Source organism: Dipodomys merriami, unplaced genomic scaffold (assembly GCF_024711535.1).
Source record: "Dipodomys merriami isolate MVZ:Mamm:240054 unplaced genomic scaffold, mDipMer1.0.p SCAF_27, whole genome shotgun sequence".
NCBI lineage: Eukaryota > Metazoa > Chordata > Mammalia > Rodentia > Heteromyidae > Dipodomys > Dipodomys merriami.
Window position 1 is genome coordinate 15922459 of NW_027204159.1, and position 72089 is coordinate 15994547.

Below are 72089 nucleotides of genomic sequence, written 5' to 3' on the forward strand. Positions count from 1 at the left end.
CTGAACTGAACCAAGAATGTGTGTGTGTGTGTATGTGTGTGTGTGTGAGTGTGTGTGTGTGTGTGTGTGTGTGTGTGTGTATGATAGAGTGAGTGTGTTTTACTCAGATTTACACCTGTGTGATTGGACTTTTTAATCCCTTGTCCTCCCACAGAAGGAAACAGAAGCTGCAACTCTTGTTCCCAGAATGCTGCACAACACCATCCCACCCCACCTGCCCTCTGACTCCTGGCTCCCAGATCTATGGAGCCAGAATCTGCAGCAAGACCTCTGGTTCTGTCTCTGAGTAGCAACACACAGGGTCACAGGTCAGTTCCTGCTTTCATCAGAACCATCAGCAGGTCCCGACCATCCTGTCAAGGGGCAGCTAGGAACTGTAGCCTGTGTTACCAAAACTGAAAGGTCAGCACATGCAAGGCAGGGACAGAAGTAAGCTGCTTCTCTCCCAGATAACCCAGGTATGTGTGGAGGGGAAGTGGTGGGGTGTGGGAGGGGAGGGGGCGGAGCAAGATGCTGGCTTAGCTCAAGGTGAGCATTTGGTTTCTTCTACTTCTCTGGTAAACAAGCACAATTATTTGATTTCTGTCCAGGCTTGTAACTAGGTTGGATTTTCCACACACTTTTATTTGTACATAGTAATTGTACAATGCGGGGGAGTGTTCATTGTGATATACACATACCTCTGCCTAGATGTAGCTGTGGTATTTTAGAAAAAGAATTCTGTTACTTGTCAGTAACAGAATCCTTTCTTCAAAATGACATCTTGCACTGAGCCACAGAGTGGAAAATCTCTTCGGTAAATGAGTGATCATTTCGGCAGTTTCTGCTAATATATAGACTTCACATATTTTATGTATTATGCAATATACAAATATAATTATTACATATATTTTATATATACATATTTCATTCAGTAAACAGATTATACATTATAGAATATGTCCTGTAATATACATATTATAGAACATATAATTTATACACATATAAATATAATTCTAGATAACTATAATATATTATAGAATATATAACACATGCATATAATACACATATTATAGAATATATTGTATAACATATGCATTCTATTCTATTATATATACACACTTTATGCACAGCCTTAACCTTTACATTTGATAGTTTACAGTTGAGACTGTTGTTTTTCTTTTCATTTTTATATATACATTTTTATTATCTTTAGTTGTACAAAGGGGTTTCAATTAAACATGTCAGTTTATGATATTGACCATGTTTACTTCTTCAACTTTATTATTTTCACAATCTCAGAAGGGCCTAACAAGAAACTTTAGTTTTTGTGCTATTATGTAACCCTCCCTTTCTGGGGTGCCAGGAAGTCACCCTCATCTCCCACAAGTGAGATGACAACAGCAGGAGGCCAGCATGGTGTACAGGCGGTGTCTTGTCTGTTGAAGAGTGATGTGGCTGAGGGCCCTGTGCTCTGGCTAGCACTTTAGAGACTCCTGGCTTCAGTCTGTAGAGTCAGCACTCCCTGGGTGGCAGGGGAGAAGTCCTTCTTATCAGCAGACCCAGACTGTCCCTCCAGTCGTGGGTGTCTCTTGCCTGAAGGTTGAAGACATGGCTGTGACTCCATTGCCCTGGCATGCTACTATCTCTCTCTCTCTCTCTCTCTCTCTCTCTCTCTCTCTCTCTCTCTCTCTCTCTCTCTCTCTCTCTCTCTCTCTCTCTCTTTCTCTCTCTTCTTCTACCTCCCTCTCTCTCTCTCTCTCTCGCTCTCTCTCACTCTGTCTCTCTCTCTCTCTCTCTCTCTTTCTCTCTCTCTCTCTCTCTCACACACACACAGAAACATAGAAACACAGAGAGAGAGACTGAGTGTGTGTTTGTTTTTCAAAGGTTTACACCAGTTTGAATGGACTTTTTAATCCCTTGTCCTCCCACGGGAACACCCAAAATCGATCCAGCCCTTCTGCACACCAAATTCCCATAGTGGTACTACATTGTCTCAAGTGATTCCATGGGAAACAATGGAAGTAAACTGTTGGAGGTTTCCAGGAGTTCTAGGAGATGCAGGAGAGCAGCCAATGAAAGGGAGGAGTGCCAGACCTGGATCCAGCCTTAGGCTCTAGTCCTGGCTGTCCCAGGACTGGTCACTTACCCTCCTGCTCTTCCCACCCACAGAAGAGATGGCATAGCACCTCCCTCCCAGGGCCCCTGAGCTCCTCAGTGCTAGACACTGTGGGGAAATACCCAGGCTTCTATTGCAACCCAGATCAGGATTCAAGGCTCTTCTTTTCTGCTAGTAAGCAAAATGAGGTGGTAAAGCTCTGAGCTTTCTCTTTCTTTTTCCCCACATAGAAGTAATGATTAAATTAGAAAAGTCAATGAAATGCTTATCACCAGTTAAACTGGCAAAAAAGCCAGAAGTGGAGCTGTGGCTCAAGTGGTAGAGTGTCAGCCTTGAGCAAAAAAGCCAAGTACTAGCACAAGTTCTGAGTCCAAGACATAGTACTGGCACCAAAAAATTTTTTTTTTAAAAATCACAGAGAACTGAGGAAGAAGCTATTCTATCTGTAGAACCAGAACCAATGGAAGCCCCAATGTTGTTCAGACACTGGAATGATTTCACTCTCAGTGACTAGATTATCTCATTTGTCCATCAACCTGGGGCCACTGTTGCTGCCTTCCCTGATTATATGCAACATATCCTTGTCACCAACATACTGTTCTCCAAGAGATAAAACTTGATTGATTGAGGTTGCCAATCATATGCTCCTGTTGGAGACTTCACAGGCTGCTGGCCACCATAGCTAGCTAGTAGCCTTTGGGCCCATCTATCTTCCCTTATTGCATCACTAGATGCCAGGATGTCAAGGTTCAGTGATGCTAACAATGCTAACTCATGTGTCAACAACCTCTCAGAGAAAGGCTGTAGTTGGTAAGCCCCTGCATGGTCCAGCTGCTACAATAATGAAGTTAAGACAAGACAACTAAAATAAAGCAACAAATTCTCTGTCATCCATCTGTCTGAAAGCACAGCTATTCCAACAGAATTATTCTATGTAGCTGAGCACAGGTGCTAAGATGACTAGCCTAGTAGGTCTACAGTTACTACATCCTTAGCCCAAGTCCACAATTTTCTGTCTATGTGAACTTGAACTCAATCTTTCAATAAAAAATGGTTATAATAACTCAAATGTTGGAGTCATACCAATAACCCTAGCAACTTGAGAGGCCGGAAATGGGAGGATCTCAGTTCAAGGCCACACTTGGCAGAAAAGTTTACAAGACCCCCCCCCCCCCTCTCAACTCATAACTAGGCACATTGTGGTGACTAATTACCTGTCATCCCAAGCTAGGTGAGATGCAGAGATTGGGAAGGTAACAGCACCAGAACAGCCATGTGGAAAAATCTAAGACTCCATCTCAATGGCAGTAAACTGCATGTAGTAGCACATGCCTGAAATACAAGCAAACACAGGAAGACTATAAGTAAGCATATCACAGCTCAAGTACAGACCAGCAGGATGTAAGACCCTGTTCTAAAAGTAATCAGTGATAAAAAAAAAAAAAAAAACAGGACTGGAGGCATCGCTCAGTGATATTGCCCCAGCCTAGCAAGTGGAACAAGGCCCCGAGTTTAAAGCCCAGTACCTACACACACACACACACACACACACACACACACACACACACACACACACACACAGAATTACAGTAATAATGATTCTCACAGGGAGTGTGTGAGGGCTAAATGAAATACTGAGTGGAAAGCCTTTAGCACAGAGCCTGGCTCAGAGTAAAAGATAATATTTAGCTTAAAAGAAAAAAACAGAAACCTACAGAGAGTTCCCCTTCTCAGAAAATGTCCTCAGAGAAGAACAGAACAACATTGCAAGAGGAAATTCAAGTTCTTAGGAAACATGAGCTATTATCATTATTCTCTGAGTGTATGAGGTAGCTATGGAGGAGAGGCAGCACGTGGCTTGGGAGGTAACAGGAGCAGCCCTGGGTCTGTAGGACACCAGAGCAGGATCCCAGCTCCACCAGTCTGGAGCTAACTCTGTCACCATGCATTACAAAAAGACCTTCCTGTGTCCGAGCTGAACTTTCTCCATTTCTCCAAGGAGGGCATCAGGTCATTGGACCCAAAGCTCTAGAATCTTGTTAGAATAAGGAAGAAAATGAAGCATCATTCAGGCTATGGACCCCAGATACACAGGAGAGGGGAAAGTCCTTTTTTCATTTGCTTTTTAACAGTAGATCTACTCTGAAAAGTAACTTTTGTCTGAAACACAGATCTGCTGAGTGAAGGAGGTTTAATTGGGACCCGAGGGTAGTGTTGAGTCCCATGGAAAAGGCCATTGACTGGAAACAAAGTGGAGCTGATCCTGAAGGACCCATGCGTGGAAGGTAAAGCCAGCCATTATGGGGGTGCACATTCCAACAAATAAATGAATCTCCCCAGATCACTTCCAGGCACATTTTAGAGGCATGTGCTCTCTGTGTCTCTCTGCCTCTCTTCCTTTCTCCCTCTCTGTTTCTTTCTTCCTGTTTTGTTCACTCTCACTCCTCTCTTTCTACTGATCTGCCTCTCTCTTTTTCTCTCTCTTTCTCTCATCCTCTCCTCCCTCTCCCTCTTCTTGTTTCTTTCCCTCCCCCTCTTGATCCCCTCTTCTCTCCTCACCTGGATTCTTCCTAACGTTGGGTAAATCTGAGCCTGTCTCTCCCCTGTCTGACATGCCAATTCCTTCACTACAGCCTAGGCCATCATCTGTCCTGCTTGGCATAGCCTGACATCCCATTGTCAGATACGCCTAGAGGAATATCAGCTTTGCCAGAGCAGAGGACTTGCTTGCCCCTTTCATTGCTGAATTCCCAACTTTTTAGGCAGAGCCTTGAGCATAGTAGATGCTCAGCAAATGCCTGTAGACAGAGCATGAAAAGAAGAAAGAAAGCCAGGTGCTGGTGGTTCACGCCTGTAATCCTAGCTACTCAGGAGGCTGAGATCTGAGGATTGTGGTTCAAAGCCAGCCCAGGCAGGAAAGTCCACGAGACTCTTATCTCCAATAAACCACCAGAAAACCAGAAGTGGCGCTGTGGCTCAAGTGGTAGAGCGCTCCCTTTGAGCTGAAGAGCTGAGGGACAGTGCCCAGGCTCAGAGTTCAAGCCCCATGACTGACCAAAAAAAAAAAAAAAAAAGAAAGAAAGAAAGAAAAAGAAAGGAAAAAGAAGAGGACTATCATAATGTAAATCTCTTTTGTCTTAGTTAACAAAATCTGGAGTCACATAGTTAATCCCAGTTGATAGTTAATGCAGTACTGTTTCTATTACTTTTCCTGGCCATTGGAGATTCTACCCCAGCATGGAAAGCAAACAAGAACTCTTGAGGTAAAAACAAGCCTTCTCATCTGTTGCATCCCCAACTTTTGAAGGACCTCCCTGCCCACCCTATGACTTTATTCTACAGGTCACATGCTGGCCTTGAATAGGACTTTGAAAGCCTAGACATTCAGGAACTGTCCTGAAATTTCCCCTCTTCCGCATCCAGGAGACCTGCAACTTTCCGGAATAGTTGATTGTCCAGAGAATATAAACAAAAGAACAAAGGCAAAAGCAGCTCATTGGAAGGAAAAGAATCTCACACTGAACTGAATGCCCCCTTGAATTTGAACATGCAGTTAGAGCCACATGAAGAAGAAAAACTATCACAAACTGAGAAGGAGTCCTGAGGAACACAAAAGATTCTCTCTCTCTCTCTCTTTCTCTCTTTCTCTCTGTCTCACTCTCTCCTTCCCTCCCTCCCTCTCTCTCTCTGTCTCAGTTCCTGTTCACAAGACTCCATTGGCACAGGTTTCTGTCCCCCAGGTCCTGAGCTCTGGTAGAAAAACTCTCATGGTCACTTGTACCCCAAGTGCACTGAGAATTTAGATAGGAGACTCTAGGCTGGGAGACCTCTGCTCATCTGCACTGCCTGTGTTTTGGGGATCAAGCATCAGGAGGAATGGGAACCAGTGGGACATATGGTACTGTTACTTTGTGGACTACATGACTTAGCACCTCCCTGCCCTTTGGTTGGATATCCATAAAACAAAAGAGACTCAAGCTGTATTTGAGCTGCTTTTCCTCGGTTCCTTCAAACCTCATTGTCATCAGGCTCCAGAACCTCAGGGTACTTGTTGGGCTTCTCTCTCTACAATCAAATGCTCAGCTTGCCCCTTTGTCTCCTTACCTGCCAGCAGGTAAGAGCTTTCCAGCTAACTGTAGAACTGCACCCCAAGATAAGGTGCCATTTTGAGTGTCTATCTCAGATACCCAGGGAAAGAAGGCCTTTTGCCACCAGTCAGTGCCTGGCCTGTGACTGAATGACCTTGTTGGGAAATGGAGGGGAGGGGACTGAATAAAAAAGGCCCAAGTTCTTGGCATTGAGTGAGAAAGCAAAGGTCTCCCCTACAGGTATGAGGGGTACTTGCTGGCTAGGCAGTGTCAGCTTCTAGCATAAGGATGAGAAAAAAGAACTGTGACTGGCCACTCCAGAGCACTTTTAGAAGAACCAAATGGGAAAGTAGAGTCAAGGCAGACCTCTTTGACTTGTCACTCAGCCATTGACTCTCAGCCTGTGTGGACTTCCTGCCCCTCTGGAAATGAGGCTTTCGCTTTGTCAATATGGTTAGCCTCTCCAGCTACAACGGCAGGGAGAGCATGGGCTGCCAAGTTACGTGGCTGAGATTTCCCCACTGTCTCCACTAGTCACTCACTGTGAGAGCTGAGATACATTCACTCATCTCTCTGGCTCTCAGCATCTGTATGTGAGAGTGGAAATAAACAGAACCCATTTCCAGGGTTGCTGTGGGATAATGCCCCTGGCATAGTACCTGTCACATGCTGGGCTGTGATGCTATTGTCCTTCCATCTTTAAAGACCCACAGCCCACTTGTGCTATAGGATCTGTGGAAAATGCAACATGACTGACGTGCGTCAGAGGCATCAGAAACTGGCAGCTCTCTAGGTATGATGCACAGTCCTTTGGCAGGCCTCCAGGGCCTCTCAAGGGGCCCATAAAGCCCAAACTGTTTTCAGAATAATATACACCACTTGGCTGTTTCTACCATGTTGACATTTGCACTCTACACAAAAGCAAAGGCTGATAAAGCTGCAAGAGCCTTAGCCCACATGGAGACAGTGTTTAACTGTACAATTGTTACATATTCTTTACCATTAAACACAGAAGAAGGAGGACAGTAGATATTCACCTAACATTGTCTTTTTATTGTTACTTTAATTCAACCTCAAGCCCATTTTACTTGAAGGGCTTGTTGACGAAGAGGGAAGCTATTGTTATTCTGATATGGGTATTTGGAAGATATTTTCTCAAAAGATCAGTGAAGTGATGCTGAGGGCCAGTGGCTCACTCCTGTAATCCTAGTTACTCAGGAGGCTGAGATCTAAGGATTGCAGTTCACAACTAGCTCAGACAAATTCCTTGAGACTCTTATCTCCAATTAACTACCAAAAAAGCTGAAAACGCATATGCAGCTCAAGTGGTAGAATTCTAGCCTTGAGCCCAAAAGTTCAAGGACAGTGCCCAGGCCCTGAGTTCAAGCCCAAGGACCAGCATGCACATGAGTGCGAGTGCTCGCACGCACACATGCACACACACACATACACACACACACACACACACACACAAGATCAATGAAGTACTTAAAGGAAAATCTCTGCCAAAGCTTGTTACCAATAAAAGAATTTCAATACTTCCAATAAATTTTGGAAAGCTGATATCTGCTACCATAAACTTGTCAGCATCACAAGACTTGAAGAGTTTTTTCAAATGAGACTGATGGAAATATTAATGAATATGATTCTTTTATTATAAAAATAAACATGTCAATGTTTAGGAAAATGGCTCTTTCCCTGAATCACTAAGGTATATTGTGACAAAAGCATACATGGGGAAAAGAGCTATTTGAAGTATAAATTAAGCCAGTGGATTGTGTATAATAAAGTCTACAGCTGTGTTTCCAAGTTACACATTGTAACTAAGATTTCAGAAACTACCCACTTGTCAAGTTTTAGTAAAACACCAAAGAAGAATATCTATAGCTATCAAAAAAGCCATTAACATATTCTCCCAGGCCTTAGAGTGAGAGCAGATTTTCTTTATACATTTAACATAATACCATTCTACATCATATCAAGTAAGAATCAAGTTGCTATCTATTAAACCAGATGTTAAATAGATAAGACAAAAAATGTAAAACAATGCCATTTTCTCAATATCATTTTCTGTTTCAGAAAATTTTTCATATGACTATGTCTGTGTTAACATATGATGGTTTTATTTTTATGTAATTAACAAGTTGATATTTGAACTTTTTGTTTTATTTCTTATGTGGAATCACTAGATACAACCAACGCAAACAAATCCTGTTATCCTCAGTCTCTTTTTAAGAGACTAAAGAAGACTGAGACCAAAGTGTAGAATCATTATTGTTAATGGTTGTAAGACAACAAAAGAAGCTTAGAATGTGGTTATTAATTCTAGGTAGCCAGGAGGCTAAGATCTGAGGACCTAGATCTGAAGCCAGCCTGGGCAGACGAAGCCAGCCTGGGCAGACATATCCAGTGATCTCCAAGCCAGAGGTGGAGGGGCCATAGCTCAAGTGGGGTAATGCCATCCATGAGCAAAAAATCCAAACAAGAGGTAGAAACCCTGAGTTCAAATCTCAGTGCCAGAATACACACACACACACACACACACACACACACACACACACACACACACAGATTAAGAGGAGCCACATTTCCAGAACAGGAAACAACTACTCCATTACTCTACCTGGAATACCTGTCCCTCTGAGCACCTCATGTTGACAGGGATGCTGACAAAATGGGTAACTGGGCTATTGCAAAATATAAGAAACCCTAGAAGGAAAATAGAAAGACTCAGGTAAATTTACCCTGGAGAAAAGCAAAACGAAAGATTATGCCATCACAAAGGTCTCTTCAAATCTCTGGTCAATTATTAGCTACAATTTTAACCATAAGCATATTTTTCAAATGGTCCTAAATAAGTAATTTGCTCCACAAAGTTTTTTGGTTTTTTTGGGGTCCATCGTGGGGCCTGAACTCTAGGCCTGGGAGCTGTCCCTCAGGTCTTCAGCTCAAGGCTAGCGCTCTACCACTTGAGCCACAGCGCCACTTCCAGCTTTTTTCTTTTTGCTAATGTGGTGCTGAGGAATCGAACCCAGGGCCTCAGGCATGCAAGGCAAGCGCTCTACCACTGAGTCACCTTCCCAGCCCCATTGCTCCCAAAGTTTTTATTCTTCTACTTTCTCCTTCTTTTTCTCGAGTCTTTGTACTCTGCAATGTTGTTTTTAATCTTTTCTTTCTGTATTCTTGCTTTCTTGGTATTTTTTCGAACTTTCTTTCTTTCCTTCTTCCACTCTCTTCTTTTCCTTATTTTTCTTCAGCATGTATAATATAATTTTTTTTTGTGGTCGTGGGCCTGAATTTGGGCCTGGGTGCTGTCCCTCAGCTCTTCAGCTCAAGGCACATGCTCTACCACTTGAGCCACAGCACCACTTCCGGCTTTTTCTGCTTATGTGGTGCTGAGGAATCGAACCCAGGTCCTCATGCATGTAAGACAAGCACTCTACCTCTGAGCCATCTTCCCAGCTCCTAAAAATTTATATATTTTTCTTTTTCAGAGCTTTTAATCTTGGGAATCTGCCAAGATGCTATTCAATGGGCAAGTGGATAAAGACAATGTATGATAAATGTGCAACGGAATTTACTTATCCATTAGAAGGAATGATATTGTGCCATTTGTAAAGAAATGCAAAGACCTGGAAAAATTATATTAAGTGAAGTAAGGTAGGCCCAGAGAGAAAGGACAGCTGTTTCTCCTTGTATGGGGAAGCTGGATTTAGTTTATAAACTTACAAGTAAATACGTTGGGTAGTATGCAAGTGTATACAGGTGTATTGGCTGAAATACGGTAGATTTAAGGGAGAATTCAAATAGTGTAATTCCTTTGAAATCCAAAACCAAAGTTCAGCAAAACAAAACACCAGGAAACAGAAAGGGATTGGGATTAGGGTCAAGAGGAAAGGGGTAGACAAGTGAACAGGAGAAGAAGAGAATGCGGTCAAGAATCCAATGTGTATCCTACAGAATGAAGAAATTAAGAGTGAGGGAAGAGACAAGAGGGGGAATGATGGGTGAGGATGTTGGAAGGGGTGGCATTGATCAAGATATATTGTATTCATAAAATGCTTTGTGAAATGACAGCTCCTTTGTACAACTACTTAAAGATAATCATAGAATGAATAATTTATATGAGAAAAAAAGTAAATTTTTTAAAAGGCTGCATTTGGCCAAGGATGAAGAGAAGGAAGAAGCTGGGGAGAAGAGGAAGGGTACAGAGAACGAAGAATAATCTGTTTTTATTTTGTCTCTGTAACTGGTGTATCTAATAAGACAAGGATGTAGTTGTTGGTAGTTCCCAGCACAGGAGTAAAAGCATCCATGCTCCACATTGAGAACAGAAGGACAAGAATGAGCCCTACATATTTGGTATCATTTATTCAAAAGTTTTCAGAAAATACACACAACAGTAAATGTGAATGTTTTAGAAGCAATCAGAAGGAATAGAATAGGCAACATTTTTAAAAGACTACTTGGAGCAAAGAAAATTTTCTTCTAGGAAAACATCTCAAGGAATTGATCTAAGATACGAGCACCAAATTATACATTGGAATGTTTGTCATCATACTAATTAAAATGAAGAGCCGACACACTCTAAATGCCCAGCAATAAATGAATAGCCTAATCATATCTGAGACTCCAAAGCAATAAACTATCAAGTATAAGAATAGAGAAATGATGGCATGGAGAATGACTCACGAGATATTATGAAATTTTAAAAAATAATCAAAATGCAAAATTACTTTCAGTGATTCATTCAATAACTTTTTATTGTGCTGCTACCTACACTGTAGTAGACACTAGGTATCCAAACACTAAGTTTACAGTCTCAATCCAAATAAGCAGTATGAGTTTTGAACAACTAATTATATAATTAATTAGTTACATGTCACTCTCCTTCCTCAACTTACAAAAAGTTCAATGGAAATGTAAAATATTAAAGGCAGGTTTTTTGGATGATAAAACAATCTATAGGTGGCTAATATATGCTTTGTAAGTTTTATATCCTCCAAGTTTCCTAGAATAAGAATACATTATTTTTTAAACCAGTAAAATGTGTTGATACACAGTTAAGGGAAATTCTAAGGGACACACTCTCAATTACTTTCAAACCCTCAGTCTCTGTTCCTTTTTCCTTTCTCTCATTACACATCAATGACCTTCTGCTTCTACTACATACTTGGTAAATTAAGCGAGGCAGAGACCTTTGTTCAATCTCCTAAACATGCTAGATAGAGGATATGACATTTCAGGTACACCCTAAAGTATAAAGTGGGTGCTAGTGGCTAACGTTTGTAATCCTAACTACTCAGGAGGCTGAGATCTGAGGATCAAAGCTTGAAGCCAGCCCAGACAGACAAATCAAATGGATTATTACATTTGGAAGTAGAGTGGCAGTTGAAGTAGTAGAGTGTTAACTATGAGCAAAAAAGCTTAGCATGAGTGTGAGGCTGAGTTCCATCCCTAATCCCAGCAACAAAACGTAAAAGACTGCCAGGTACCAATGGCTCAGGCCTGTAATCCTAGCTACTCAAGACATCTGTGGATTGTGGTCCAAAGCAATCCATAAATCCATAAAACTCTTAACTTCAATCAACCACAAAAAAAAAAAAAAAAAAAAAGCTAGAACTGGAAATGTTACTAGAGTGCTGATTTTGAGTAAAAAGCTCAGGGACAAAGTCCAGGTCCTGGGTTAAAGCCCCAGAACAGGAGTGCGTGAATGCACACACACACACACACACACACACACACACACACACACACACACACACACACACACACACACACACACACACACACACTGCTTGATGATGGAAAGAGAAAGGTAAATAGTGCCATAAGTATTGGGCACTATGCTGAGCATGTATTCCATGTACATCATCTTGTTCTTCACTATAGATCCTTTCCATTATGGGATCCATTCACAAATGAGGAAAGTGAGACTCACTAGAGTTAAATAACAGATAGTAGGTGACACAGCCAGAGTTCAAACCCCATGGCCTGACTCTAAAGCTCAAGCTATGAGTAAATCACCAGGAGATGGTCCGAAATATGAGACAGGTCATCCAGGGAGAGGACCTAGTAGAGGACCTGCCCTACACCTAGTTGTGGAAAGCCAGCTTCTGTGACAAAAGGGAAACAAGAAACAGATGCAGGGTAGTTTATCATCAGGCAAGTGGGATGGCAGGGGAGAGGAAAAGACAGCACATAGAAGCTCCCTGAAAAGTCAGGGAGAAAGATAGAGTGGTCACTGGTGGAGATAAGTACTGATTCCTTCCCATTCCATAGTTACCATGATTTGAATAGATTAGCTTTTCCTTAAACACAGTAGAGTGTATGAGTGGTTTGACTATTGATCAAGAATCACTGAACTTGCAAATCACCTGATTTCTATAAGGAGGACATGCCGAAAATAAAAATTATGAAAAAATCTAACATTTGTTTCGGATGCTGAGTAAGCTACAATTAATTAACTCAGATTCTACAAAATAACAAAAACAAAATCAATGCTATTTGATGTAATGATGCCAGCTAACATTTTCTTCTGATCACTCATGCATTAAGTATTTGTCTAAAAACAACATCTATCACTAATTGAATTTCCCACCATAACTCCATAGCTCATTATTCTCATTTTGGGGATGTGAAAATGGAGATTCAGAGAGTTGAAATTATTTGCTCACCTTTACATGGTAAATTCTAGAGTCAGGATTCTTAAGGGTGACTTGCTTCATCCATCCAGGGGAGAAAAATAAACTGAAAGGGTCTACAGAAGTAAAGATAAAAATAATTTGGATGTTTGACCGTGCACTTGCACTTCAGAAATGTTAAGTCATGGAAAGAGAGCACACTGGTCTGTCAGTATGCTCAGTGCCTTTCCTTTAGTAGCAGACAATGCTATTCTCTGAGCCAACTGCTCTAGGCCCTGCTGGCACCAACCACATATGTTCTTTGAAATTCTTTTGTTGTTGTTGTTATTGTTGCTGTTGTTTCAGTACTAGGGCTTGAACTCAGGGTCTGGTGTTCATGCTTAGCTTTTCCCCCCTCATAACCAGGGGTATACCATTTGAGCCATACCTCCACATCTGGCTTTTGATAGTTAATTGGAGATAAGAGTTTCTCAGATTTGTCTGCCTGAGCTTGTTTCAAACCTTGATCGTCAGATCTCGGCCTCCTAAGATTACAAAGGTAAGCCACTGACACCTACCTTGTCCTCTGAAATTTTGTTTTCTGAAGGCTGAAGCTTGAAGGTAAGTTGAATATTCCAGAGGATTGAATAGAAAAAACAAGTCCTTCTTCTATTATAAATAGTCTTTCTAATTTTATTTCACATGTACACCACTTCCTACCACTGTCCTATTCATTAGCTCACTTAATCGTCATAACAAGCTTAAGTAAGGTAGACAAGGAGGTTGTGGCCCCTGGATCTTTGCACATCCTGTTCCCTCTTAGAACATTCTGTCTTCTCTCCTCTTTTATGTGATTGCTTAGTCATCTGCTTTATCATTTCCTATGTTTTGATCTACTTTGTAAAGGAAAGGAGAGTAGTCAGAGGCTCAAATAAATATCTTTATTTGGTCCTGGATTAAATGAGATGGTGATGTATATCTCTCCTCAGGGGAAAGAAACAATATCAGTTCTTTCTTGGCTTCCTAGACATACCAGAAATATTCAAGGATCAGTGAAATCCAAGCTACTTACAAGTTTACGAGCCTTGTGCTAGTCAGATTCAGTCAGGGGCAGATCCACTGTGATTGCTATGTAATAAGAGAATAAGGAACCGGAATTCTGGAAGGGTAAGAAAAGGAGTCATTGTAAAGTTGAAAAGTTAAATACACACAACCATAAAAATGGGCTCACAAAACCCGTTTTGAAAAAAAAAAAAAACAGAGAAAAACAGAGATACTGCTTATCAAGAGGAAGAGCTGGAAGAGTTGGAACCTACCAGCTATAGGTTGGATTGACCTATAGTCAGTTACTTCACCTCTTCATGTATATTTTTTGAAACAGAGTCCCTCTATATAATCCAGGCAGGACTCAAGCTTAGGATCCTCTTGTCTCAACCTCTTGAGTTCTGAAATTACAGGAGTGTGCCACCATGCTTAACTGCATAAAACTCTTTTGGTAATACAAATGAGATAAGATTTTGAGGCTAGAATGAGCAGTCACTGCATTTGACCACAATGACCTTGAGAGAGTCACTACCACAAGTTCCTCCTCTGCATAGTTCCCAACTAAACAAACTTGACACCACAAAATCCCACAGATACCCACAAGAAATAGAAGGCAATCTAAAATAAAGATTGACCAACATCGAGTCATCTATGATAATGCATTCATCCTTCATAGCTTTCACCACCACCACAACATGCCCGTCTATCCCTTCTTTCCCATCCCCAGGGCCATCACTCTAGTCTAGTTCTCCTAACCACCATCGTGAAGACTCAATGTCTAAGTCTTCCACTCATCCTTCTCTCTGGCCTATGTATCCTTTGCACTTGATTTATCTTTTGCCTGAAATGCTCTTCACTTCCTTTATCCTGTGGATCTCATCACTGCTTTTTGGTCCACTCCAAAAATCTGAGCTAGATACACCATTGGTGTGCTTCTCTAGTCTAGTACTTGCTGCACTTTAGATCTTATTTATCTGTCTTTTTCCTCATTCTCACCAAGAGTGCCTAGTAAAAAAGTCCTCAACAATTATTAGATAAACAATAGGATGGATGGATGGATGGATGGATGGATGGATGGATGGATGGATGGGTGGGTGGGTGGATGGATGGATGGATGGATGGGATGTTTGGCTAAGCCTGTCACTTTCCAGTGTGCCTTCCCTCCAATGTCTTATATATTATATACTAGAGTTATCTTTCTTAGAAACTTTCACCTTATTCAATGCCTTGTCATTACCAGTGGGAAAAATCCAATTTTTCCATGCATTTAAGAACTACCACCCACAATATCAGCTTCTTTGGGTTCGCTATATTCAAATTATGTTTGTCTATAGGTTATTCTCTGAAGAAGAACCACAATCATTTTCAATATTTGTCTCTAAAACACAAATTTGTTTTTCATGCTGGGCATTGGACACAGGGCCTTCCTTGCTCATGCTAAGTGCACACTTTACCATTGAGCTACCAAAACCTCAAATTTTATTAATTAAGCATGTTATAAGCGTAAGCCCTGGAGAGCACATTTTAAGTATTTTCTCTTATTAAAACAATCACATGAGATGAGAAAACCCAGAAAATCACTTGCTCAAGCCTCACAGCTCATACACAATAAAATTAGTCTTTAAACTCAAGAATGATCTAATTGCAAAGCCAGGACTCTAACCATTCCACTGTAATGCCTCCTATTCTCAGTATTGTCTGGATAATTTAGTTAATTATCTGCTGGCTATAGCCAAAAATATTGTATGCCTTATATCATTGATACTATCAAAACCTCTTTATGGAGCTAAGCATGGTGGTCCACTCCTGTAATCCCAGAACTCCAAGAGCCTGAGACAGGAGGATCATGCTTTAGGCCAGCCTGACATACACAGAAAGATACTTAAAGATACACACACACACACACACACACACACACACACACACACACACACACACACACACACACACACACACACACACGGGGCGGGCGGGGGGGTGAGAGAAAGAGAGATAAAGTAACTGACTATGGGTTATACAATTTTTAAAGGGATAAAACAAGGAAATGAAGCCTTGTCTATTTGCCCCAAAAGCTGGAGAAACTAACTACTTGGCTACACCATGCTAAGAGTCACTTACTATGGAACTGGGATGGACCCACTTTGCCATCGCTGCATGGATAAATAGAACGGCTCCCAGAGAAGCCAGCCCCTAATAATTGTGCACCAATACTCCACCTTGCTGCCCTGTGTGCTTCCACTACAAACTCTGTCTCCTCTCACCAGAAATATTTCCCAGGTCATGGCCTGATGAGACCCAAGTCCTGCCCACTGGACAGCAAGGAACACACCCAGCCCCTGCTTTGTTCATACTGTACCTTCTGCCTATTACAATTCATCTGCACTTCAGTTGATCCTGAGGACATCTGTTTCCTGTTTTCTAAGAATATAAAGAATTGTGAGTCAGAGAAACATGATGCCTACCTTCCAGGAGCTTCAAAACAAATCATGTCATTACTGATAGGAACGCGGCCACCATTAAACAAAAGTTCCATGAAAACAAAGCTGTCACGACTTTTCACACATGCAAGCACCGGAGCCAGTGAGTCCTGATAGCTGAGTGTTTATCCTGGGAAGATGTGAAGGAAAATTGTCCTTTCTGGAAGAGATAGAATTTTAGGAATAGCTGAATTGCTGCAAGAACTAGTAATTTCTTTTCTTGAGCATGGGACTTGAACTCAGGGCCTGGGCACTATCTCTGAGCTTTTTTGATCAAGGTTAGCATTCTATCACTTTAAGCCACAGTGCCACTTCCAATGTGCTGATAATCTTCTCTCTCTCTCTCTCTCTCTCTCTCTCTCTCTCTCTCTCTCTCTCTCTCTCTCTCCCTCCCTCCCTCTCCCTCTCCCTCTCTCCCTCTCTCTCTCTCTCTCTCTCTCTCTCTCTCTCTCTCTCTCTCTCTCTCTCTCTCTCTCTCTCTCTCTCTCTCTCTCTCTCTCTCTCTCCCCTCCCCGTATGTGTGAATACTAGGGCTTGAACTCAGAGACTTGAATTCTCTCGTTTCAAGGCTAGTGCTCTACCACATGAACCACAATTGCTAATCTGGCTTTTTTTCCTGGTTAATTGGAGACAAGATTCTCACGGATTCTAGCTTTGAACCATAGTCCTCAGATGACAGCCTCCTGAGTATCTCAGATTGTAAGTATCACCCATCAACGCTCAGCTAAATGTTTTAAAATATATATTTATATTTTTATTGTAAAGATCCTGTACAGAGGGGTTTCAGTTACATTAGTAAGGTTAATGAATCCATTTCCTATGGAGCATTATTACCCCCTCCTTTGTTTTTCCCCTACCATCCCTTTCCTGCCCCCCCCTCAATCCCCCCTCCCCCTGCAAAGTTGTAAAGTTCGTTTTCAACAGTATCTTGTACATCTCATTGTTACAATGGGTCACAAGAGTGGAATCTTTACAACATTTCACTTACAGTTGTGTTTTCTTTTCTATATTTTCTGTACTTTGCTAAATGATAAAAATAAACAAAGTTAGGAAGACAACTGGACATAGAAAGTGAGTGAAACAAGTAGATATGTGGATCTCCAAATCCTGTATTCCCAGAATGGGAGGGACTAAATTAACCAAGAAACCGGTGGTCTTCACTCATGAACAGATGCCAGTTCTGGGCTTCGGGTTAATCTGATAAGCACAAGGAGCCCCTGTTCCACATGCACAAACTCTAGGGAAGCTGAGGGGTTGCATAGGCCTTAGTGATCTGATAGTCCCTGGAATCGTGCTGCTGGGACTGGGGATTATTACCTCTGAGTGATTACTATGTGACTTTAGGCACTGATGTCTTCACACCCTTGACTTGATCCCTAATGAAGTCTCATTGCCCTTCAGGAACAAATTGCTTCACTTGATTTTCAGTAAAATTAATAGAACGCAAGGAGTAGAAGGACTGTGCATGTGCCAGGTGGACTCCTAACTTTTTATTTCTTCACTTCTTATGAATCACTGTCCTTTCTATTTCACTTCCCTTCTTTCGTAGAGTCTTAGGAGACTCCAACCTCCAGCTTCATACCTCACAACTTTCCTTCTTAGGAGTAATCCTAAGTGTCCTTCTAACCTGCACATCTTCCATCACTCTTCTGCCTTTCACATTCCATGGATCCTTCATCTTGTTCTGTTTTATTTTCAATGCCAGTAGTGAGGTTTGAACTCAGGACCCCACACTCTTGCTTAGCTTTTTTGGCTCAAGGCAGGTACTCTACCCACACCCCTACTTTGTCTTTTTGCTAGTCAATGGTGGATAAGAATCTCTTCAAACAAGGACCCTCAGATCTCAGCCTTCTGAGTGGCTAGGATTATAGGTGTTAACTACCAGTGCCCAGCTCCATCTTGAGTCTCTGTGATAATCTGTAACAAAGCATATGGCCCTGTGATCTGACAGTTGGCCACCTTATCTATATCACCCTGGCCTCCTCCCCCTTTCCCCCCTGTACATAATCTAACCATATCAGCCACCTCAAACATCCCACATGACACACAGGGTGCTGACTGTGCAAGCTGTGCTTTTAGTTCAAACACTCTTCCTACTTTGTCTGTGTGTTGAATATTTGTCTTTTAGAACCATACCAAGCATCACTTCTTCTGGGAAACCCTCCCTCAGGGACGTTGCTCTTTCTTCTTGTTCTGATTTTGTGCGTTCAATGGAATATGATACATAGACCTTTCAAATTATAGTTCTGTGTATTATCATTAAACTGTAACTTCCAGAACTTCCTGTTTTCCCAAGACTTATCTTTTAAGGGCATATATGATTGCTTGTCAATGTGCATTCCTGATCAGCACAGTGAAACCTCCATAACTGCTTTAGTAAGGAGCTACTCATTTGGTCCTTGCATCAAGGAGCTGCTCAAGTGGGCCTTCCTCAAGATCTCAGTCCTACTCAAGACCAGCACAGGAGTTTCCAAGGAGAGGAAAATAATACTAACATTCATATTTGTTTCCATCATTGCTAACATGAAATTATAGTTATGCCGTATAATATAGTTAATAGTTTGCTAGTGTATGAATTTAATTGTAAGTACATAAATGCACATATGTTGTGAGAGAACTTTCCCTGATAAAGTCCATGGTCCAGAATGTTTGGTGGCCTTGTATTAGAGAACATGGGGAGCCTTGTGTTCAAGCACATGCTCAAGGAAAACAATGTAATAAGCCAGCCAAATTTTAAAAAGCCTTTTTTCATAGTTTATTGACATTTGGTGTATTTTGTAGTGGAGTTAAGAAACTAAGCTCAGTTCTCACCTACTATTTTTCTGTATATGTGTGTGTGTGTGTGTGTGCACGTGCACATGTGCATGTCCTTGAAGACAGGACCTTTGTGCAGTCCCTTAGTATTTTTCCTCAAGGCTGGCACTTTACCACTTGAGCCACAGCCCCATTTCTATGGGGTTTTTTGCTGGTTAATTGGAGGTATGAGTATTATGGACTTTCCTGCCCAGACAGGCTTTGAAACACGATCCTCAGATCTTAGGCTCTTCTGTCTCTAAGATTATAGATATGAGCCACCAGCACCTGGCTCCTATTTTTCTTTTTCCTGTTTCCTCAGTTGTTAGCATATGTAGAGTGTTGAGGTTATGTTGTGAGCATAAACATTTCTATGAAGTATCTCATTTAATATTTACAGAAACGATGAGCTAGCATCTTTTATCTATGATTTACAAAGGATTCTAGAGGACATAAAAGCTTGCCTAAGTTCCCAGAACTAGAAGTGGTGGAGCCAGGATTCAGACTTGCCCTGTGTATATGTCACGTGAATAAGTAGATTGTCACTGAAGTGTAATCCTGGATTTAAACATCGACTCGGTCATTTATTGAGGGGTTAACACAGAGTATTGTCTCAGACACAACAGACACATTGTTTAAATGTCCAGTTCAAACCTTATCATGGCCCTCCCAACCAGACCCCAAATAAAACACAATGTCTATGAGATACACACGGGAAACTGTTCTTATAAACAGCATAATTCTTCAGCGTTGCTACCCCCACCCCCACTACCATCATGGAGAGAGGCCCAGGGTCATTAGCAGTAAGTATAAGAGTGTTTAAAGTGAGCCTGAAAAAAAAAGTGGAGCACACCAATGTGTCTTGCCTTGTGATGGCACGACCTCACCAGATTGTTTACTTGAACCAAACAAGCGAAAGAAGGCAGGGAGAGATGAAAGGTTTTCCAAGACAAGCAATGAAGCAAACACCAGAACAGCTGAGAATGACACTTGCTATTGCTTCTCTAGCAACTCAGGAATACCACTGGGGTCATGGCTCTCCATGACTTCACATACTTCCAAGATCTCCCTATGGATCATGATGATCAGGAGAGATATCACCAGACAAGTTTCACCCTCTAGCATCATGTCGGGGTCTTGAGTAGTCTTAGCCAGCTTTCCTATCCTCCCTTGCTGCATGTTGGCAGAGACATACTATTCCACTCCACCCATGAAATTCTTAGCAGGGATAAAGGAGGTCAGGGAATCCAGGGCCCCTGTGCTAATGAAACACTAATGTGGCCAAAGTCAGCCTTTAATGGAATTAACAACGAAACTCAAGCTCAGTGTCTATCTACAGGTTTTGTAGAGGACCCTACTGGGTTCACAATCTGAAATATTAGGTTCATGGGATACAAGCTTAGCTGAGCTGCTTCTCTTTCCTGCTCTCTTATCTTAGTAGAATGTGGTCTGGCTAGAGAAGAAGCAGCTGCATCTCAGGCATTCCAGTTTGGGTTGGTTTATTTCCAGTGCACAGGAGGGGGGCAGGACAGGAGACCCAACGAGGTAGGATCGTTCATCCTGCTGGTAGGAGTGAGCATCCAGTTTCCAGAGCAGGGTCCCCAGCATAGTGGGATCCTGGGTGGGATCAGAGTAGAAAGAACTCTGAGCACAGAAGACACAGAAAAGGGTAATAGAAAGAGCAACTACCATTGTTTGAAATGTGATTGCTGGTCAAAAACTGGGATCAGCATTTTACATGTAGGAACTCATTCAGACTAACAGTATTGTGGTTATCACATTTATGAACTTGTGGAGATAGACTCAAAATAATTAACTCTGTTATGCTGCCATATGACTTGGAGACAGCAGAACTCAACATCTGATATCTGACATCCATGAATGGGTTTAAGAACATTCTTTGACACAAGAGGTCTTTCTTTGTTGCTGTTGGTTTTCATGTACTACATGATTTTTTTGGTTCCCTTTGTATGTTCTTCCCTTTGTTGTCACTGTACTTGATTTTGGTGCCCTGCATCTTGTATATACATTTGTCTAATTTAGAGAGGGGAAGGGGAATAACAAAGCACTGAAACAGTCGGGCACTGGTGGCTCACGCCTATAATCCTAACTACTCAGGAGGCTGAGATCTGAGAACAGAGGTTCAAAGCCAGCCTGGGCAAGAAAGTCTGTGAGACTCTTATCTCCAATAAATCACTCAGGAAACCAGAAGTGGTGCTGTGGCTCAAGTGGTAGAGCACTAGCCTTGAGCTGAAGAGCTGAGGGGCAGGGCCCAGGCCCAGAGTTCAAGACCCATGACCGGCAAAAACAAAAAACAAGGACATAGGATGATCTATTGTAACAATGATACCCACAAGACACTATACTGGAAATGAACTTTACAACTTGGGGGGGAGGGGAGAAGGAGGTGGGAGGAAGGAGAGGGTAACAATGCTCAACAAGAAATGTACTCATTACCTAACTCATGTAACTGTAACCCATCTGTATAGCATCTTTACAATAAAATTAAATTAATAAAAGAAATGCAAACCTCAAAAAAAGAATATTCTTTGTAACCACAGGAACACCTTTTTTCCAAAGCCAGTCTGACCAAAGACCTTGAGGTCAGTCTATAAAATAGGCAAAGTGAGAAGAGGCTAGCAGGAAGAAGGGATGCTGAAGTCCCACTTCCTTGGAAGGAAGGGAAACTTCTACAGAATGCATTTGGTAAGCCACTATGCTCCATCATCCTCACCATCTTACCTTACTTCTAATTTTTAGAATGAATACATGTATTTTATATGATATAATATAACACATATAGAAAGAGATTCAAACACAAATAGCACATAACACTAAAAATTTTAAAATATGCACTATTATAACATGAAACCAGACGAATGGATTTCATGGACATAACTTAAGTAAAAGAGCTAGATATAAAAGACTCTCTCAGCTGGGCGCCAGTGGCTCATTTCTGTAATCCTCGCTACTCAGGTGGCTGAGATCTGAGGACTGAGGTTCAAAGCCAGCCTGGGCAGGAAATTCCGTGAGACTCTTATCTCCAATAAACCACCAGAAAACCGGAAGTGGCGCTGTGGCTCAAGTGATAGAGCTAACATTGAGCTGAAGAGCTGAGGGCAGCGCCCAGGCCCAGAGCTCAAGCCCCACAACCGACAAAAAAAGCTATCTCAAAGCCAGAAGCTGATGGTTCACAATTGTAATCCTAGCTACTCAGGAGGCTCAAATATGAGGATTGGGGTTCAAAGCCAGCCCAAGCATGAATATACATGAGACTTTTATTTCTACTTATACACCTTCCAAAAAAGTCAGAAGTGTAGCTATCAAGTGATAAAGGGTTGGCCTTGAGCAAAAAAAAAAAAAAAAAAAAAAAAAAAAAAAAAAAAAAAAGCTCAAGGACAGTGTCTAGGCCCTGAGTTCAGTTCCCAGCACTGGCACAAGACAAAACAATTCAAGTTTATATTCATTTACAGGTATTTCAGAAACTGAAAAATCTAATCTATGGTGATAGAGGATACAATAATGACAAGCTTTAGTGGTGTCTCTCATTTTTAAATATATTATTTGATAAATGATTTATTGTCAATTGGAATTAAAGGTTTACATCACCTAGAGCTCTTATTACAAATATCCAATTTATGTAATCCTGGCCACTCAAGAGGCTGAAATCTGAGGATCCTGACTCAAAGCCAGCTGAGGGAGAAAAATCCATGAGACCCTTATCTTCAATTAACTAGCAAAAAGATGGAAGAGGAGGTGTGGCTCAAGTGATAGAGAACTAGCCTTGAGTGACAAAACCAAGCAAGAACAAGAGGCCCTGGGTTTAAGTTCCAGTATTCACACACACACACACACACACACACACACACACACACACACACACACACCAATTTATTACAAATATGTGTCAAAACCCTACTGTGTGTCAGGCACTCCTTTAGACACTAACTATACAGTAGGAAATGAATAGACAAGTGCATACTTCTCTGTTGTCAATATGCAAGTTGCAGAGAATGACCCTAAGAAAATGAATAAGTAAAGTGAATAATGAAAACACACCAACAATAATAAATGATCTGTAGAAAATTAAAATACAATGGTGAGTGACTGGGTGGCTATTTTAGAAAAAGCCTCTCTGAAAATGGTGACTTTGAATGGAAATGGAAAGTGGCCATCCACATGACAAAGAAGAGGGTTTGAGGCAGAAGGAAGCAAGTATCAAGGCACTGGAGAGGATCTTGCCTTGTTTGAGGACCAGTACTTGGTCAGCATGGTGAGGGAGTGGGCCAGAGAGACAGAGTATATTCAAGTTGAAGCAGGATTGGCTAGCCAGAGCCATAACATGCAGGGCTTACTAAATCACAGGAAGAAGTGTGGCCTATAGGTTGAGAAGTAATCCATCAGCTTTGAGCAAAGGACCTGGCTGGGTTTTGATGCTGTCACCCCACCTGCTATAACAAGAGTGAGTTACATACAGCAGAGAAACCATGGGAGCAGGGAAATCTGTTAGATACATAATGCCTCAATCCAGGCAAGAGATCGCAGTGGCATGGATTAGGGAAAACTGGATGCATGAAAGGCATCATTGGGAGGGATTTCTTTATGGGTCAGATATAGAGAAATAGAGTAAGAGAACACATCAGAAACATTTGAATCAAATAACTTACGGAATGTAAAACAATAGGAAAGAGCAGAAGGAAGTAGAGAGGTAGCTATAAGGATATCCATTGTGTCAGATTAAATTCACGATGATCATTTAGATGTACAGAGGAAGTTGAGTACCCCTATTGGATATAAATGGTATTCAGGGAAGAAGATATAACTGGGGTTAATTTTTGGAATCTTTACATATGGATGATAATTACAATGAGCCAACTGAGGTCACTTAGATGAAGAAGGAGGATAGAGAAGATAACAGAGACCTGAGAGGGAGGAGAGAGAGAGAGAGAGAGAGAGAGAGAGAGAGAGAGAGAGAGAGAGAGAGAGAGAGAGAGAGAGAGAGAGAGAGAGAGAGGGAGGGAGGAGGAGAGAGGGTAGGGGCAGGCAGCAGAGACCCTAAGAAGAAATAACCAGGAAGTCATAGCATGCAAGAGAAGAAAGTGTTTCTAACACATGAGACTATTCATCCATTACAAAGGTTGCATGTTTTCCCTCATATGTGGAAGCTAGAATTAGGTTAAAAGTGCATAAGTAAATATATTGGCTGGTACACAAATGTTTAACTGAAATTTCTCAGAAAGGCAACATCATAGTTCGGCAAAATACACACCAGGAAATGGATACTTGAAAGGAGTAGGGTAGGGTCAAAGGGAGAGAATAGACAAATGAAGAGAAGGGGAGAGAATGAAGCCAAAAATTCAATGTATATCCTACAAAAGTAATAAAAGTGAGGGGAGGGGTGGGTGGGGAGGGATGAGAGAGAATGTTGAAAGGGGGGAGGACATTGATCAAGATACATTATATTCATCTGTTTTGCTGAATGGAAAGTCCTTTGTGCAGCTACTTAAATATAATAAAAATATGCCAAAAGAAAAAAGGAAAGGAATTCCCTTCAAAAAATACTCCTATGGGGCCAGGTAAGATGAGAGAAGGAAAGTGACTGGTTTGAATTTAGCAATATGTCAAGGGCTGTGCTTGGTAGAATAGTGGGCGCAGTACCCTGATGATCCTACCCACAGTGGGTAGAAGAGTAAAGTGAAATGAGGAAGGAGAGAAAGATTACAGCTGACCCTATCAAGAAATTTTTTTTTCTAGAGAAGATAACAAATGGAGATGGTAAGCTAGATGAGGGGGCAAAATCAAGTTCTGGGTTATGTGTACTGCCTTCAGTTCACACACGTGTGCTTGTTCTAATACTTGTGGGTTGACTTAATGAAGCAGGGGAAAGTGAGGACATAGGAGGGGGAAAATGAGGACCTAGGAGGGAGAAAGAGAAATGAGGAGGGAGGGAAGCCCTTGAGAAGGTAAGAGTGAGTAGAATCAGAGCGCATGTAGAAGGAGCTCCATTGTCCTTAATGGAAAAATATTTGGGGAAGTAATCAATTACGCTTGCAGAACCATTCCCAATGCCAGTGTCCTTGGCCCTAGTAGGTTCTTCCCAGTAATTTAGCAAAAAAAGAAGAAAGAGGAGTAGGAAAAAGAAGAGGAGAAGGAGAAGGAGAAGGAGGAGGAAGAGGAGGAGGAGAAGGTGGAGGAGGAGGACGAGGAGGAGGGAGAGGAGGAGGAGGAGGGGGAGGAGGAGGAGGAGGAGCAGGAGGAAGAAGAGAAAAGAGAAGAAAGAAAGAAAGAAAGAAAAGAAAGAAAGAAAGGAAGGAAGGAAGGAAGGAAGGAAGGAAGGAAGAAAGAAAGAAAGAAAGAAAGAAAGAAAGAAAGAAAGAAAGAAAGAAAGAAAGAAAGAAAGAAAGAAAGAAAGAAAGAAAAGGAAAAAAGAAACAACCCCCTACAGCTTCCAAACATGCCACATGAGAATAATACTATCTCATAATCCCTACCTGCTCCCTCTTCTCACCTGCCCCTGGCACTGAGGACCCTTAAACTAAGGACAAGAGTGACATAGCAAAGTTCTAGGGAATCTGGGATCAAAACCAGCAATCCATCACCACCCCCAAAAAAAAATCCCAGGGGTAACTGCTCTGAAAGCTTCCTGAGAGCCCTGTGAATTTCCCATGGCAGTAGCTGTCCCCTGGCCACCCAGATTGAATGGCCTATGATTCCACTCAGTATGTAAGAAACATCCACTAGAACAAATAGATAAAAATTTTCAAGGTCTATTTGAAGCAAACACATCGCAGCTAGGACTTGAGGGAGAAGTGAGCCCCTCCTCCCTCTTTTCCCCCTTTGGAGCTTTGCTAAATCTTAAGCTGTCACCACAAGAAGCCAAAGGCCAAGAAGTAAGTACTTAAAGAGCTCAGTAGAGGCTTAGTAGGGTCATGGTTTTAGAAACCAAGAGCAGAAACAACCAAGGCAGAGAGGGTCCTGATAAATACCCACAGTTCTTGCTCTGAATCCCTGGAGGGTTATTCTATAGCAAGGAACTGAAGTAAAACAAGCCTAGCAAGGGCAGAAATCTAACCTTGAACCAGCTAATCGAAGGACCCTAATGCCTGCATATAAAGAAAAATGTGATGTTCCAGAATATCTTGAATACCAAGAAATAGAACCAAGAGCAAAAATAGGCTATGGAAACCAATTAAAGGTATTCTTAATATCAGAATGATCAGAAATAGACTTAGAAGAAAAACACCTGTGATTCATACTTTTAAAGAAATAAATGACAAGATGGAGAATTACACCACACTACTGAAATTACAAATTGAAATCAAAAGCATGAAATTGAAAGTACCAATAATTTTTTTAAAAACGCTAATCTGTGACACATTTTTCTCTGTGTCTATATTTAGATGGAATATCCAGTCCAGGTAGAAGAGAAGGAACAGAGAAAGAGATGAGGAAGGGGGAGGAGAGGAGAGTGAGGAAGGAAGTGGAGGGTGAGAGAAGGGGAGGACAGGAGAGGAGAAGAACAATTGGCCCAGATATACAAGAGGCTCTAAATCCTAACCTTTTCCTCTCCAAATTAAATAAGATCCTGGCCACAAGGCCGCAGAGTTGGCTTGAGCAGTGATCCTGAAATTAATGTTTTAAAAAAAGAATCTTCAGATTCTGTGGACCTGATGGAAGCTGGCAAGGGAGACAAGAGACAAAAGGATTTCTTTCTCCTACCTGGCTGGCAGCAGCTACCTCACAGTCAGTTCTTCTAGGTCATTTCAAGGTCAGCTAATCCTGCACCCCATCTCTCCTTCCAGTCAGCATGTACTCACACTTCTGCAGCGCCCCCCTCAAGCATCCAAGCCTCTGCACTGCTCACATGGCTGCTGGAGAGCCTGTTGTATCAAGGCCCCCAGTTTCATGTCTTCCCACTCCAGCCACACCTGGATGTCTTCCAGATCCCTCTCTCCTTGTCAGTGCCACATTGCGCATACAGTGTTACCATCTAGAATGCTCCTACCAACCCAAGGCTCACAGGATTCCTACATAACACATGGTTCTTAACTCCCATGCTGCATTTTGGAAGAGTCTATAAGTGGCTTCCCTCTTTTTAGCTCCACCCTAAGTTAAATATCTCTTCCATGATACCAAAAACATAGTACCCTGTAACTCCCCCTACCAAATACCATGTTGGATTGTCACTGTCCAATCACTCACCCTTCATTGACTGTTTCTTTATTGGCACACATAGCTGAGCAGCCTGAAACATCTCCCAGATGTCATTAACTCTGGGACTCTTAAGGACAAGAAACACTTCACTTCCTTGAGCTGATTTCTCTGTTTTATGAAAGCCTTGCCAGATTTCCCTTCTGCTCTTCTGCACTAGCTTCAGCCAGGCCTCTACAGCAGAGCGGAGAGACACCCGGACTCAGTGGCACAGTGCTGTGTTGGCAGAACTGCAGAGCTAGCTGCTTGTTGCCAGCGGCTCTCTGGGAGTTCACTGTCTGCCCAGCTGGGAGGCTTGCTGGTGGCATGCAGAAATATTCACCAACCAACAAGGGTGTTGTGTGCATCAGGTCGGGGTGCTGCTTGGGGAAGTATGCCTCAAGCCAAGTCCCAGATAAATAAGGCTTCAGTTCTCTCTTTCCAAGCAGGGGCCTAATGTCTTAGCCACTGGCTCCAAGGATAGCATTTCCTAACTCCTGTGGGATTCCATTTCATCTGTGCTTGGCCCCATCATGACCAAAACAAGTTTAGACGAAGCTGCTTCATTTGGGACCTGGTGCTCGAAGCAGGCTGAAAGGTGTAGCCGGGGGAAATAGAGCACTCTAGGAGAAATAGAATCCAAGTTTTACACCTGCCACTGCAGATAACTAACTCCTGATGCCACCCAAGGGTGCTCTGCCCACTGCCTTCTGGGCCTCAGTGTCTACACTTACAAAAGAAGAAGGTTGTAAAGCCTTAGATTTTCTGGCCACTTTGAAGGCCGTCCCTGCTCACCCAAAGGGATCACCATAATGGTAATCCTGCCATCTTCACCTAGTGTGATGGTTATTTTATGAGACTCTTTTACCAATGTCTGAATTGAGCCTCCAAACAAAGCTGCAAGATCAATTAGGACACATAGAAGAAACTATTTAATTTATGCTTCTCAGAGGGATATAAAATATTTGGCTCACAAGCTTTGAAGTCAGGGTCAGAGAACATAAAACTATATTTAATAAGTACAATGTACTAAAAATATCCTTTACTGAGACAGATTGATGAAATTAAAGGGGTACCACCATATGACTCAGAAAGCAGATGCTGGCCCCTGCTAAGCCTCAGCCCTAATCATGTGATCTTGGCCAGGCAATTGCTCAACTTGACCTCAATGTTGCCACCTGTACAATGGTATCTCTCAGTTACACTTGGTTCTGTTATTTTGGAATGAATCTTCTCAACGCTTGGTGGGGCTCTCTTGGTAAATTGAGGTGAAGTTTTATTGTCTGATTTTGTTTGGTTGTTTGTTTGTCCTATTACCACCACTGCCAATAATATTATATGAGGCCAGGAAGCCAGGAAACTCCTCCTAAGTTAGGCCAGAGGCCTGCATTTCAATGGGAGAGTTAGGTACTTGCTTTTCTTAGGAGGTCAGAGGTCAACACTGAGGAAGATTTGCAGAGTGAACTCAGCCCTTTTTACTTTACCTCTGATGGTGGAAAAGCCCAAGATCCTTCCCACATCTTCAGACTGATGGCCAATTCCATCTTCCAAACCAGAAATAGGGAAAGTCATAATTTATTGCTCCATTTCCTAAATCCTGCAAGGAAAAGATAAAACCCAGAGATGTGTGCTTTCATGGGGTTATATATGACACAATCTAGGGTTTACAATTATACCTGCACCCTTCTCTCTTAAAACAAGGTTCTATCTTGAGATCACTTACCAAGGACTTTTAAAGGAGTGGAAGCTGATAGATGAAAAATGAGGAAGAAATTTAGAAAGTACAAGAGAAAATGAAGAAATTGAGGGAAATCGAATATATACCATGGAACACTACGGATAAATGAGTCCCTGAGAGCAATAAGTTTCTTTACTGAGATTTCAACTCAGAGCCTCATGTTCTTACTTTCCTCCCAAGGCTGAGAGGCACTTAAGCCACAGCCCCACTTCCAGCTTTTTGCTAGTTAACTGGAGATAAATCTTAGATTTGTCTGCCCAGGATGGTTTTGAACGGTCATCCTCAGATCTCAGCCTCCTAAGTAGCACAAATGACCAGCGTGAGCCACCAGCACCCAACTAGAATAACAGTTTTAATGTCCAGATAAGTTTGGGAAATTCTGACAACTTCATCACCTCTCTTGGACATGTGGTCTGCAGTAGCATTTTTAAATGCTTATAAAATTCTATGATTCAAAGCAAAACTGCTTAAATGTATCCTAGTCCTAAGCAAATGCTCTTGATCACAGAATCCAGTTTTATTGTAATGTGAATACATTCCTGGACTAAATACATATACTCAGTAAAATCAGTCTAAAGAAATTCAGTACGGTGGTGTAGAGAGGTATAAAGAGGGAACTGGTCTCTGTTTCTAAGGACCAGAAAAGAGTGAGATAAGCACATAGTTGCTGAATTTTAGAAGACAAAAAAAGCTGATGATAATAGAGAGGATCACTAATCTTCATCTATGACCAATACAGACAGAATATATTGGGCATGCATTGGATTACCCACAAGCCTCTGAGACCCCTGCTAATACAGATATCATGCTGGGCATGCTATCTAGTGAGCCAGGCAGACCAACTCTCCACCCACCTCTTTAGTTTGACATCTAGTGAGGAGACAGAACAAGGGAGAGAATGAGAGTGAGAGAGGGACACAGAGAGAGGGCAAGGGAGAGAGGGAGAACTGGGGGGGGAGGGAGGAATGAAAAGGAGAAGGAGAAAGGGAAGGAAAAGGGGAAAGACAAGGAACAAGGAGGAAAGAGAGAGAGAAAGATGAAAACAAATATAGGATTTAAAATAGCGAGGAATATTCTGAAGAAAAAGACTGAAATTCTCTGATAAAGTAATAGGAACACATGCTTGCTAAGGGATCAAAAAGGATGGTCTTTCTAAGGAAGTAAAATTTAAGCTTCACCTTGAATGAAAGGAAATCAGCCCTGATCAAATTGGGGAAAGGGATTAAAACATATTTGATGTAGTTGGGGTGGATTTGATCAAAGTACATTATATATATCTTGTAAATTTTACAATGAAAACTCTGTTTGCACTGGTTTATTAGTCATTACTTTACACTATTTTATTAGTTTATGCTAATATTCTTCCTTAAAAACCAACTCCCTGAGCTAAGTTGGCAATGTTGATTGGCCTTAAAGCATGAGTAAATCTAGAGACAGAAAAAATAAGGTTATTTGGTCATTTCTGAATTTAAGCAATGGAGCTGAGGCTGCAACTCTGAGCAGGCTGAGAGTTTGGGGCTTTTCTAGAACCTTCTTGTGAGAAAATGCAGAATTAGGTAGATAACTCCACATAAAATTCAACACGGTATAATCTTGGAGTTAGGGATTAATACTAGAAGAAAATAAATCAGGGTAATGTGGAAGTTTTGTAACAATATAAGTATGAGGCAGTAATGGAAAGTTGATCTGAGAAGACTTCCCTGAGCATTCCATAGCTGAACTAAGATCTGAGTGGCAGAAAGGAGAGAACTATATAAAAAACTTCTGAGGGAAATACATCCCAGAGAGACGAGGTAGCAAAAACTCCAAGCTGGGAAATGAGCCATGTTCCAGGAACCCCCAAAGATTTCTAAGTAAAAGGGCCAGAATAACAAGCGACAACAATGGAAGAAAGTTAAGATTTTGCAACATTTGGCAAAAACAAACAAACAAAACACTTTTATGTATGGAAATCCTCAGGGATGGAAAGTTTAAAAAAGTGGATGTGTCCAGGTTGTGGAGAACTTGAATGTCAGGATGAAAAGCTAAATTCTCAGCCTATTTTTCAACGTCACATACAAGCTTTTATTAGTATTCAACCAAATACCAAAATACCCATTTTTCCTTTGTAAATGTCTCCTATCAGCACAACAACCATGGCTAATATGGTAGAAAATGTTCTTGTCCCCCACTACCCACACTTCTTCTATCCAAGTGGCACTCAAATTAGGTTGGGAAGTAACTGTCTTCCCTTGATTACACTGGTCCACTTGGCCATGGGTCTAAGTTCTTACCAAAGGGATTTAAGCAAAAAGAGTAAAGTCAACTCCTGTGGTGCATCCTTCGGGGAAGGGGCGTATACTTTCTTCCCTCTTCTCGCTGCTCTCTAGACCATAGAGGTAATGGTTAGATTTCTATCCTAGATGGGAAGGCATGGGCCATCCCTGGGGATTGTGGATAAAAAGCTGGAAGGAACCTGGGTTCTAGATGCTAGTGAAGGTACCATAATATGCATGGGCTCTATGCTTTCTGTACGGAGTCCAACTCACTGTCCCATTCACTTCCATGTCATATCTTGATCCATAGCTCCCTGGAGAATGCAGCTATGGATCAAGATATGACATGGAAGTGAATGGAAATGTGTGTTTTATAAGTACGTGCTCATTTTCTTCTTTTACTTCATTGCTTTGAAGGTTCTTTAATCTTTTATATTGCGTTATCTTTTTATTATCTTTAAATAGTTGCACACAGGTATTACCATTCAGCAAATCAGTTTATGAGTAGAATGCATCTTGACTGATGTCACCCCTATCATCATTCTCCCTTCATCCCACTGAACCCTACCCCTCCCTGCAGTTTTCTTGTTTTTACAGGATATATATATTTTTTTCCTAAGGCAAAACTTTCACAAATATTTTAAAATAATTCTTAATATTTTTAAATCACAGTGACCTGCTATGTAGTTCACAACAGATCCTAACATCGCTTGTGCTGCAGCTGTAAGGGAGAAAAATAATCCATGTGAAATGCAATTCGATGAACAGCCAAGCCACTCTGCAGAGCAGCTGGAACTGGGGTCCAATTAGAAATCATGTGATTATCATCAAAGCACTGTAGTCTATTGGTTCCTTATGGAGTTAAATATAATCTCCACCCGATGACCTAACAATTCTACTAGGTGTTTACCCAAGAGAAATGAGAACATTTGTCCAAACAAAGATCTGTACATGAATGTTCAGAGATTTATTCAAGTAACCCAAAGCTGGAAATATCCCAGACAGATGTCTATCAACGGGAGAATGAATAAACAGCATGTGCTACGTGCAATGGAACACATCTCTGTAACTTGGAGGATTTAAATATGTATGGATACATGCAATGGTGGCTGAATCTCAGAACAACTACACCAGTGAAAGCAGCCAGAGGTAAAGAAGAGCATTCTGGATGGTGCCAGACACATGAACCTGGAAGCAACCAAACCAGTCTATAGTAACAGAAAATATCAGTTGTTGCCTGTAGCTGGAATAGGGGAACAGATTAAGAGCAAGACACAAAGACCTTTTAGGGTGAGGCAATTGTCCTATATGTTAAGTGAGATGGTATCTCTCTCATATATGCTTTGGTCAAATACAGCTAAATGCAGTAAAATTAGTTGCATTATTATATGCAGTGCATATTTCAGTAAAGTTGATTTTTAATTTATTTGTGCCAATACTAGAGCTTGAAATCAGAGCCTCATGCATTCGCTTGGCTTTTTCATTCAGGGCTTATGCTCTATCACTTGAGACACACCTCTGTTTCCAGATTTTTTTTTTTTTGGTTAATTGAAGACAAGTTTCTCACAGACTTTGTTGCCTACAGTGGCTTCAAACCATGATCCTCAGATCTCAGCCTCAGTAGCTAGAATTACAGGTATAAGCCACTACTGCTCAGCTAATTTTTTTCTAGAAAAATTTACTAAGCTAAATTGGGGGGGGGGAAGGTTTTAGAGGAAGAAGGTAAAGTGATTTAAAACTTGAGTCCCAATTCAATGTCAGAAGGGAAGATGTTCTAAATTGGAGTATGTTTGTAAAGTGAGCTGTTTCTCACATGAATACTCAGGAAGAGCTGTCAGCATGGATGGATTTCAAAAAAAAGCAAAACAAAAGCAAAACCCAAGAAAGCAGCTCCAGGACCTGTCAGAGCTTCAGGGAGTCAAGGAAAGTGGCCAGGCTTGATTGTGAATGAGATACCCTGGGTTGTGCTTCTTCAGTGATCTGTGAAGGATGAGATGCTTTTTGTTGTTGTTTGTAAAAAAAAAAATAAGTCACACTGGGCAACAGTGGCATGATCATACCTGTAATTCAAGCTACTCAGCAGGCTGAGATCTCAGAATCTAGGACCAAAGACAGTCAGGGCAGAAAAGTCCATGAGACTCTGACTTCAAATTAACAAGCAAAAAGCCAGAAGTGGCGCTGTGGCTCAAGTGGTCAGCCTTAAGTGAAAAGGCTAAGGGACAGTGCCCAGGCCCTGAGTACTGCCCCTCCCCTGCAATAAACAGTCACATCTGCAAGAGATCATAAAAATGAATGTTACTATGAAAGTTCAACTTTTTGTGGGTGCATGTGATAAGTGTATCACAGACAAACATGCACAGAAGGGTGCTGCTGAACAGAGCATGTTGGCAGCCCTGCTCTGGGGGGTTTCAGGTGCACTTTGGAAGAAACTAGGGTTCGTGGGATTTGAACATGGCTCTGTTCAAACGTCACAGACAATGAAGTCTGAGGACACATGCTTGCAAAGGCTTTAGAACCATTTCATGAGTCAACACACCTTTAGAGATTCACCAGGAAGGACACACAAGATGGAGTGGGATGGACAAACCTCCTGAACCTTAAGGACTAATGAAGAGGGTCTTGCAAATAACCAGGTGGGAGCTGTCTGGGATTTGAACCATAATGAGAGTTGGAAATCTGGAAAAGGGAGTGTGGAGGGCAGAGTACATGGAAAGTCAAGAGTGACCCTGTCTGATTGATGAAGGACCAGAGCAGAGTCAGGGCAGAACTTAGACTTGGTCAGGGAAGAGGCAGGCATGCTTAGCAATGAGAAGGAAAGGAAGGGGTGTGTTCTGGGCCCTCTTCTGCTCTGGGAAATAGGAAATGGTCACTTGGGTGTGCCCATGTTCCTTCGGCCTGGCAGGCTCCTGACTTTGCCTGTTTGGCCTCTTGCCCAGCAATCTCTGACCCACTGCCACCCGCAGGGTCACTCACAGAATATGACAAAAGAAGAAAGCTGGCATGTCAGCTTCCTCCTGCCCATACTCCACCTGTCACTTCTCCTCATCTTCAGATCCAGCCCAGATGTCACCTCAGGCATAAGGAATCAACCTCTCCTTTCATCTGCACAGCTTGCAAATGTGTTACAACCCATGTCAAACCATAAGGCAGCTGTTTGTATGTAGGTCTGCCTGGCTGCCACACGACCAGAGAACCATATGAGCTGGAGCTAACTTCTGTTTCTCCAACCTTCAGCACAGTGCCTGATGCCAGCCCTTGTGTTCAGGAAGCAACAGAAGTAAACAAGGAGAGAGCACACCAAGGACAGAACAGGCAGGGAGTTGGTGAAATAGTCTCCATGGGTGTTGAAGGTAAATGGAGAAGCAGAGATCATACAACTCTGTTTGCATGCTGCCTTTTCTTGGAAATGCTGAATATTCTCAATCCCCAAACACTTGAGGGATTCCTCTCAGAATGAAAAACCAACTGGCATCCCCAACATCACCCAAAGCAATTTTACCTGTAATAGCCATAAGAAATTGGATGAGGCGGAAGTGGTGCTGTGGCTCAAGTGGTAGAGCGCTAGCCTCGAGCTGAAGAGCTGAGGGACAGTGCCCAGGCCCAGAGTTCAGGCCCCACGACCAACCAAAGAAAGAAAGAAAGAAAGAAATTGGATGAGGCTGAAACTGATCAAATAAATGAGCCAAGGAATCACTATCCTTGGTCCAAAAGTGAGAATCAAAAGAGAAGCTGGCCAGCCAGGTGCCTGTGGCTCATGCCTGTAATCCTAGCTACTCAAGAGGCTAAGATCTGAGGGTCGAGGTTCAAAGCCAGCCTGTGCAGGAAAGTTTGTGAGACTCTTATCTCCAATTAAACACCAGAAAACCAGAAGTGGTGCTGCGGCTCAAGTGGTTGAGCATTAGCCTTGAGCTGAAGAGCTGAAGGACAGCGCCCAGGCCCAGAGGCCAAGCCCACCACCAACAGAAAAAAAAAAAAAAAAAAGGAGAAGCTGGCCATCCTCCAGTTGCTAAAGTCACTGACATCACTCTAAGGGGGGAAAAGCTGAAGCTGAGGTTTCTGTAGACAGAAGTCCAGTTCAACATGGGGTTACTAGGGACAGGGAGGAGTGAGCCAGAATGACTTGGGACCCAATCTGTTCTAGTTGGGTCTGTGTTGCACAGTGGAAGGTCAGAATGGATTGAGTGTCATTTCTTCCCACAACCTTTCAGCAAAAGGAGTTATACAATGATGTTTTTTTAACCCAGATGAACATATTCTACAACACAAAGGGGAAAGAGATTGAGAACACAGAGAGAAGTTTCTTTTTTTGGGGGGGGGGGTCCGGTTATGGGCCTGAATTCTGGGCCCGGGTGCTGTCCCTCAGCTCTTCAGCTCAAGGCTAGCACTCTCCCACTTGAGCCACAGCGCCACTTCTGGCTTTTTTTTTCTGGTTATGTGGTGCTGAGGAATCGAACCCAGGGCCTCAGACATGCAAGGCAAGCGCTCTACCACTGAGCCACCTTCCCAGCCCCACAGAGAGAAGTTTCTAGAATAATTAGGAAGCAAAGCTTTCCTTTGGATGCAAGGATTTCTGGATGTGACATGTTGAATATTCACCAGGAAAGTCTTGGGCCACCTGGCATAGTTGGTTAGCCTTGTTGGACTTTGGATATCCCAGCCCATGCCTCCTTTATAAAATATGCTACCAAACAATTTTTCCAATTTCACAGGGAAGCCAATGGCACGGCTGTGACTGGAACTCAGGTCTTCAACACACCTGACAGGGCCATTTCCATCAATGGTGTGTCCTCTGAGCACCTTGGGAAGTTTTCCTCCTTCGTATCCATGACAAATACTCCTGTTGTGCCAACCCAAGCAGGTGATTCTCTAATGACTAATGGTCATTGACACAGAGGATGTCAATACTTGCATACTGAATGGAGAGAAGATCAAGATGAGAAGGCTCCACCCCAAGAGAACCATTGTTTATACCTCAGTCTCTCTGTCCTCCTGACATCTCTCTGGCAGACTCTGGACTCTGTTGGAGTATAAGAATGTTCTCACTCCAAGTTTGAACCTCTAAACAAATACAAACAAAACCCATAAGGGAATAAAAACCTTAGCCTGTGCCATTTTAGCAAGACTGGGTCAAAGGGAACAGAAAAACATACGTGGGACAGATCTTGTTGAGTTGTTTAATCCCTCTGCACTTTCGGCTTCCCTCTCTGGCCCAAAAGGACGCTGATGAAATGACAGAGAGTGTGAAGCCCAAGCAGGGGTGAGGCAGTCCACAGCTGTGTGGGATTGCAAGCTTCCCAAAGGGTGATAAGATCAGGGAGAGGAGCACAGAGTGACTACACCCCTGCTTTCAAAACAAGAGCATAGAAGATGAGCCACATCTCCCCCGGCCTCTTCAAAGCCCCAGGCTGTCAGTTTACAAATGCTCTCTACTCTCTTCTCATGCCTGAATCTGTTCAGGAACATCACATTCCAGCCATTCTGGAACAACGCCATGGCGCAGTGGCCGCCATTGTGACGCCTCACATTGCCAATAGGGCATCTCTGAAGTGAGTCAGGTGAGAGTTGGCAGTTGTGAGTGTCACCTGGTGCTGCTTCATCATGGGACAGCAGGGCTTGGACTATGACACTGTACATCTCAAGAATCTTGAGGGCAATGTGCCATGTACTGCCCAGCTAGGTGAAAAATAAAATCAGAGGAGTAGACTTCAATAATAATGCTGCTGCTTTGATCACTTTCTAATGAATAAAGTCCTTTCCCAGCCACATTCTCAGTTGATTCTTAGAATAACCATCCTTGTGAGGAAAGCAAGGTTGAGAGTGCAAATATCCAAGGTCATGACCAATGACGAACAACAGGACCACAGCTAAGCTGTTGTGGTCTGTATTTCAGGGCTTTTCCTACTACACTGTAAAGTGTATGCTGTTCCCTCCCTCCTACAGAAGCATACATGCTCGCTGAGCCATAATGTGGGATGACCAACTGAGGTTTGAAACAGAGGGTCAATGGTACAGGTTTGAGGACTGAGCAGCACCATCCAAGCTCCACCATTGACCTTTGCCCAGTGATGCTATCAATATGGACAATTGTGTCTACGTTGTACTTCTGTGAATGAGAATTAAATGAAGTAAGATCTTGGAGACAGCAGAACATAGGATGAACATAGCTTTGGAGTCAGTCATCCTGGTTCAAGCCCCAGATTCGCCACTTGCAAGCTTTGTTACCCTGGGTAAATCGCATCACCCTTCCTAGTTTCAGTTTCCTCATCTGTGAGATGCAAATAAAATTCATACTTGCCTCACTGGGACTGTGAGGCTAAAATATAACCATATATGCACAAAAGGCTTGGCGTGAAGGGCCTGGCGCAAAATCAGCACCTGACATGTATTTGCTAATCAATGAATTACAGTGATTCATTAGACTGGGATTGAAAAGAAAGGCTGTCTACCTAACTCCAGAGTCTGGGTTTTTAATGTTTATGCAATACTCGCTTTTCAACATACCATGCACCTCCACAATTAGTTGAGACATTCTCAAGCATGCCCACTTTTGGGGGTACATTCCAATAGCCCTCAAAGAGGAGGAACATGAGAAAGGAATGTAACCTCCATATCAGAGCTATATAACCACACAAATTGAAGTGGATGTGGCCATATCCTGGGAGGTGTCTTTCTTTTTTTCTTTTTTAATTTAACTTTATTGTAACAGTTACATAAGTAAGGTGATGAGTACATTTCAAACAAACTGGGAGGTTTCTTTCTTCAGGGGTCAAGGTGTGGCAGGACAGAAAGAGATCATAGAGAGAACACTGAGACCCAGAAAGATAAAGAAACTTACCCAAGACTGCCCAGCCAGGTAGTGGCAAAGCCAGAATTGAAGTCCAAATGTCTTGACTTCCAGTCCTAGGCTCTCTGCCATGGACTCCCTAATCACACAGTTTTCCAAGTCATCAGATACAAGAGTAGCTCAACATTAAGCTTTTCAAGATCTTGCTGGGCCCTCCCCCACAGTTTCTCCAAAGGAGGAATCACTTAGGGAGAAAAAAGGCATGAAATCTTTTGCAGCATCAGCGAGGAGTGTTCCCTTAGACAAGAACTCCTAGGAACAACAGTCTAAATTCCAATTTGATTGACACATCTTCCTGGGCTCCGCCTCTTGTACACATTTGATCTTTTTCTGGGTTGGGTAGTGGAAGCTTGATTGGTAGGCTGAGGAGCCAGATGTTCTCAGATAAGCACATTCCAGTTGTCTCTGCAGTACCACCAAAGGAGTGGCCGTCTTGGTCAGCCTTCAACAAAGCTTTAGAGAAACAGGTTGCTCCAATCCCCAGTCAAGTATATTAGAAATCCCACCCACCAGAACTGCCCATGAATTCCAAACAGCCACTCCTCCGTCTTTGTCCTTTACAACTAGGTCGTTGCCTTGGCTGGACAAGGGATGCTGGAATTCCAGAATGTTGGAGCTGGGCAACAACTCACACAGGCTCTGGAGAAACTCCTTACCTCCTCACCCAGGGGGTCAAGGTTTAAAGGCTTTGCCCAAGGTCATACTGAGGGCTCAAGGTAAAGATTCCAGTCCTGTGGCTCAGTCTTCTTTGACCCTAGAGTAGTGGTCCAATGTATTCAGGTAACTAAGCATTCTGATGAAGATGCCAGAGCTGAGAGGCTATAAGGAGAGGCAAGGGGAGAGAAGCAACCCCTTCTCCCACATCCCCCAATTCCCCTGGGCTCTGGGGGCTTATTACCTAGGAGATCTGGGTCCTGACAGTGCATGTCATTGTACCCAATGCAAAACTGCCTGGGAAAAGCTGTCTCTTTCTCCACTTCTCCCTCAGTAGCTGAAGGCCGACTTCCTGCTGGAGGACAGCTCCCCTTGCAATAGGAGACAGTTGAGTTAAATGCTAGGAAGCATAATCCCAAATTTGGGGGCTGAGTGACATTACTTAGGAATTTCCTCCCTTTGGGGTAATTTAATTAAAACACTGTAATTCTCTGAGAACATATAGTTCCAGAATTACAAAGCCTACAGTCTACATGGAATGAGTCACTTGTTCTCCCTGGAATTTTGATTGGGGGATTTTCTTTATCTTTTCTTTTGTCTTTCCTTTTCCTTTTCTTCTTTCTTCCTTTTCTTTTCTTTCTATTTTTGTAAATTGTGGCCTTACTATATGGTCCTGACTGGTCTCAAACTCACAATCTTCCTGTCTTCATCTAAGGGCTAGGATTACAGACATGTGCTGCCACACCTGGTAGGCTCTTTTTGTTTCAGTTGTCAGAGGCGGGGTCCTTCCTTAATATAGTCCAACAACCACTACCCACCACAAACAAAATTAATAGTTGGATGTGAAAAGGATAACAAAACAAAAGGTGCTTCTGAAAGTCATCTTTAGAAACAGCTGCTGTAAGAGAAGTTTGCCGTGACAAAGCACAGAGATTTCCCAGGCATCTCTGATCAAACACTAGCAGCTACCTAACCTCCACACTTCCTGTGAGAAGATGCTGACATGAAACACATCCTTGATAGTGAACAGTGGCATGTTTTTTCAGAGAGTCGTATAATATTTTAACAGCAAGATGCAGGAAAAGTTAGCCCTTCCCTGGTTCCAGCCTGAGCAGTTCTTGCCCTTACTATTCTAGCTTCCTTCTGGCAGGTGAATGGCTAGGAAGACTTTGGAACACAAAAGACACCCAATAAGCTAGGTGCAGTGGTTCAAGCCTGTAATCCTAGCTACTTGGGAGATAGAGTTCTTGGGATCACACCTCGAAGCCAATTTGAGCAAAAAGGAAGTTCCTGACCAGGGTGCCAGTGGCTAACACCTGTAATCTTAGCTACTTAAGAGATCTGAAATCTACAGCTTGAGGTTTGAGGCCAGCTGGGGCAGGAAAAGTCTATGAGACTCTTATCTCTAGTTAATCACAAAAACCAGAAGTAGAGCTGTGGCTAAAGTGGTAAAGTGCTACCCTGGAGTAAAAGAGCTGAGGGACAGCACCCAAGCTCCAAGTTCAAGCTCCAGTACTGGCACGCGCACACACACACACACACACACACACACACACACACACACACACACATATCCCCGTGTCTCTATCTTACCCAGTAGCTAGATGCTGGGGTGAGTGCCTGTAATCCCAACCATGGGGGGAACACAATGGTTGCACACAGTAGTAATCACCTGCCATCACTAATAAAACAAGGAAGCAAAAGGAAGGTCACAACCCAGGCTGACCCAGAGATAAAATGAGATCCTACCTCAAAAACAACCAGTACAGAAAGGGATGAGAGACATGGTTCAAGTGGCAGATCATTTGTCTAACAAGTGCAAGGCCCTGAATTCAGTCCTCCGTACCAATAAATACAGACATACAGACACGCATGCATGCATAAATGAATGAAATAAAAGAACACCATCTTAGTCAAAGCTGGGGAAAATGGTGGGAGAAACGAATGCCTAATGTAAATGCATATGCAACAAACCCTGAAAATAACTGCATTGACCCTAAGGACACCAATGCAATTGACACTTGCTGTTGCTCCCTGTGTGCATGCTCCCTGTGTACCTCTCTACAAGTGGAGAATTGAGGAGCTCAATATTGCTGGGAGGAATTAAGGGTTACAAAGTTTGAATGACTTGCCTATAAGCAGCATATCTGAGCTCAGAACCTAGATGATCCCTCTCTAGAGTTTAACCATTGTATTATACCAACTGTCTGAGACTCTAAAAAGCCTCTTTTAATTTAGTAACTAAATGACTCCACCCTCAAGAAGAGGGTATTTTCATGAATTATCAAGAAATGAGCATCAAGCTGAGCACATTACTGAATGATGAATTTTGATTTTTAATCTAGCTAAGAGAGAAAGCTGTGATTTTTTTTTTATTCAGCAAATATAAATGAATTCATCCAAATCCAACCTAACACTCAGGATATGGCAGACTTTGTTATAGACACAGGAAAGAGAAATGCATTATCCAAGAGTTTGAGATCTGAGGATTGCGGTTCAAAGCCAACCTCAGTAAGAAAGTTCACGAGACTTACCTCCAATTAGCCACTAAAATGCCAGAAATGGCACTGTGACTCAAGTGGTAAAGAACTAGCCTTAAATGAGAAAGCTAAGGGCACACAGGCCCTGAATTAAAGCCTTAGTACCAGCACCAAAAAGGGACAAAAGCAATAAGGAAAGATAAAAATTGTATTTGACAAGTGCCTTTTCCAGAGTCAAAAGGACAAGGTGGTATCGACTACAACAGCCAGACAAGCCTCAGGGCAAGTCCCTGCTTCTTCTTTTAAGTAGCTTGGTCATCTGACAAGCTCCTTTACTGTCTGAATTTCAGGCTGTATCTTTTTCTTTTTCTTCTTTTCTTTTTCTCTCTTTCTGTTTTTTGGGGGCAATACTGGGGCATGGACACAGAGCTTCATGCTTACTCAGCCTGCTTACTCAATTAGCATTCCACCACATAAACCACACTCTCACCCTGCTTTTGGCTGGCTAATTGCAAACACAATCTTGTAGACTCCTTCCTGGGCTGTCTTCAAACTGAAATCCTCCAGATTTCAGCTTCCTGAGTAGCTGGACTTTCAAGCACAGGCCACAGGCACCTGGTCAGTTTTTAATCACATTAAATGCTATTAGTAAAATAGTCCTATTCCAGTGTGTGGCCTACACAGAGGAGGGGATACAGAAATAAAGCCACTAGGAAAGGGGAGTTAGAGGGAGATCGACACTAGACATGTCATAAAGTGAACAGGAAGTAGCCATTTCAGGAGAAGAGACTTTGAATAGAACAAGAAGGACTCAACCTGCCACAGCAACTCTGGGCAAGGACAGCACATTGATATGGCAGAAGAAAACCAAGACAGAATGAGAAATACAAAGCATGTCAGAGTGTGATTAGCAGTGTCCAGGGACTCCTAGCACAGCCATGCAAAGACCTGAAATTTGTTGCAGACAGTTAGTCATGGCAAGGCATAAACACACTCATGAAAATGCAAGCAATCAAACAAACTCAAAATCTGTCATCAGTTTGGCTGAATTAATTACGATATTGCCATGCAATAGAATACCATTTGACTGTTCTTTGAGGAATATTTAGATTTGAATGCATAGTGTTAAATGAAGATGTCAATAGCAGAAGGAGATATGAAAACAATTCCATGTTTGCAAATCCATATGCAAGATGTATACTGGTTACTTCTGCCAAATGACAATGGAGGAGAGAGGTATGCGTGACATTTCACTTTATGCTCTGAAGGAGTGAATACTTCTTCAATGTTAGAATTCTTTAAACCAAGAAATATTTTAGAATGATTTTATAATAAAATGTTATTAAGTTTTAATGCCCCAAAGGAGATGAATAGGATATAGAGAACGTCATTGGTTGCCTATAAGACTCAAGGTTGACAGCAGGGGCATCACACAGGACGTAAATGAAGGCATACTATGAAAGCAGAGTCTGCAAGAGGCAGATCAAGAGGAGCCAAAAACTGGGCTCATGCCTGTAATCCTAGCTACTAATACCTTAGCAGCATGGTTCAATGCCAGCCCAAGCAAGAAAATCTATGAGACTCATGTCCAATTAAGCACCAACAGGTCAGAAGTAGACCTGTGGCTCAAGTGGTAGGTGCTAGCCTTGAGCAAAAAAGCTAAGGGACAGTACCCAGGCCCTGAGTTCAAACCCCAGTATGGACTCACAGAAAGCAAGGATCCTGGAAGGGTTGTGGAAGCCTTCCAAGGGAGGTCCAGGAAGGGAAGAATAAATTGATCCAGGGAAATACAATTAAGAGAAAAGGAGCAAAAAGGGAGGGAAGAATGGAGGGAGGGACAGAGAGAGGGAAGGAGGGAAACAAGGTGGTGGTTGACTATCCTGAATGTTCTAAGGAACAGATGTGGGACCTCTGGAGTTAAGCTGTCAGGAGGTAGTGTCATGAAATTGAGATGCAGAAGGGAAGATGGAAAAGGCTGGAGGTGAGCTTGGATCTGTGATGAGGGCAGATCAGACCCTTGATTTCTAAGGTGTGTGAGAGTTTCTCCTTCTCTCATCCCCAAGTTAAGGCCTTTCCAGCTGGCAGCGCTGTCCAATACTCCCATTCCCTAATTCCTTGTTCCGGGTTTCCAGGCTTCCTTTTGCCAATCACAGTGGGCTCTCTGCAGCCAGCACTCTTTGGTTTCTGTTACATCCCTGGGGATAGGAAGGGGGGAAGGGCAGGAGGGTGGTGTCTGAGGCTGCAGCTACTAACAATGCTACTTCCGGGTATTTTGTCCCTGGTGGCATAGGGTCCCTGGTGGATTCGGGTTTGTTGTTGTTAGTGGAGGGAGAATGGGTGAGATTTGGTACAGGTGCTAGAAGGGCCCAAACAAACGTTCCCTACACCCTGTTTAGCTGGAAATGATCAGAGCTCTGCTTCTTTAATCTGAAATGCATCAGCAACTTGTTAACTTATTATTGATTTCACTTGTGCTGAATTTGTCATCTGTGAATGGTCTGAGGAGTGTGGAACCAGACAGAGAAAGGGGAGGGGATAGCGGAACACTGGGGAACATCTAAATCTCAGAAGGAAGTAAGGGACAGGTGATAGAATCAGGTTCCTGCCACAAGGCGGGAGGGTTTAACACACTTGGTGAAGAACTTGGGAATTTTCTTTAGATACTTAGGAGTGGGGTTCCCACCACTGGACACTCATCTTCTCATAATTGAGAGTCTGGCTGCTCAGAATGAATGATATGTTCATGTTGTTCTACTCACCCCAGCCTGAACTGCTATGGCAAACTCTTCAGGAGAACTAACACTCCATTTGGGCATTTGAATAAATAAACAAATTAATTTATTATTTATTTTATTTTTAGCTAGGAGGAGGGCACAGAATTAGAGGAAAACAAGTGAAAAAAATACAGCAGAGGGGCTCATCAGCTGCACTGGACATTGATGAAAGTGAACTAAGCAACTCAAGGGAAGTGATGGGAGGGAGGGAATGAGAGGGAAAGGGAGCAGCTGACACTAAGCAAAAGGAAGGAAATGTGCATATCACCTGGTGGAAGAAATAGTTTTATTGTTAAGGTTTGTAGAGTTCATAAAGCTTTGTAGATCAAGATAATGACAATTTGCATTGTGAAGGTTAAAATGTGTTTGTGACTTTAGCTAAGTATCACTATGCCACAAGACTGTGAAATTTAGGTAATCACTTAACCTCAATAAAGAAAAAATAAAATACAATGAAGTCTACACCAGATGAAAGTCAGTAGCAGATTGGTGGCCAGTCATCTGGCACCTGAGCCTCCCCTATTGCTTGCTATGTAGAGAATCAGATGACTCTGAGCTCACTACAGTATGAAGAAAGACTCTGAAAGCTTAGTGTCTAAGGTAACAGAACTGGAATCATAAAGGTCATCACTTTGTCTTCTCCCTCTCTAAACACGTCTCACAGATAACACACAGTATTGTTGTCATGCACCTATAAAAATAAAGCACAATGGCCAGGTACCAATGGCTCATGCCTTTAATCCTAGCTACTCAGGAATCTGTTACCTAAGGATCCTGGTTCAGAGTCAGCTGGAACAGAAAAGTTGACACAATTCTTATCTTCAATTAACTAGTAAAAAGCCAGAAGTGGAGATATGGCTCAAGTAGTAGAGCACCAGTCTTGAATAAAAAATTTAAGTAAGAGCTTGAGACGTTAAATTCAAGCCCTTGTACTAGCACATATGCGCGCGCTTGCGCGCACACACACACACACACACACACACACAAGCCAGAAGTGGATTTGTGTCTCAAGTGATAGAGTGCCAGCCAAGAGTAGAAAAGGCCAAGTGAAAACCTTAGGACAGACAATAAATAAATAAGAATGAATAAATAAATAAATAAATGTATGTCTGGGGCTAGTGGCTCATCAACTAGAATCACACCTGTAATCCTAGCTACTCAGATCTGAGGATCTGAGGATCTCCATTGGAAGCTACTGGGGCAGAATAGTTCATGACATTCTTATCTCCAACCAACTAGGATAAAACCAGAAGTAGAGGTGTGGCTCAAGTGATATGCAACCCACCTTAAGCAGAAAAAAGCCAAGAGAGAGTGCAAGGCCCTGAGTTCAAGCCCCAGTACTGGCAATAAATAATATATATTAATCCACTGTTTGCCTTGTTAATGTATTTAGCATCTAACAGGGTATAGAGTTATTGAGTATTTGCGTTCATTTCATGCAATCTTACTCTATCATCTTATCAATGGGGGAAAAAAACCTGAAGTGACATCTCAAGCTACCAATTTTCTCAAGCCAATGAGTAAACATCTCTTGTTTTCATTTTCTGGAGTTCATTTTGATAAATGTTATTTTATATCATCAGACCTCACTATATTTGTAAATCATTTTATTGATCTATGATTTACGTACAAAAAGCTGCACATAATACATAAACTGGATGAGTTTGGAGTTTCAGTTTTTTGCAAATATTTAAATACAGCACTGTTAATCATAAACTCTGCACTGATCCCGTTGGATTTCTTCCCTGTCTGAAGCCCAAATACTATATAATCTTTCTTGTTCTTGAGCCCACAGCAGTTGTAGCTGGGATGTATGCAACACTACATTAGTTTCTGCATTGTTCTAATCCATTTCCTCTCCTCTGTCATGAATGGGTTACGACATGTACTATAATGAACAATGCGTTGTGAAAACACGAAGCATTTATAAAATCATAAAGGGATATTCAAATCTGGGGACTATTTTGACTATTGTTTTTGGTATTACTCAGTGACTAAACCACAGTTCAAAAGATTTTTTTAACTCTGACAAGTTTAGATACATCATATAAATGCTATCATGTAGTATTTTTCTGTGTCTGGCTGTATCATGTTCATCAGTCGCATGCATGTTGTCTCAAATGACACAATATCTTTCTTTTTAACAACTGAATAAGACTCCATTGTGTATGTGTGTGTGTTCATGTGTGGGTCATACTTTATCCCATTCATTTGTTGATAGGCATTTAAGTTGCTTCCATGACCTAGTTATTGTAAATTATGCTACAATGAATGTAAGAGTACAGATAACCCTCTGAGATCCTGATTTTATTCATTTGAATACATACCCAGAAATAGGATTGCTGGTTTGTATAGTAACCCTAGTTTTACCTTTCTGAGAAACTTCCATATTGCTGTCTGAACAATTATTTACATTTCCACCAACAGTGTACAGGGCTTCTTTTCCTTTACACCCATACCAACATTTGTTACGCTTTTTGTGTGTGTTTGTACTATGGCCTGGGCACTGTCTCTTGAGATTATTTTTATGCTCAAGACTAGCACTAGAGCCACAGTTCCACTTCTTGCTTTTTCGTGGTTAATTGGGGATAAGGGTCTCATAGACTTTCCTGACCAGGCTGGCTTTAAAAATTGATCCACAGATCTGTCTCCTCAGCAGCTAGGATTAAAGGCATTAGCCACTAGCACCTGGCTTCTTTTCTGTGTTTTGCTAGCCAGTCATCCTAACAAAGGTGAGATGTCATCCTGTGATTCTGATTTGCATTTCTCTGATGATTAGCAATGTTTTGCTCCTTCCCATAGATCTGTTGACCATTTGGTTCCATTTGGTTTACTTCTTTGAATAAATGTCAACTAATTCCTTTGTCCATGTATCAGTTAGGTTATTTGGGTCTTTGTTGAATTGTAAGTGTTGTTATATATAATTTGGATACTGACCCTCTGACCAATGTGTGATGTGCATATACTTTCTCTCATTCTACAGATTACCCTTTCACATGGTTGGCTGCTTCTTCTTTTCCAGAGTCTTTTTAGTTTAATATATGTCACTTTCCCTTTGATTATTTGTAATTTGGATGTCATATTTAAGAATCCATTACCAAGGTGTTTATTTTTAATGCAGCCTACTGGAGAAAAAGACAACCTTAACGTTCAATAAGGAAATCATGATGACTCAAAGTATATCAGATAAGATAGATGATTCATGACTCCTCTTGCTAGCCTTTCCTAGAAGACCTCCAGGCCTCAACCTTCTTAGCAGTAAATATTGAATGTGAATTGGAAACATCTAGAAGCTTTTCAGTGCTGACATTATTCTGATTTCTAAAGGATACAAGAAATAGTTCTAAAATTAATACAAGGGTCAGAGAAATTACTTAATAATTATTTACAACAGACACTTATGGAGATGTAACAGTGTGCCAAGCATTGGTCTCTGCACTTTGCCTATGTCATTCTTCAGGCTTCAATCCTATCAGACCCATGTTGTCTAACCTTCTTTAGCATACAAAGACACGGAAGCTTATAGAGGTTAGGCAGCTTTGTCTAGAAAGCATTGATAATAAGTCATGGAGCTGAGAATTGAACCCAGCAACCCAACTCTAGATCCACTATGCTATTGCTTTCCCAAAATACAGAGCTTGAAAGTGTTGTAGCAGATGCTGGTGTGAATATCTTTGTCATGGTATTGGATGTATATGAGATACAAACTTAGGAAAGATAACACAAATATCCAAAGGAGAAACACTTCTGAAGGGGGCTGGTGGAATGACAAATCAAACTGTCCTTCCAGAGCCCACTGAAGCATATTTTATGCAGGCCTCCGCAGTTAAGACAGGTCTCAGGATTGGTAAATTCACACAGGCAGGTTCTGGAGGAGCTGGGTTCAGGAAGGAGCAAGGTGAGTTTGCAGGGTCAGCTCCACAAGGAGGAAGCCAGCAGGCATCCGGGGAAGGTTGTGTGAGCCTGGCAATGGAAACTGAGAACTCTTGTATCTCTGAGCTGCTAGGAAACAAAGAGGTCACCCCATCAAGTTCCCACCCTAAAGAAGTATTCCATTTATAACACCCCTGTGACTGTTTAATCCAGACCATGCCTGAGCATTCCCAGACACTGAGGTTGCTCTGTTTGTCAACCTGATTTTCTGTTTGAATATCTAAAGGCATGAAAAACTTATTCCTTTTAAAGAGACAAAGTATGCCTTCTAGCAATTGCCATGATAAGTCTTGTTTCTGCCACTAATGAACCCCTGTGCCCCTTTTTCCTATGACTAGTATTCAAAAATTAGAAGGCATACTGAGTCTTTTATAATCAAGTTAAAGATCCCTGCTCCTGAAGGCTCTCAGTAGACCAATTTGTCCCATCGCCATTTTAGTCCTGACCATCCTCTGGTCCTTACCAGACTGATCAAGGCCCATACTTTGCTCACTGTGTTGTTCTTTGTGGGAAATAGCCTAGAGCCTGGCACACAATACTGGATATATTGTGATTATTGGGATTGAGCTGAGCCCTAGGTAGCAGTCATTTCCAGCTGTTGACCTGGACTCTTTATCCACACCTCTAGTGGGAAGAGAGATTCTCCCTACTATTCTAAAGTTGAGACACTGCTCTCTGCCCGGAGACTTGACAGAAGAGTTTTGGGGACTACCACTATGATCTGCATGCTAACCAACGAGTCTGTCTTTAGTAATACTAGATAAATACTGAACAAATGAATGAGCAAAGTAGCAACCATATGACAACTTCATAAGTACATTCCACCAATTACCCCATTTAAACTTTACAATTCCATGCCATTTGCCCTTACAGGTAATGTAACTGAGAATTTGAGAGGCTGAGAAACTTACCCAAAGTGACTGCTATTACTATGGTTTGGACACAAAATGCCCCCAAAGAATTAGCTTTGTCCTCAATTAGTGCTACTGAGAGAGGAATGGATCACCAAGGCCTCACTCATCAATGGGTGACTCAATTGATGAGTTAATGCTGATGAGTTAATACTGAATACTGAATTAATTGATGTGATAATCACTGGAGATGTGCCTTCAAGGGTATATTTGACCCTGGAGCCTTCCTCTCTCTTTCTGCTTCCCAGACTCCATGAGGTAGGTGTGTTTGCTCTACCACATACTCCCATGATGCTCTGCATCACCACAGCCTTAAACTAATAAACAGACAACCCTGGAATGGAATCATGAGCCCCCTCCCCAAAAGATGTTTCCTCCTCTAAGTTGCTTCTTTTTTTATTTTTTCAGGTATTAGATCACAACAACAGAAAGTTAACCAGTATAGCCAGCAAGTAGACAAGTAGACAAGTAGACAAGTCATGATTTAAACCTAGACCTACACTCTGTGTGTGTGTGTGTGTGTGTGTGTGTGTGTGCACACGCACACACTTGAACTCAGGGCCTGGGCTCTGTCCCTGAGTTTTTGTGGTCAAAGATAATGTTCTATTACTTGAGCCACAGCTCCACTTCCATCTTTTTGGTGATTAATTAGAGATGTGAGTTTCATGGACTCTCCTGACTAGGCTGATTTCACACCACGATTCTCATATTTCAGCCTCCTGAGTAGCTAGGATTGCAAGCATGAGCCACCCAGTGTAAAGCTACACTTTTAACATCATCATACTACTTCCTGAAGGGAGAAAAGTAAAGGCAGACAGGGAGGCAGAAAAAGAGAGCACCCATAAGACAGCTTTGTGAGCTGTAAAACTAACTCTTAGTCAAAGGAAACATGAGGGCTTATGTGAGAAAAGGGCCTACTAGACCAGGCTCTGGCTGCTTAGCACTCACTCCCCCTTCCCAGCAGTCTTCCAGGGCCTGCCACCCCCCAGGTCCCTTAAACATTAATAAAAATAAAAATAAAAATCCTTGTATACTCGGAACTTTACAAAGCATATGTCCTGGCCCCAGGACATATGTGTGTTTAACACCTGCCTTCAAAGAAATTCCACCTAGATAGTTATAAATATCTCTTTAGCCTGAAGATCTAAAGAGGATTTAGTCTAGTAGAATTCCAGAAGAATTGAGACAATCTTGGAAACCTGGCCCTAAAATGTAAAAGATACTTTGGGTCTGAACTGAATTGCTCTGACAGTTTGAGCACAGAAAGAGTGATTCTAATAATTGGAAACTATGTTGTAGATTCCCTATCATTTTTATATGATGCAGGCGAATTTTAAGCAGTCCATTTCTGTCATTTTGAATTGTGACCAAGTTTTTCAAAGATAATATTTAATCTTACCTAGCATTTTGTGATCATCTTCAATGGAGCATCAATAGTGAAATTAATGAAACATACCTTTCTTCCCCACATGGACAGCTATTTATCGGATGATTTTAATAAAAAAGAAAAAGAAAAACAGAAATTCCACCTAGAACCCAATATATCCAAGTGTGCATGTGCTAACAGGAACCAGTGTCTGACAAACCCATGTTGTCCAGCTTGATGTCTTCTGAGAAGGAAACAACCTCATTGTTCCCCATGACTCTGCTTGGAACTATGCTGGCTCTTCATTGAGTCTACAGCTCAGCCTCCACTTCCCTCACCTCCTGCTTCAGAGCTTCACACTCGCTAAGGCCTACCTGCGTGAGGTATAGGCTGATCCCTCTACCCAGAACCCTCTCACTCCTCCTGCTTGCTGAATCAACTCTCCTCCTTCCGTTCTCCCCATTGTGCAAGCTCCAAGTAACATCCTTCTTTGCTTTTATTATACATTTAATTAGTTGCTTAAAGCCCATCTTCCCTGGCTGACTCAGCTTTGCAAAGGCATGGACTTCATCTGATATGCCCCCCCCTTCTTCACCCCAGAGCAACAGTCATCACAGAAAAATATCTGAGAGTTATATGAGGAGCTAGCCACTTGGTCCATTTAGCTGTGTGCCTCAGCCTCAGGTCCACCAAAGGCCAAATTCTGGTAGCCTCCAAGGTTTCTCATGAATAAAATGTTCTAGGTTTAACAACTTGAGAACATTACAGTGTAGCTCCTGCCCAAACTTGAATAATCTTAGAGCCAATATCATCTGCAAAGGAAGACCCTGGGAATGTAACTCCTTGCCATGGTATGGTCTATGTTTACCAAACAAACCCAAGAAGCCATCATAAATCATTCTGAGCGGAGCTGCCCGGGTTGAGGCAACAGGACAAAAATACCTCCGGGCCCCCACCCAGCTCAGAAAGGGGCAGAGCCGGCCAAGGCGAGGCCCTCTCAACAGCCTGTTGCCAGAATTTTCTACAGTGATTCCCCCCTCAGAAGGGTGGTCTTATCTTCCAGGTTTTTAATCTCCTCTCAGATCACAGTTTTCTAGTGCCTTGCAAAGAACCCCAAAAGACAAGGAAGTGAGGTCTAGGTTGGCCGCTTGCTGACATGTATGTAACCCTCCCTAAGTTTTTCCTTTGCTGGGATCCCTCCTCAGTTCCCTTGCATGGGACTCTAACATGCGCCCTAATAATCCTCAACAAACAAACACAGGCAAGATGCATTTGTGAACCTTTGTTTCTGACTGCTTACTGACTAACCTTCGCCTAAAAAGTTGCTTAGATGCCAGTCTGGAGTCTCAGCATTTGTCTCCCATTGGGGACTAGAAAACTTGGCTCCCAGGACAGAGAATCTCAGGCATGAGCAGCAGGTAGTTGCTCAGCCTAGACTGGCTTCCCTTGCCCTGAAGATAAATCTAATTCAGACTTGCTCAGCTTCCTGAGTCAGGGGCCATCATTCTAATACAGACCTAGTTCCAACAGCTGATGCTATTAGAAGAAAGCCTTGGTCCCTAGGACCCTGTGACCTGAAGTGTGCTATAGGACTAAGGGCTCAGATCATGTGCTTTGAGACCAGACTGGCCTTGGATGAAGGTCTCCTATCTGCACTGTATGCTTGCTTCCTCTTTAAGCAAATGGGGAGAGTGGGTCAATCTCAATATGTAGTAACTAATAAATGAATATAAAGCATTGTGCATCATGTTCATTCAAAAATAATGTTGTTGCTACTCTATTGCCACTAGTGTTATTCCAGGGCTAGAAGCCTGGCTTACCTTGGCACCCATTTCAGTCTTACCTGTACTCCCTAGATCTCTTTCTGTTTGTCTGGTCTCTGCCTCCCCTTCCTGTTTTCCTTTTCCTGACAACTCTGTAAGGCAAACACTTCTAAATTTACCTTATTTTACTCAGTATTACTCAGAACATACCTCTGAAAACGAATGTTCTGGACAAAAAAATAATTCTTGGTCAATGAGTTCAAATGCCATCATGGAAACTTCCTTGACACCCAGATCTCTTAGAATCCAAGAAATTGTTGCCCGTGCTTTTTGGAGTTGAGAGTTTTAGACTCGGCTTTGCTACTCATGGAATTGGCAAAGTCCTCAAAATCTGAGTCTTCCTACCTATAGGATGAAAACATCATTTAAAAAAAAATTAGCTTGTTGTCAATGGTTCATACCTGTAATCCTAGCTATACAACAGTATGAGATCTGGAGCTCATGGTTCAAAGCTAGCCCGGGCAAACAAATCCTGAAGACTCTTATCTCCAATTAACCAGAATTGGAAGTATGGCTCAAGTGGTAGAGTTCTAGCTAAGCAAAAATACAAAATCCTGAATTCAAACCCCAATATCAGCACAAAAAGAATGTATGTATTTTAGCATATAAGCTCTTTATTTGTTTCATAGGAAAAATACATAGTACATTTACTATAACACTGCCCTGGATATAGGAGAGGGAGAGCAGGCTCTTAACATTATGACCTTTCTCACTTTCAAATGGTCTTGATCAAATGTCTTGGGAAGTCAGAAGCTACCACATGCATCTACAACACTTCATGGAACTTAATTTATATGACTTCTTTGTGCCTTAGTTTCCTTATCTGTTGAATGGGGATGATAACTAGTTACACCTCATAAGGGGAGTTGTAGGAATTAAATGTTAATATAGATAAAGCTGTCAGACACAAAATTAGTACTCCTGCCCCTTGATTGTTAAGGTGTCTGCCAGCCAGAAGTATCAATATTCTGTGACCTCAGTGATCTGTGATCATACCGAGGCATCACAAAATGCAAATGTATATGGAGGCTAAATTACCTCCACCATCCCCCATCTACTATGTAAGAAGCCCAATATAACTTCACAAGGTGGGTAAATTCTCTCTCTACTTAACGCAGATGTTTCTAATACAATATTTCAGACATTCTGATTTCATTCTGAGGAACAAAGCTTCCGTCCTGTGTGTCAGAGTAGGGGCTAGCAATACAAATTGAAGAGACAACTTGAATTAATGCTTCCAGGCAGTCTATTTTTTGTGACTGCTAATCCCAGATAGTCCTTCATCCAGCTAACATTTATTGACCTACTGTAAGAAAGACATCATGCTGAGGACACAGTAAGCAAGTCACACCAGGTCCCCACACCTCCATGGCCTAGATAGGATATAGAAATTACATTTAAAAAAAAAAGATTGATGTGGTCTGAGAGTTTGGGAGGTGGACTGAAATGTCCACCAGGGCACCGAGACTAAGATAAGACTTCAACAGAGCTGGATTCCAGAGAAGAGAGCAGATATGACCCCAGATAAGGTGGGGCTAGAATGGCATGAACAAAATTATTTGTCTAAGAGATTTCCAAGAACACTACTGTTTGCTTCTGTTAATTTGCTTCTAGAAGCACACAGACTGCTTTTTTGGGAACCAACTTTTTTTCTTAAATAAGCTCTTACATAAACAATTACTGAAGGGTCATTTAACATAAGCACATCGGAAACAGAGTCTAGCATTAATCTTCTCCATAGATTAACAGGCCAAGGTCTTATTTCACAGAACTTTTCATTCTAGAAGTTAATTTGAAGACAGTTAATTTTGTTTAATGGAAACCAAGCATGACTTTCAATATTATACACAGGAAAGAGCTAAAGAATGAAATAAGAAGCCCTGAGCTTAAGTTCTAGATTCTTACTGATTGAACTCTGAACACCTCTGTCTGATCAAGTTTTCTCCTTAGTGAAATATATCTGATTCCCACCACCAAACAAGAATGTCACATGGGATATAATATGAAAGCAACCTCCAAACTAAAAACATATAGAAGGCAGTTGATTTATTTTAATAACTTCCTTTCATTGTTTCTTTATTTTCCTTGCCCCCAAACAAAGCAAAATGAGAGTAATTGGATCATTTTTGTGGCTCCCGGTTGTTTTGATTGAAGAAGGAAGGACACATTTCTAACAATGGCCTTACAGATCTCTTGGAGCTAGAAATCATGAATGCAATCTGGCTGTAAAGCCCATTCAAGAAAATGTGCAAATCGTTTAACTAGGGATACAGGTGGACCCATTGCAACAATGAGATGTACAAGTCGTTATGTCGAAAAATGAACTTTACAACTTTGGTGGGGGGTGCAGGGAGGATCGGGTGAGGGGAGGAGGGGATGTTGGGAAGGGATGGGAAGGGTAAACAAAGAGGAGGCAACAATGCTTGATAAGAAATGTACTCATTAGCTTGCCCATGTTATTGTAACTCCTTTGTACAGTATTCTCACAATAAAAAAAAGAAAAGAAAAGAAAATGTGCTTCTTTGGATTCCTTAATTCCCAACTAGGCCCTCTCTTGTTTACAGGAAACTACTCTGCGCCACAATGCAGCTTGGGACTCTACCATTTTTCCCAAGACACCCAGAGATTTTGAATATATTCCTGTATATATTCCATGGTGATCCCAGCCCAGTCTTTCTTCCCAATGTTCTCTTTCCACCCCGTTCTCTCCTGAGCAACTCTCCCCACCCCATCTTTTGTTCATAGCTGAAGCTCTTACATTACCTACATTCCTTAGTTAGATTAAGATCTTTATACCTTCAGAAATATCTTTAGCTATGCGAAGGACATGAAAAACAAAAACCCCTACAACTCTTTTCGGCATTTAAAAAAAAGATTATTCACTTGAAGAACTTTGGCACAATTTGGACAACTACGAATGCTCAGAAAAGTGCATCCTGTTGGTACTCTTACCAGTTTGCTCCTTCCCCCCTCTCTTCCTCCCTTTTTCCTTCCTGTTCCATCACTTATTTCCTCCCCTTCCATTGTCTTTCCTCGCTGTCTTCTCCTCCCTCCCTGCTCTTACCCTCCTATGTCCTGCCCTCCCCTCTTCTCTCTGACAGCTTCCCTAGCCCCCAGCCTGGGGAGTTTTCCCCCACACCAGCTCCCTGGTGCTGCCAGGGCCAGAATCTGCCAGATGGAGCTAACCGAAACCTGCTACTTGACATTAGGATGCCTCTAGAACTTGAATTTTTTATTTGTGGAATCACTTGCCATCATTTTTGGAAATTGTAAGAGGCCCAAAGTCCCTGAGGACTGAGAGCAGATAAATAGTCTCTTGGCCATCTTTGCTGAAAGAGGAGAAAGATTGATTGTAGTCATTTTAAGGTGTTCTTTTAATAACTGGGCAACTCTCCACTACGTTCTCTCATAATCTATAAGCACTTGGATTCAGCTGAGCTATGAGATTCTTCCCATCCTTTTTCTGTCCCTTATCTTTTTCTCACTTTGAATTTGGCATCATATTCTGATATCTTCTGTCTTGTTTTTCCTTCCTCTGATGGACTCTAAGCTCCCAAAGAGCAAGGATAGGAGCTCATTCCCAGCCAATCTTACTCTGAATCATCTTAGCCCCATGATATGGGATATGGGGGTTGGGAACAGAGGATTTGGATTTGGATTAGAGCAAGTTTCAATACTGTCTGCTGCTTTGTTTTGTTATGTGTGATGTTGCCAAATTGTTTAAAATTTTTCATGTCCATTTGCCTATTTACCTATTCAAACATATTCATTAAGAACCTACACAAGTAAGGAGCTGGAGAAGGAAGATGGGGTGATAAACAAGGCCGGCACAGTCTTCACCCACAAGTAGTTAACAGTTCACTGAAATCACAAACAACACTAATAAGATGAAGAGCACTATGAATAATAAAACATTCAGGAAATCAGGGAAAATTAGAAAGATCTATTACAGTGCCGTGGCCAAGGATGACCACAAATTTCTCAGCCTTAGCACTGATGCCATGAGGGCCCCAAACTTACTTGTCAGTGGAGAGGGCTGTCCTCCATGTTGTATGGGGTTTAATAGTATCCCTGGCATCCCTCCCTCCCAACCAAAATGTTTCCAAATACTGCCAATGCTCCCTTGGTAGTGAGCAGGGGCATGCAATCAACCCTACTTGAGAGTTGCTCAGATTTGGGATCAAGTCTTCCTTTGTCTATTTCTTTACTTTCTGTGACACCGAGAAGGAAACTAAGTTCTCTGAGCTTCAGATTCCTTGTGTGTGCACAGAGATATAACCATCATCATCTTGTGTCATTAGAAGGAATAAATGAGAGGGTAACTAGTCCATAGTAAGCCCTCAATAATATCTCCATTATTGCCAATACCATTGTCCCCTGTATGTGTCTTGCCAATTGGCCACCAGTCATTGGAACCAGGACAAAATGGCTCAAAGTCACATCTACACCCTTTCACAGCACAGACCTAACAAATCTAGGGAATATCTGTAGCAAACATCTAAGAAGTCTTTACCATAGGATGGAACAGAACACAGTCCGTGCTAGGTAAGTAACCATGACTTTCATTTGGCTCCAAGTAGACTAAGTCTAGTTCAAGGTTAATATCTAATTCAAATAAAGCTTTTTAATGGAGAAAGATGTGGCCCCTCCTTGTTTTTGCCTTCAGAGAGAAAGCCTAAGGAAAGCTCATTTCCCACAAGGAGTGGCTGGTGACAGATGATAGTGCCTTTGGTCTTCCTCTTTGCCCTTCAACAATTGAAGGGGACTTTCCTTTTCCTGTTTAGCTGGTTTGAAGCTCCTGATCCTCTTTTGCATGTCAAATCTCACCTCTCTGCAGCCTTTGAGGCTTGGCCAGTGGACTGTGGATGGAAGGGTGTTTGTTTTCAAACTTGCCTGCCAAGGGTGGCACCTTGTTGCTTCTGAGCACTTTGTGAGACTAGCACAGAGCTGAACTTAAATCTGGACTCACGTATCTTTATAGACTCTGAGTTGTTCCTCCATGGGCTATATAGAAACAAATGCACTAGAATGTCTCTCTTGGAAACTTCCTTTCTTAAGAAATCATTTCAAATACTTTCCAAGACTTTTCTTGCTCCTATACAAAACAATACCTGTTCAAGTCCCTAATGGTTTTCAGATTGTGGGCTGAAGAAATTTTGCCAACGAAGACAAGCTCTCATGTGAAAAACAGTATTTTCTGAGAACGTATGTATAAAGTATGAGAGTCTGTTCTGGGCACCTTGGTCTCTATTACAGAACAAAGAAGGTCGAACATGACCAGCCCCAAGGAGGAGGACATGTTCTAGCTGAGAAAACGAGAAGACAGTCAACTGTTGAACACCTGCCACCTACCAGAACCTTATTGGCCACTCTAGGTACAAATGTAAACAAAGTACAATCCTGGAGACAAATCAAGATGCGGTGTAGATAGGGCTGTCCAGAGAAAAGTTGGTATTATTCGATCATGTGGAGAGAATACTCTGTACATGAACAGAGAGGTAGCTTCCCAAACTGGGGTTTAGAGACAACTTTCTGGGAGAGATGATGCCTGAGCAGAGTCATTTAAACAGAATGAGTGAGCAGACAAAATCAGGGAAAGCATGAGATTTGCTGGTAGCTATGGCAACTAGGCATGGCCCAAAGTGTGAAGAAGAAAGTAAACAGAGCCAGAGGGGGAAAGAGCAGAATCAGAGGTGGGAAAATGCAGGGCCAAGGTAACAGGTATGGAAAGGAGCTTTCTCCAATTCTGCTGCCCAACTATTGGCTCCTCCAAGCCCTCCCCAGCTTCAGAAAGCCATCTTCCTGCCTGAGTCCCCTCCACCTATTAAGGGAGGTGGCGTCAGGAAAGCCCAGCCACTTCAACCCTCTCTGGGGGAACATTCACTCCTGAGCTCCCCACTGGATTTTCCAAGGACCTATCAGGCTTGCTTTGCCTTCTTGCTCTGCCACATCTTGCATCCTTCCCCTTTCTTTCATAGAGTTTGAGTCCCATCGACACATCATAAGCCCCATGTCTTTGGTGGCTTAGAATCCTGCCTAGGCCAACCTTGGATATCAAACTGGTGGTTGAGCTCTATTTTGCCATCAACATGCTTCAATCATTTTTTCTCTGCAACACAGTTATGTGGAATGTCCCCATTCAAACATTTGCCACTATACTTATTTATATATTGCCAACCCAGACCAGGGGCCGTAAGAAATGCTTAGAGAATAGGATATAACTGGGTAAATTCCCTTACCCTCACTTCTCACTCTTGAGATAGAACTTTTCCTTCTCTTGCCCATATTTCACATGGCAGCTCTCTTCCAACAGTCCATGCTAGAGATGGAAGGAAATGCACCTGGTTGGTTTAGAAGAGAGGTTCTGGAATTGCTCTCTCCTCTTGGGGAAAGATACTAGAACATGGGGATCACTGCCTGGCTTTGCTCAGGGCCTCCCAAGAAGCCTTTGGTCACCTGTCTTCCAGTGACTGCGTGAAAAACATTATCATCATTACCTGTGATTAATGTCTCTAATTATAGATTAGACTTCTAGATTTGATTTCTATTGATCACTCTTTTTATTCCGCTTCTCTTTCCAGGCCTTTCGAACCCACTGAATACATTTCCTTTGGTAGTGGGGTGGCTGGCAATAGTTCTGGCCAATTTGTTGTAGGAAGAAGTGCAATGTCTCACTTCTGGTCCATAGCATTTATTTACTAATTCTTCCCAGTTATTTTCCCTCCAACAAACAGACCATGTGTTCTAGTCACTGGATGCAAAGAGCTGACTTAGGGCTGTGGTTTCTCAAAGTACAATTCCCAGAACAACAGCCTCAGCACCACCTGGGGAATTATTAGAAATGCAGATTCTTTGTCCTCTCTCCATATCTATGAATCACAAACTCAGAAGGTAAAGCCTTGCATTCTCAATTCAGTGCTATTTAAATGACTTGTCATTTTGTTACATGAAATCATCTCTGATATCACAGTGGGTCTTATATCACTAATGGTACCACCAGTGGCACTATGAGCACCATAGTCTGGGAAACTTCTTTGTTTTGTGCCTGGAGAAAGCTGTGGGCCAGAAATGTCAATATCCTTGTTCAAGGTCATTGTCCTCATCCATTTTGTGTACTATCATTGAATGACACTGAGTAATTTAATTTAGTTTGTTGTTCTGGGGGCTAGAAGTTTAAGAACATGCTAATAAGAGCTTTCTTTCTGTGTCCTGACATGGCAGAAGGGATCACCTGGAGAGATAGCAATCATACTAGTGAAATCTCTCTTTTTTTTCTTATAAAGCCACACTCCATCTTGGGGGCTCCACCCTGGTGCCCTTGAGTTCAACTGCTATTCAGATAAGAATTTGAGGAGTCAATTTCTAACACAGGAACTGGTGGAAAAGCCAAAGAAGAGAAGCCAAAGTGTTTCTCCCCTCTTCCCTAGAGCACCCCTCTATGATCTCAAGTGCCCAACACAGGGGTGTGGCTTCTGTGTTTTGTTCAGACTACACCATTTGTTCCTGAGCCCTCCAGCTAGAAAGAACATATCTTCTGTCACTTCTCCCTGGATTGTCTTGCCTTCCCTATGGACTCCTCTCAAGTATTTCATCTCCTGTTGACCAAGTTCCTACATTTAATCCCCTTTGGGATTCAGTCATACATTCATTTACTTTCAAGTCAGTACTGAGGATTGAATTCAGGGCCTTGGGCTTGCTAAGTAGGCATTCTGTCACTTGAGCCATACCACCATCACCTTTCTGCATTGCTTATGCTTTAGGTAGAGTCTCTCTCTTAATGCCCAGGATATCTGGGCTGCCATTCACCTACACATGCTTCTCCATGCTACAGGGATGATGGCCACACACCACTGCTCCAGCCTTGTGTTTTCCTCAGAGCTAAGAACACAGGAGCAGGCCAATATTTGTTGAAATTCTTTTTGTCAGGTCTCAAAGTGCAATATTCCGATCTCTGCCTCTCAGGTAGCTCAGGTTACAGGCTTGAGCCATTTTGTCCAGCTTTAATCCTCTCTGTTTCAAGTACCGAAGGAGGATTTCTGTTTTCCTGACTGGATGCTGATGGATAACAATGTTTGCTGTAATATTATTTGTCACAGTGAACAGTTAGAAATATTATATGTTTTTGGTCAGCTTTCTGTGCTGTAAAAATCATCTGAATCCATCGATGTAAAAGGAGAAAAGGGTTATTTAACTCATGGCTTCAGAGGTTTTAGCCTCTGGTTCTTTGGTCCTGCTGCTTTGAGCCAGTGGTAGCACAGACATCATGGTGAGGAGCATGGTATGTGAGACCTATTCATCTCATGGTGGCCAGGAAGCAGAGCCAGAGATGAGATTGGCAACCCAATTTCTTGTGCCATCAGATCAAACTTCCCTACACTAGGCCCCTCCTCCAAAAGGTTCTACCACCTCCCAGTGGCACCACAGGCTAGGGACCAAGTTTTCATCATGTAGGCTTTTGGAAAACATTCAGGATCCAAAGCATGGTATCTATCACTTGGGAAACATGATAGAATAGTAGGCAGCAGTTTTAAATGTATAGTTTGGCACCAGTGACTAGCACCTATAATGCTAGTTACACAGGAGGCTAAGATCTGATGATTGTGATTCAAAGGCAACCAAGGTGAAAAAGTGTGACAGACTCTCCACAATATTCAGCAAAATGCTGGACTAGAGATATGGATTTAGCAGCAGAGCACCAATCTAACAAGCAAGCAGAGTGAACATGAAGACCTGAGTGCAAACTCTAGTACTATCAATATATATACACACAGATGCATATGCACACATATATTTACACACATCTGTGTGTAAATTTACACAGATTGATAAATTTACACATTTTATGTGTATGTATGTGTACATGTGTACATGTATCCATCTATTCACATACATATGTGCATATACCAACATAGAAGACATAGTATTGATAGAAAGGAGGGAGTCACCAAATTATGTAACAGTAGAATTTGACTTAAATTTACCTTCTAAATTACAACTCAAGTTTATGCCCGTGTTTATAGAAACACAAAAAATTTCATGATTACTTCTAGGAGACACCTAGATCAAAATAAAGTAGAAAGACTTTAAATTTACCATATCATTTCACATTTGTACAAGAAACATAGGCTTATCTATTACCTGCATATGTAAAAATTAATTTTAAAATATAATAAAACCAAACAATTCTGTCAAATTTTATTGGGACTGTGTTTTAAAGTATATAAAATGCCAAGCTTAAGACTTTATAATTAATTTGAGTTCTTCTTAATTCAGCATGAGCAGCCGTGACATTTCCCCACCTGGCTCCTCACACTGCCCTGAAGATCTAGGTAAGTAACTAGAGAAGCAGCCAGAGCAGGGTCTGACATGACAGGTGTGCTTTTTGAGTGCTGACGATTGCCACTGCGTCCCTTGCTCAGTTCCAGTGATGTTGGCTTTTCCTATTCTTATGACCTTGCCATGTTCTTGGATGCCTCAAAGCCTGCAAACACGCCATCCCTTACCCCACTAGTCCTTTCTACCCTCTCTTTCATCCTTCAGTATTCAGCGTAACCATTGTGGGCTCTGTGAGGGTCGCCTTCCAAAGGGGAGGACCCCAGTGCACTCTGCTGGCTTTTCTAGAATACTTGTCTCATTCTGCAGTCAGGTCTGTGACCTTTGAATTTTCTTGCCTGCTTTTATTTTTCATGCTGACAAGTACATAAACTTACTACAGTCAGAGACAATATTTGTAGGGTTCATTGCTATTTCCTCAATAGAGTTCTGGACACAGAATAGAGATAGCACTAATGATACAAATGGTGCTGGTGGTGTAGAGGTGATGATGAAGTTGTTGGTAGTGGAGGCAGTGGCAGCAATACTACCTATTGATCATTGATCATTTACCATGTACAGATATGACTTCATGGGCTTTATGTGTATTAATGCATTCAAATATCATAACAACTTCCTTAAGGACAAATTAACATTATTTCCATCTTAGAGATAAAGAAACTGAGTCACAAGATAGGTTAAGAAACTGAACCAAGAGCACATGTTAGTATCTGTCAGAGCTAGAGTCCTACCCCATTAGTACAACCATAACCCTTATTTAATGATGGATGAGCTGTTAACACGGATTTGTGGTACTGATATGCCCATGCTCCAATTAATCCCATCAATAGTGCAATTTGTTTTAATACAAGAGATGATTAGCCTAATTGATAGAGTGTCCATAGGGAGAATAGGAGCTATTTTCTACTAAGGCAGCAAGCTGAGCTCTGTGCCACAGGGCATCTGGCAGCATGGCAAATTAGCAGAGTGTGCTGGCAGAGACTCCAGGACTCACCCAGCTCCAGACCACATTACCTGGGCCTTCAGAGACTGCTCCCTGCCAAGCCCCATCATAAGCAGAGCTCTGGGAACAAGTTCCAGGAGCAATGGAGAACTGGCTGCTCCAGGATGATGCCAAGAAATTGAGCAAAAAACAGCCCCTGACATAGGCCACACAGCCTGCTGTTTAGTCAGGGCCTTTAGAGGCAAGAACTTCCTGGAAGCCATGCCTCTTCTGAGGTCCCTGTGAGTTGAGTCCCAACAACAGTGAGCATGCCTCTGTCAGGAGGAAAATACCCACAGCTCACAGACAGCCAATTTCACCATGTTACCCTTGCATGCCAGGCTCTGTGTGAAGGACTATGGATAAACTGTGTCCTGAAATTCAGGCAACAGCTCTGGTAATTCCTTTAACACTGGTCAACAAATATTTATCAAGTACCCCATGTGCTGATGAGGCAAGTACTATTTTTAGCTTTGTGCCATAAATGATGGCACAAATGATGGAAGATTTAGTAACTGGCCCAAGTTAGACATTGAGTGTACATTCTTTGTCTTCCTGCAAGTATGGCTTACATTCCAGTCTACCCAATGCTAACCTTCCTTGTTGACTTCTGCCTGGATGACACTTCACATTGGAAGCCACCATTTATTTCTCCTAGGTTTCAGGTGTGATGCTGTGATCAGTTAGGAATTATGCAATCAGACAATGGAGTCTGGTCCATAATAAGTGCTCAGTAAAGATTGGTGTGTGACAGACATGATATATTTATCTATTATAATGGCTATTTTTGTCTGCTAATCTAGGTACCCAGATAGTTAGTCAAATGTATCTGGATGGAACTGTGAAGGTATTCTTTTTTTTTTTTTTTTTTGGTCGGCCGTGGGTCTTGAACTCTGGGCCTGGGCGCTGTCCCTCAGCTCTTCAGCTCAAGGCGAGCGCTCTACCACTTGAGCTACAGCGCCACTTCTGGTTTTCTGGTGGTTTTATTGGAGATAGGAGTTTCACGGTCTCTCCTGCCTGGGCTGGCTTTGAACTGTGATCCTCAGATCTCAGCCTCCTGAGTAGCTAGGATTACAGGCGTGAGCCACCAGCGCCCAGCATTGTGAAGGTATTCTTTAGACTAGATAAATGATTAACTCAGTTAATAAAACGCTGTTGAATAAAACACATTTCTATCCATCATATAACTAAGCCTCATCTAATTAGCTAGAGGTCTTCTGAAAACAAAAGGCTGAAATCCCCTGAGAAAGTGGATTCTTCCAGAAGCCAGCCTTCAGATTGACCTGAAAGATCAACTCTTTCCAGAGTTGCCAGTCTCATAGCCTACCACACAGAGTTTGAATTCCCTAATCGAACAACTAACTGAGCCAATTCCTTAAAATATTTGTGTGCACGCACATGTATAGGCACATGTGTATGTGTGCATATGCACATTGTGCATGTGCATGTCTACGTGTGTACATGGGTACTAAATGGACAGATAAAGATAGAAGGGGTTGAGAAGAGACACAAACAATGCAAACTGCCTGAGTCCTTTAAGAAATCCATCTTGTGCTAACTGGCACAAGAACCTCCACTTATATGAAAAGAACGAATTTTCCAAACTGGGTTAGAAGAGTCATATTCTAGTCCTAGTTCTTCCTCTCCTCCTCTTTCCATGTCTGCCTCCCAGGTAAAACATGAAGATACATAAATGTCATCCTAAAGCCCATTATTCTGTATAATAAGGTAGTAAAACAAAATTGAGCATCAAAACTAATGAGGATGCATGACATTTGCATGACAAATACAGGAGCGAATGAAGAGGTCTCCAGCTGTCAGAGCTCTCTATGGCAGCGTCTTGGCTCAGGGGACCACGGTGATGCTAGAGGGACTGAAGAAGCACCTGCTGCAGGCCAGTCCTGGTCACACTCACCAAGAATGATGACCAGGGCAGGCCTCCTTTACTGGTTCAGGATTTCATTTCCTCCTGACTGAAAAAGAAATAACAATTATTCCAAGGACGATTGAAAAACTAAAAAAGAAGCCCTGCATGTGTTCTTATGTTTTGTTTTGTTTTTTATTCTAAGAAAGAGCCATCCAAGGTGTTAAGAAAACAGAAGCCCAGGGTCAGCACCGAGCACCAGGCTGGTTTGCAGTGAGTAGGCACATGCCTCCTGATTGCTGCAGGGAGTCCATGTGAAGCTGACAGCAAGCACTTCTGCAACCGAGGCTTCTTCTACATTTCTCCATCTCCTTGTCTCAGTCCTGTATGGTGGACAGCCCAGGGACAGGGGGAAGGGGACAGGCAGGACTGTGACCTCTAGCCACATGTGTTAGAGGTAGAGCAAAACCATCCAGTCTTGAAATGTCCTATCCCCTCCACCAATCAGGTCAGCAGTGTTCAGATCCAAGGTCAGGAGAGCAAAGTGACACCAGCCACAAACCAGCCAGAGTACTTCTAACCACAGCCAGACAACAGAGACACAAATGAAGACTTGACAGAGAAATTAATATGAGAAAACAAGAAAGTCTCAGCAAGATTCCAATCAGACAATCAGCCACGAATGGAGCTGGGAGTCATTTATCAACTGTCTCCTGAAGCTCAAGCCTGACTTATCACTTTTCCATATCTTAAGATGTAGGGACAATAAAATACATTTTTATGACTAAGTCCAGTGACTAACTCACTGTGTGACACCCAGCAAGTCATTGAATTGTTCTCGCTCTTTCTCTCTCTCTCGCTCGCTCTCTCTCTCTGTCTCTATCTCTCTCCGTCTCTCTGTCTCTCTGTCTCTCTCTCTGTCTCTCTCTCACTCTCTTGCTGTCTCTGTCTTTGTCTCTCTGTCTGTCTCTCTCTGTCTCTCTCTGTCTCTCTCTCTGTCTCTCTCTGTCTCTCTCTGTCTCTCTCTGTCTCTCTCTGTCTCTCTCTCTGTCTCTCTCTGTCTCTCTCTGTCTCTCTCTGTCTCTCTCTCTCTCCCTGTGTCTCTCTCTCTGTCTCTCTCTCTCTCTCTCTCTCGATGGGAAAGGCAGAAGAAACATAAGATGGTATCCCAAAAGTACTGAAGGAAAAGGAAGAATGTGTCAAATGCAGGAGAGATGGATGTTGACAAGCAAAAGGAACGAAGCATTCCACTTATAGTTTTTAATTATTGTAATGAACAGGACCGAATCATGTTTTTTAGTGCTTATGATCGTGCTAATGTGTTTTCTAAGCTTGATTTCACTTCATTCTCACAATCACTATTATTCCCAGTTTTCAAATAAAAAATTTTAAAAAAAATCAAGATTCAGTGTTCTTGTCCAAACTCTCAATAGAAAGTGGCAAACTAGGGCCCTGAATTCAAGTCTGTCTCCAGGGCCCATGTTATCCCAGTGGTACAAGATGCCATGGTCACTGCTCCTACAGGCCCACGGCCAACTGCCCACACTGGCTCGACTGCTTGTCCTATGATCAACTGAACATGATTCCTGATTAGATATTTACAGCACAGGCCTTATCTCTTTCAACTTTCAGCTTCCTTTTGAACTTTCCTTATGCGAGAATTTCTATTCTGACTGATCTTTCTTATATGTATCATCAGATTAATGAACCCCAAGCCCAGCCTTTATCTTATTGCAAGAAGTCAATGGCTCCTTTCTTCTGCCAAAGAGCCACAGTGGCTCTGGGTAACCTAGATCAAAAACTTCCACAAAATCTGCAGTGGCTTCTAATTAGAGTTCCATGGTGGGGGGAGGGGACTCAAGAAGAGAGCAACTCCAAGAAAGTGTGTCTGTTATGTTTTTATTTCATAAATTCTCCCTGTAGAAAACGTTATCTAACAAGGTTCAATGCAAAAACGTACTAAGGTAATAGTATTTGGCATAGAGCCCAAAGACCCAGGCTTTCTCCCGGCCATGCTACTGAGTACCAAGCTCTGAACCTTAGTCTCCTCCCAGTAATATGGAAACGTTCTGTCTGCCTTAATCTTTAAGGAGATCTGGCGGGAATCCAAGGAACTGGAGTGATGAATACTCATACCTCATTGGAGCATACATGTCAGCAAAAGCCAAGAGCATAGAAAGAATTCTATTAGAAGCTATGTCTCTCATACATTTCATAGAACCTCTTTTCCCTCCTTCTCTTCATGTCACCTGGCTTGCATGAATACCAATCTCGTATCCCTGTTGGTTTTATTTTCTCTTTCCAGTCCATAAAAGTCTCATGCAGCCTCCAGATCCTAAATCCAGTCAGACTCAGAGCCAACAACCTGTGCCACTGATTTGGCATGACTTGTAATAGATACCAAGCATAAAGGCACCTGTCATAGTTGCTTGTTTACCTTGCCTGATGAAGACCTGGTTGTCATAATCTCCTGTGTCTCCCCAGAGATTTCTGGCAATGCTGTGATAAGTAAAAGCCTACTTGGACTTCTCTGTTGTTAACTCTATTGCCACGCGCTCTGCTCACACTGATGCAACTATCTGGAGTTCTGTAGATCTCTGCCCTTGGGTCTATTCTGGGAAAGCTTGGTCACCTTCTGTGACTGTCTCATCAATAAGACAATCATAGACAATAAAGGAGACTGGAACAGTAGGTTAAGAAGATGAAGTTCTGAATGAAATATTCCTTGTCAAGGGCTAAGATGTTTTATGAGGCAAGGCATTTCCTGTCTGAGCCTTTTTTCCAGCTTAGTGAAGGGATCAGAGTATTCCTGGCTATACAAGTGAGCAGTGTGAGCAGAAGTGATCGATGCTCAGCTCCTTCAGAAATAGCAAATTCAAGGGCCTCAGGCTTTTAGCTGGAGGGGACACTGTGCCAGCACTCACCTGTCCCAGGTGGAAAGTGATTAGAAGTCAGATGACAAATGTTTTAACCTGAAGGAGCTTCACTCTACACTTTGAAATCTAATTCTTTACTCCTCCTGCCACACATCTTCCCCCTCTCCTCACCCTCTGGAAATGAAGGCTTCAGGCCTTCAAATTCTAGATGTTTTAAGTTCAAGTTTTAAATTAACGCACCTGTAAAGCAGACATGATGGAAGTGAATCCTTCATTTAGGAAAATTAACATCCAAACAGACAACTCCATTGGGGAGAACACGTTTAAACTGAGACCCCCTAAGAGGATTTAAGCTATGACTTGAATTATAAAATTCACAGGTGAGCTACAGCTTTTCTGGAATAGACACAAGTCAAAGATCCAGGGTCGTGGTTCCATCTGCAATGGGCACAGTCACCTGTGAGTTAATATACAGATTCCTGGCACCTTCTCCAGAACCGCCTCAGCATTGTCTCTGACGCTGAAGCCTGTGATCTAGGCAATCCATACATCATAATTTGGGAGTCCCTGCATTATTAAGGTCTCTAAACTGCACTATTCCTGTGCCTGGAACAAAATTTCCAGCACCTTTCTGTAAAGCGTGAAGGCTCACTTCCTGGCTCATTTCTTATCAATGTGGAAACTCCTTTCTTAGGAGTTGGGACACAGATTCCTGTGACAGGAACTGCAAACCCTATACGTTGGTGACTTTTGCCACCTAAGACATCAGCCTTTCCTAACAGAAGGTATACAATGACATTGATGAAGAAACCGGAGGCCAAAGAGAGGAGAGGGCTCTCCCATACGCCATCACGCCAGATGGGATCAAGGGCAGACGGCCAATCCTGCTCAACTTCCAGGTTGCTGCTAAATGGCTCTTCCTCCAAAGTGAGCTTGTGAATGAATCAAGTGTCCCTATTAAGAGCTGTCTGCCTTTCTCCTTCATACTAATCATGTGAACTATAGGGTGGACTATACGAGACAGACACACCTGTTCTGTGCATCAGAATTTCTAGCACCAAGTGCAGTGACCAGCACACAGTGGAAGTCAAAAAAATATGTATATAGAAGTCACATATAGAAGTCACAGTGTTTTCCTACATGATAGAAAATAAGAATGTTAGCCAGGCATCAATGGCTCATACCCATAAACCTAACTACTCAGGAGGCTGGATCCAATCTGAGGATTGAGATTTGAAGCCAGCCTGGACAGAAAGGTCTATGAGACTTTTATCTCCAAATAATCACTTAAAAACAGGAAGTGGAGATGTGGCTTTGAGAATAAGCAGTCTTGAGCAAAACAGCCAATCAAGAGCCCGAGGCCTTGACTTCAAGCCCCAGGACCAATCCTCAATATCAGGATTTCACTATCCAGGCTGTAGCAAGCCTTTCACTCCCAACAGTCAACTTATTTTTAAATTATATTCAGTGAGCCTTGATTTGGATTGGATAAAATACAAAGTGACTGAATATAATAGACATTCCATTCTCACTAAGGGGCTGGGGTCCTTGAGGCTACCCAACTTTATGGCTGCACATCGCCCTCTAGTGACCAGGATATGTCATGTTCCTTTTGTGATGTTCCTTGAAAATCCTGTTTAGTAAGTTTATTGGTCCGGCTTGCGTATAATTAATATGGTCTCTTGTTAACTCATAACCAATTACCTGGAGCCTAATATATTTCCTGGAGAGTTCCAGGTAAAAGGACATCCTCAAGAGTAAGTCAGATATCCCTTCATAGTGCTCATATTCTAGAGAGAAAGCGGAGCATTTTATAGTCACACAAAGGTGGGCTACACCTTGATGAGCACGAGGAGGCATGGACAGTGATGGACAGTCTTCAGGAAGGTTTCCCTAAAGGAATAATGTGATCCAAGCTTAACATGAGTTTGAAAGATGAGGAGGAATTAGTATGGCAAAAGTGAGGAGGGACTGGAAAGGGAGGGGAATAAAAACAAGAGTAATTTTAGGCAAGAAAGCATGTGGTGAGCTTGAGGGTGAGGCTGAGGAGATGGTGTACCATTAACCCCATCCGTTTCCCCTATGCATGGAAATTGAGGGTCAGAGAGGTAATACAATTAGGCCGTAGTGACACAGCCCCGGTGTATTGGCAGAAAATGATGGCCTCGGTATGCAAGGCACATTGCAGCACAAGAGAATGGCACCAAAATGCATGAGAGACTTGAGGGGCAAGGCTCTCCTAGTGTGGCCCGAGATGGAGACAATAGGTTCAGAAAATGGCTAGGCTCCATTTTCCCACATCCCTTGTACCCAGGTATACAGGAGTCAAGTTTCCTGCCTCCAACCAAGCTCCCAGCTCCCAGCAGACCTGTGCTCTCTCTGCCTGTGGGTACTTCCAGCTGAAGTTCATCACCATTGCCTGGTGCTGTGGAGTATACATGGCTGAGCTAGGCATCCATCTGGACTCTCCTTTCTCTGCCTCCACAGAACTCCTGCCATGTCTCCCAGTGTGTCGTGGTTTCTCCACCTTGGGGCTTCTCTGCTTACTAACTTCTCGTGCAGCTCCCCAGTTTGGCTAGCTGCTGCTGCTCACCCCCCACCCCGAGTTTCTGTTCTCCAGAAACCCTTCTGTCTGCCACAGAACGGCTCTTTAGGACATCCCCACTGGAGCGCTGATTGTGCTGTTCGTTGATTGTCCATTTCCTTATCTATCTCGGCAGCTAGACATGAGCACCCAGAAGTTAGACTAAGTCTATGTCACTTTGTCTTGCATCCACAGCCATAACAAAGCACCTCCCACTTAGAAGGTGCCTAAAGCTATCTCTTAAATAAATGAATGAGTGAAAACACATAGCTTTAGCCTTTTTACCACTTTTTACCACTCTGCTTGTGTCTGCCATTTTCATCCACCTGCTGTCCTCTGGCCCCTTTATGCTTATCAGGGATCTGCTTACTACCGTCATCTGGCCAGGGAGAAAACTGACTCATGAGCCTTACTATTTGCAGCAGGTGTATGGTGGCTTCCCTGTGACCATCAGCACATGTGACCATGAGCACATGTGTGACAGACTGCTGTGTATACATGCATGTGCATGTGCGTGCAGGCTGTACATGTATGTATTGTCTACAGGTGGGCATGTATGGAAGCATTCTATGCTATGGGGACATGTGCATGCAGTCACAGGTATGTGTATGTGGGTGGGGGCCTAGTGCATGTATGCCTTGTGTGGAGTCTCAGACACTCTTCGGCTTCTGGATCTCCACTCATCACTATTTGTCAGTCATTGTGGAGTAGATTTCAAGTGACCTTTTTATTTTATTAATAAGATGAATGAACACTTAAGCCTTAAAACAGTAACAGTAAAATACATTACTTCTTTTATAATTCTGGTACCTGAAATAAAAACAAATAGAAAACTATGTTAAAACATGAAAGAGTTGCAAATTCTCATTAAAAGTATTTACATTTGTGTTCTAATGTCAGATTTATGGAGAAAATACTTATAAATTATATCACTAAATGAAGATCTTAAGTTATGAAAAGAATAACAATAAATATTAAGTGCCCACAATATATACTGAAATGAAAATTCAATGATGAATTTGTGTTCAAACTTAGATGCATATGTATGAATAGCCAAGGGCTCTTTGTGTTTTTGTGTGGGGCAGTGTTCTCAAACCTCTTTCAGCCACTGGGTCATTTCAGTAATAATAACACCATTAACAGCTACTCTGATAGGCATGCTTATTGTCCCATTCTGCAGAATTAAAAAGCAGAAACTCAGAAGGAGGAAGTCTTTTCCCCAAGGTCACCAGCAAGTTAGTGATGAAGCTGTGATTGGAACACAGGTCTGTATAACTCCAACATATGTGCCCTGGTGAGCTCTGTGTCCCATGGTAGAAAAGCGGTCATCTCTCCACACACACACAGCATGACTGCAGCCTCCTTCTACTCCAGCCCAGCAGCACTGAAAGGTCTGTGGAGCTCTGCTCTGGGTCCATGTGTGGATCACTGAGTGACCTTGGGAAAATCCCTCCTCCTTCGTTGCCCTGGAGAGTTTCCTTTCTGCCATTCTACATGAACAGTCCAGCTCCACCACCCACAGTCTAAAGGCAGTGTATGTGATCATGCAAAAGATCTGCTTCCTCATCTCAACACTAGAGCTAATAATATACAATGTATGTGCTGCCCAGGTTAAAATAGCTTGCGTGTGAGGGTGCTCAAGACAGAGATAACCTCCAAATGTAGCTCTGTGAACTGTGGCTGTCATGGACACAGAGGACACTGAGGACCAGGGAGAACTAGATTGCCAAGAGCATCAGCTGGGGCAACAGATGGACCTGAATTTACCAACCCACTCACCTTCTAACAAGCCATGCAACCTTGGCCAAAGTTACTTAGCTCTGGAACTTCCATCATTTGTAAAATAAGAATTCACATAGTACCAACTATGATTGTATGAGGACTAGATTGTATGAGGACTAGATTCGCTCATGCACTTAGCATTTTGTAGCTACTTACTGCTAGTTATTTTGAGCAAAATTATAAACAAGGATTAGTTAGGGTCTAATTTTGTTCCAGTACAGTTTTAGAAAAATAAAAATGGAAGCATTTGATTTGATCAAGCTTACTAGGAACTGAATTGTTTATACTTTTTAAATAAAGAAAGCCATCATGTTTAATGTACAGTATGTAAAAATTGAACAACACACTCTGAGGTTAGGGATGGGAGAGGAAAATGGAGAGAATAATGAAAGGGCAACTCTGACAAGATGCATTGTACTTATAACCTGACTTATGGAATTGTGACCTCTTTGTACAACTACTTAAAAATATTTTTTTTTAAAAAAACTGAGCCAGTCAGATATGACTGGCTCACAGCTCGGTGGAAAGTTGGTTCCCCTTTGACTCTGAGTCTGGCAGTTCAGTGTGGTTTATTCTG

At 42.3% G+C, this 72089-nt stretch overlaps 2 long non-coding RNA genes across 3 annotated transcripts; both read right to left on the bottom strand.

The window, feature by feature from the left end:
* Nucleotides 1-1102: 1102 nt before the first annotated feature.
* On the bottom strand, nt 1103-8875 carry LOC138837325 (uncharacterized). The gene is made up of 3 exons (XR_011375303.1): nt 8810-8875; nt 3313-3430; nt 1103-1575 (listed from the first exon to the last, which is right to left on the bottom strand). It is a non-coding gene; the product is annotated as an uncharacterized lncRNA (long non-coding RNA).
* A 3990-nt stretch (nt 8876-12865) lies between these two features.
* On the bottom strand, nt 12866-38380 carry LOC138837324 (uncharacterized). Of its 2 annotated transcripts, XR_011375301.1 has the most exons (6): nt 38142-38380; nt 28798-28910; nt 16316-16490; nt 14126-14254; nt 13882-13968; nt 12866-12946 (listed from the first exon to the last, which is right to left on the bottom strand). It is a non-coding gene; the product is annotated as an uncharacterized lncRNA (long non-coding RNA). The 2 variants fall into 2 exon arrangements; XR_011375302.1 differs by lacking the exon at nt 28798-28910.
* Between the last annotated feature and the right edge of the window lie 33709 nt (nt 38381-72089).